The following is a 72089-nucleotide window of genomic DNA, read 5'->3' as shown; positions in this document are numbered from 1 at the left end:
CCTACAACTTTCATGGCTTACTTCATCTTCTTTACCATTTCCATCTCTCCTTACTCCATAGCTCAAAAAATTATCATCTCTACACACATATAGCTCAATTTCTCTCTCTAGAATCAAATTCATATTACCATAACCTCTTTATCCTTTCATAAAAGAGAAAAAATCAGCAAATAACCAATCTCAAGCCTTGCAAAAGGAGGAGTTTGATCATGGATAATTCAACTTCCCCATGGTCACAAAAACTGCACCGACAAAGTTCTACCACCGCTTCATTCACTGGAGGAGAAGGTGAAAAATTTCATTTACATCTTGTGGTTTCCACCAAATTGTGTATATTCTCATTCTTCTCTTACTTTTATCATTGTATAAATCATATAATGCACCTTGAGTGCATATGCCATGTAATTTTATCCCATCCTACTAACTTCAAACTACTAACACTAACTGCTAACCCTTTTTTTGTAAATTGCACCCACTCTACTCCACAGTGGAGTAGGCAACCTCACACAAAAAATCACTCACCTCTCTAGAATCTTCTCTATTTCACCTCAATAATTCTCTTCCCTTGAGCCCACATCCATGTGACTCAAAGGATAAGAGAGGCCCACCCTCATTTAAAAAAATAAAAATTTGCATAATCTTTGATTTCTTCAAATAAACTTGATTAGGTCTAATCCTAATCGGGGCTTCTAAAACCTATAAATAGAGCACTTCTCTCCCTTGTAAATCAACACATGATCACACTACACCACACCATTCTCAACACATAACACACCACTCTTTAAGCCTAGTTGTGTAGAGTGTGTGCATTGTGAGTGCTCTATTCCATCACTACACATAGGTGCATGGAGAAGCTTGAAGTTAGTTATGCCATCTAGAGAAGTGGAATGATACCATACTCTGCATCACACTTGTAGCCTACTCTTGTCCATAAATAAGATTTATAGTTTTGGGTGCAATTGTATGCTGCAACTACGACTCTTCTCTCCAAATTGACTTGATAAGTTGGCTCATCAGGTGGTTGAAGGTATATTTTCCTTGAAGTTGTTGTGCCATTTCATGCTTGGTGGTTTGAGGGCTTGTTGAATTGTTTTCCTAAAAAGTCAATTGTAACAGGGTGCTTGGTGAGAGGGTTCCCATGACCCTAAGACAATTTATGTATTGACAACAAGGTCAAGTTTTGTGTTGTCTCTCTATTTCTCATCAAGCTTTGTGTGCATCTAGTCTTTGAGGCTAAGATTGAGTTGCTCAAGTTGATTTGTGCTCTTTACCTCTCTCTGGCATGGTGAATGTTTGTGTTTGGTGTGTGTGGCTATTTTGCATTCCCCTCTCTTTGTGCGTTTGAGTACAAGGAGATATAACGTGCGTCCTAGTTCGCATCTACAACTAGGTGGTGCCCCTTTTCTTGTTTGGTTTCTGACTGTGGGTTGTTGTTGTCTTTGAGCAGCACGGGAGCCTCGAAGGGTGTTTAGAGGCCGCTCTTCTTGTTGCCCGCCCCGGACCGCCTCAAATTGTTGCCCCCACTGAGGATGACTTTGTGCTTATTGTTGTTGTATTGCATGAATGCTTGAACTAATCTTTGTATTGTTGTATTGTAGTTAGTTGATGTTATGAGAGAAAATATTTGTTTGAACCTAATCTTTGTGTGGTTCTAGCATTGAAAGACTATGGCACGCTATACCTTTGAGGATATCCCAATCTTCTTTGGAAATTTAGAAGAAGATGTTGCTGATTTTAGAATGGTTTGCCATATCCTTGGTAAAAGGGATGACATTGAAAAAGGAGATTTTCTATTGCTATGCCTTAGAGGCAACGCTCAACAATGGTTTTGGAGTATGTCTTCTCAGATTGAAGATGGATATACCCAAATTTCCAAAGCTTTGAAGACCAGATTCTCTAAAGTTCCAACAACGGAGAAAGCATGGGCTTCATTAGGGAGACTTCAACAACATGGTGAAGACTACTATGCTTATGAGGATATTTTTTCTCGTCAATGGGGAGGATGTGGATTTAGTTATACATTTCCAGATTATGTAAAAATGGAGCAATTTATTTCGGGTTTGTCTCCTTTCCTAAAGACTAAGGTTACTTGTAGTGGACCCTCTACCTTTGAAGAAGCGGTCACTATTGCCCGAAGGAAGTTTCACAAGTACTTCTACATAAAAAATGCTTTCCATCATGCTGGAAGAACCAACCATCATGAAAGTGTTTCTATCAAGGAGTCATCTCCTTTGCCATACTAGTCTCCTTCTACTCTGACAAATGTTGAAGAAGTTACTAACATGCCAACTGATTATTCAAATGCTAAAGTGTGTGGCCAAGATTCAAATGTGGAATCTCTTTCTTCTACCTTTATCACAAGCATGCAAAAATCGACACAAGATATCTCAAATGGCATTGATGATTCAATAATGGATACATCCAACCTTTTGGAGGAGGATCAATTTCTAGTCCGAGCAGACGAAGCTTTTGCGCAACATGACTCTATGGAGAATGAAGACCTTGAAGGTAACCTTGATCTTATGGAATGTTCTGAGAGTGTATCTTGTCTAAAAGAGGAGAGTGAAGAAGAAGATGAAATCATAGGTGGGGAGATCATGGACCACATTGATCATAAAGAGATGATTGTGTACATGGAATGCCAATTCCAAAACAAAGTAGAAGAGTGTGAGTTGAATCCATGTGAGGATAATCTTCAAAAAGTGTTTGAGGATGTTGAAAAGCATTGGTATGACCCATGTATATTAAGCATGGAGAAATCTATCATGCAAGAAGCCAAAGTTTTCACAAAATCAAACAGTAATCCATCAACCTTTGAGGTGGTACAATGTGAGGAGTTACAACTTTGCCAAAGGGGGGGCTTAGAAGGGGATGAAGAACATGGGAGAGTAGTAAAAAATAAAATCATAAAAGAAAACTGTCAGAAGGGTATCATTCTCTCCAATGGTGTTTTAGTGGGTGGCTCTTCATTCATGGGACAATCTCTTAGCAAGAAAATCCAAACTTTTGAAGCCCTAATCATCTTCATATTGGGTTTCACCTCTTCAAAGTCAACTTCTCCTTTCTTCACATATACCTTTCATCGGGGGCACCATACCTTCTTAAGTGGAAGAGGACATGAATACTTGGTGATGAACGGATGTTTCCAAACCTTCTTCATTTGGTTCTTTGGTTTATGGAGGTCGCACATTGTGATGCTTCTGGTCTTCATCATAGATGAAAAACTTGTTGATTGCTACATGTGGATATTTCATCAATCAGTACCAAAATCTATTCTCTTCCAATGTGTTGGAAGCAATAGAAACCTTCGTCTATTATCTACTTATGTGGTAAACTATTTGCAATATCTTCCAATAGCAGTTGTGTAGACATGTAGTAGTGTTAGTGTGTATACGCGCTTCACCAGGGACACTTTTCTCTCACTGGGTTTTCCCCCTGGACATTTGGTGTGAAAGGACACCTTATCTCTTAGGGTTTCATATAAGCTTTGTAGCTCTGAGTTTGTATATACACTATTATTCTAATACAGAGAGAGAGAGAGAGACTACAGAGATCTCGTACGCAAGCTCTGTGTCTTCTCCTTCTCCATCTTCTTCCTACTCTGAGTTGCTGTCTTCCTTCTATTTCCTGTTTCATCATCTTCAACAATTGGTATCAGAGCGAGGTAATTTCCAGAGCCTCTACTTGCGTTTTCGCGTCCGCACGTGCAATCGCAGTTTTCAGGCAGTTTTCGAAAAATTTGCTCGTGGGAGCATCCTCGACGTTTCGGGAGTATTCTGAGTAGGTGATCTGGGGTTTTACCCCCCTTTCGAAGCCGTTCGAGCCCTCAAAATTTTGTTTTGAGCAGCGTAGCAGAAGTTACTTTTTAGAGGCATTTAGATCAAGAGGGTGTGCTTTTTGACAGATTTTCTTCATGTAAACAGTTCTTTTGGGAAGTAGCTTGTCTTAGCTTTGTGCTGAGATTTTGTGTAGAGTTTTGCTTGCATTGGAGAGGAGATTTGTGAATCTCTTGGAGGTTCTTTTGCTCTCTTGTGTGCATCCACAGTATGGCTCAATCTACGGAGAAAGAGATTTTTGGTGCATTTACATCCGAAGACAAATTGGATGGTACCAACTATTCTCTTTGGTCTTTTATGGCCAAAAATGTTTTGGTTGGTAAAGGATTGTGGGATTATGTATCTGGAGATGAAGTTCGTCCAGTTAGCATTGCACCTGCCACGCCTGGTCGTGGTGCAGCTGTTGGTGCAGGACCCTCACAAGACACTCCAGAGCAAAAGAGATGGGATACTAAAGATGCACAAGCTATGGCTGTGATTGCCTTAACCATAAAGAGGAAAATCACACCACATATCAGATCTTGCAGAACTTCTGAGGATGCTTGGAACACTCTGCAAGCTATGTTTGGAGGAAGAAACGCTGTCAGAATAGAGTTTTTGAAGAAACAACTTGACAAAATACAGATGGACGAAGGTGACGATATTGTCGAGCATCTTACAAAAATCAGGGATCTTAAAGAGCAATTGCTTAGCATTGATGAAGTGATTTCAGAGAAGGACTTGGTTTCCAAAACACTCAATTCACTACCACCATCTTATTTGACTTTTCAGACTTCTTTGACCCTGTCTTTGCGAGCTAATCCTGAGCCTCTTCATTTTGAAGAGTTAGTGGCTTTGCTATTGCAGGAGGATCAATCACGTAAGAACAAGTCTTTATAGGTGGATGGTATGGATCATGCTCGTGTTGTACATAACAAAAACAAGGGTAAAGAGAGTGCTCATCACTCCAAGTCTGGTGCAGGACAGTCTTCAGAGCAGTCTAAAGGTGATTCCGACAAGTCCAAGAAGAAAGGTAAATGTCACTACTGCAAGAAACCTGGTCACTACATTAGTGAGTGTAAAAAGCGAATTGCTAAAGAAAAGAAGAAAGAGTCAAGTTTGGTTGTTTCAGCTTCTGGTGATTCTTCTACAGCTAAAGAAGAGTCTGCAAACTTCGTGCAGGATTCTTATGCTTTTGTAGTATGTTCAGATTTTTCTGCTTACAGTGTTGACAAGACACAAATGATTTGGTACTTTGATAGTGGTGCATCCAGGCATATTACTTCAAGGAAGGATTTGTTTTGTTCATTGGATGCAGCTCCAGCAGGAAAGAAGGTGACATGTGCAAATAATGCTTCTTATCCAATCAAAGACGTTGGTAAGATTTTGATTACCATTTCAGATGGTTCAGATTTATGCTTGCCAGATGTCTTATATGTTCCAGGGATCAAGAAGAATTTGTTGTTTGTATCCTCTCTTGCAAAAAATGGTCTTCGGGTCATTTTTGAGGATGACAGATGTGTTGTACGAGATCGAGAGAATGGTTATTCTCTTATCACTACAGGTACGCTGGAAAATGGGCTATTTGTGCTAGATCGTTATGAAAAGTAGATTCAGGTATGTATTGCAGAAACAAAGACTCAGGCCATGCAGGATGCTGAGTTGTGGCATGCTAGATTTGGGCATGTTAGTTATGGCAGTTTGATGACTTTACAACGTCATAATATGGTGCATGATTTGTCTTTATTGGAGATGCCACCAAGACATGTATGTGAAGGTTGCGTTCTTGGAAAGATGCACAGATTTGCATTTTCGCAGGATAGTTCAGTTAGAGGGACACGAAAGTTGCAGCTTGTACACAATGATGTATGTGGTCCTATGAGGACGCCATCTATAGGAAACAACCTTTATTTTGTGACCTTCATTGATGACTTTTCCAGGTTTTGTTGGGTGTATCCACTCAAAGCAAAGTCAGATGTGTTTGCAGTTTTTCAACATTATGTCGCCATGGTTGAAAATGAAACAGGTTGCAAAGTACAGACTCTTCGTACCGATCGAGGAGGTGAATACATGTCAGGTGCATTTAAGGATTTTTTGGGAAAGAAAGGCATTAAACACCAATGCACTATGCCATACACACCACAACATAATGGTGTTGCAGAAAGGAAGAACAGGTCTTTAATGGAGACGACTAGATGTATGCTCAAGGCTAAGAGTTTGCCTCATAAGCTATGGATGGAGGCACTTTCTTGTGCAACACATGTTTTGAACAGGTGTCCTACTCGTGCCTTGAAGACCATTACTCCATATGAAGCTTGGTATGACAGAAAACCTTCAGTCAGTTATCTTCGTGTTTTTGGTTGTCTTGCTTATGCTCACATCCCTCAGCAGTTACGTGGGAAGCTTGATGATAAGGCAATCAAATGTATATTTGTGGGGTACAGTAGTGGAAGTAAAGGTTATAGACTTTACAATCGTGCTACAAACAAGATTTTTGAAAGTCGTGATGTAATTTTTGCAGAAACTACTGCTCAACCTATGGTTGCTTTTGATGTACCTCATATGCAGACACATGATGTATTTGAAGGTTTGCTTCCTTCTTTTGTGGAGAATCAAGAATCACAACAGGTTGATAATCTTAATCAATCTTTTGATCAGCATGAGACACCTCATGATGTAGAGGAAATTGTGCGTGAAGAGCAAGAAGTTCTCATGGAAGAAAGAACCTTGCCTAAATGGGTTCAGAAAACTTTGCAGGATAGCAAGTTGGATGCACCGTTGCCACGAAAAACACGTGCTGGTACTACTTTTGGTAGAGAGCAAGTAGATTTGGCTTGCTTTAGCACTCTTTGTGATGCAGATGAGCCTGATTCATTTGAACAAGCTTTAGAGTGTGTTCAGTGGAAAGATGCTATGTAGCAAGAAATTGATTCTATTCATAAGAATCATACATGGGATCTAGTGGACTTGTCTACAGGTAAAAAGCCTATTGGTACAAAGTGGGTTTTTAAGGTAAAAAGGAAACAAGATGGTACTGTTGACAGGTACAAAGCAAGGCTTGTGGCAAAAGGCTATGCGCAACAGAAAGGCATAGATTATGATGAAACCTTTGCTCCTACTTCTCGTACGTCCACAGTTAGATCACTAGTTGCAATTGCTACTCATCATGGTTGGAAAGTGCATCAGTTGGATATCAAAACTGCTTTTTTGAATGGTGATTTGCAGGAAGAAGTTTATGTAAGTCAACCAAGTGGTTTTGTTGTAAAAGGTCAAGAGCAAAAGGTATGTAGATTGCGTAAAGCTTTGTATGGTCTCAAACAGGCTCCAAGAGCATGGTATGAGAAGATACATACTTATTTGATTGGCCAGGGATTTCAGAATAGTCCAACAAAAAGTACTTTGTAAGTCAAAAAGAGAGATGGAGTTCTCATTGTGCTAACACTTTATGTGGATGATATGCTTCTTATAGGCAATAGTGCAGATGAAATTGAAGCGTTTAAAGATGCTTTGAGAAAAACCTTTGAGATGTCTGATCTTGGTTTGCTACATTATTACTTGGGTATTCAGTTTGTGCAATCAGAGGATGGCATATACATGCTGCAGGCAAAATATTTGCATAAAAAATTGGACAAGTTTGGTATGCAAAATTGTAAACCAATCTCTACACCCGTAGAAACTGGATCAAAGTTGAGCATGCACGATGCTGGAGAACCTTTTGATGTACATACTTATGCAGCAGCGGTTGGTTGCTTGATATATTTGGCAGGCAACACTCGTCCAGACATTCAATTTGGGTTTCACAAGCAAGCAGATTTATGCACAGCCTAGGTATGCATCATTGGCAGGCTGTGAAGCGCATACTTTGTTACCTTTCAGGTACCCCTAATCTTGCCATGTTCTTTCCAAGGGGGGATATGTATGGAAAGCACAGTTCTATGCAGCTTCTTGGTTACAACGATTCAGATTGGGCTGGTGATTTTGACACACGACATTCCACAAGTGGCAATTGTTTTTTCTTGGGAAATGCATGTATATCTTGGCTAAGCAAGAAGCAACCCACAGTGGCTACATCAACTTGTGAAGCTGAGTACAGGGCAGCTTTCACGGCAACAGTTGATTGTGTATGGATACGCAGGTTATTGACAGATCTTTGTGAGTGTCAACAAGCACCCACTACCATTTTCACTGACAGTCAGAGTGCTATGGCAGTTGCAAGGAATCCAGTATTTCATGCAAGAACAAAGCACATAGAGGTTCACTACCACTATGTCAGGGAAAGGCTACATGCAGGGGAGATCACACTAACTTACTGTCCTACACAGGATAACATTGCAGATCTATGTATGAAGGCGTTATCACGAGAAAAGTTTGAAGCTTTCCGAAAAGCTTTGGGCTTACTCTCATACACATGATGATCTGCTACCTTGTACGGATTCACACTATCACTAAAGGGGGGATTTGTAGACATGTAGTAGTGTTAGTGTGTATACGTGCTTCACCAGGGGCACTTTTCTCCCACTGGGTTTTTCCCCCTGGACATCTGGTGTGAAAGGACACCTTATCTCTTAGGGTTTCATATAAGCTTTGTAGCTCTGAGTTTGTATATACACTACTATTCTAATACAGAGAGAGAGAGAGAGACTACAGAGATCTCGTACGCAAGCTCTGTGTCTTCTGCTTCTCCATCTTCTTCCTACTCTGAGTTGCTGTCTTCCTTCTGTTTCCTGTTTCATCATCTTCAACAAGTTGGAAGCATGGATCAAGCTTTCCTAAATCATGAAGGTCATAGAAGTTTTGACTTGATGAGACTACCCAGATTGAATGAATTTTATGAGCTACAGTTCAGGAATTTGCTCATACAAGCTCTTGAAGATCGTAGCAGATACATCAACTTTACACAGGAGGAAGAGCAACCAATCTTTTATATCACATTCATAGTGATAGATGCAATGATGGACAACAATCAAATCTACAAGTTTCTTCAACCAAAATCAGTAAGTGATTCCATACCATACATCTCTCTTTGGGAAAGATATTTCAAGATCTTTGATCCTGGGGGGTGCTTATGGAAACTTTCTCAATGGAGGAGGTTTACTCAGTCACTTCATTACATCCTGCTATTGGCTCTGAGAACCTTTCATATCACACAAGGCTTTTTAATCATACAACAAAGGTTCTTCAAAGATGAGAGCAGACAAAGACAAACGTTACACAATCTACATGTTGTATGGTTGGATAAATGGTACATGAATGCACCATTATCTAAGGGGGGGGCTAATGATAGCCGTTTTTCGGCTTTCCATAATTGCCATAGTAAGCTACCTCACCCTACCAAATTCACCCAAACACTATGGCTATCCCTACCATTTCACTGTACATAGGCGTGTGTGAGTTAGGGGACTTCTCCCATATTTTCTTAAAAACCCTCAATTAACTAGTCACTGGGCTAGTTGAGCCAAAAAAATAAAAAAATAATTTAAAAAAGGTATATTATGGCCTCTTTGTGTGTAAATATTTCATTATATATATGGCCTAAATATAGGGATTTTTATAATTATTTTGATATTTTATTTAAATATTTATACCTAAGTGTGTGTTTTATTAAACTTATGTATGCCTTTTTTCATCCTCTTGTACCATAAGTGTAATTTTTGCCAATGTGTACATACTCTAACTTCATATTTTTCTTTTATACAAATCACCCCCACATTTTCACCCTCACCCTCGTGAAAACAAAAAAAATTGATTTCTACTTTCTTAGTCATGTTTATTATATTATTTTCATTTACTTGCATACCTTTTCCTCTTTCACCCAAAATAATACAAAGGGACCATATCATACGATTCCAATATCTTTCCATATCCATAATTCCTCCATATTTATTTATTTATTTTTTACTCAATATTCTAACACCATGTGCTCATTGAACTAAAATCCATGAATAGTCCATACACTAGTCCCACCATGTATATATATATATTGCTTTATTCACCAATAATCCTCCTCCATGCATGTGTAAAAGGAAACTTGGATGCTTTGTATTATGATATGACAAAGGAGGGGCTCACTCTTGGATGCATTGTACAAATTCAACAAAGGAGGGGGCCACTAAAAGACTTTTGCAGGCATAAAAAACAGGCTTTTTGGTGAGATTTTTGGCACCCATCTCCACTCCAAATTTGGAGCGGTGGTCAAAAGCGAAAATGTGGAACAAAAGCTGAATAATCACCTCAAAAATTTTAGTGAGTTTTGGAGCAACCACCGGTGAGCTATGATTTTTTGAGTGGACCCCAGTCTGCCCACTTTTCTCACAAAGTAACCCATAGTCTTCTCTCACCTCCTTTTCCACTTCCACACATATACACTCATTCCTTTCCATCCCTCACTCAAACTTGCAAATTTCATGGCTTACTTCATCTTCTTCACTATTTCCATATCTCCTTACTCCATAGCTCAAAAGATTATCATCTCTACACACATATAACTCAATTTCTCTCTCTAGAATCAAATTCATATTACCATAACCTCTTCATTCTTTCCTAAAAGAGAAAAAACCAGCAAATAACCAATCTCAAGCCCTGCAAAAGGAGGAGTTTGATCATGGAGAATTGAACTTCCCCATGGTCACAAGAACTGCACCGACAAAGTTCTACAACCGCTTCATTCACTGGAGGAGAAGGTGAAAAATTTCATTTACATCTTGTGGTTTCCACCAAATTGTGTATATTTTCCTTCTTCTCTTACTTTTTATTATTGTATAAATCATATAATGCACCTTGAGTGCATATGCCATGTAATTTTACCCCATCCTCCTAACTTTAAACTACTAACACTAACTGCTAACCCTTTTTTTGTAAATTGCACCCACTCTACTCTACCGTGGAGTAGGCAACCTCACACAAAAAATCACTCACCTCTCTAGAATCTTCTGTATTTCACCTCAATAATTCTCTCCTCTTGATCCCACATCCATGTGACTCAAGAGACAAGAGAGCCTCACTCTCATAAGAACATATAAAAAATTTCATAAACATGATTTTCTATGAAAATGTTGATTGGTTATAATCCTAATTAGGGCGCTCCTCACCTATAAATAGAGCCCTTCTCCCTTTGTAAATGGCAAGGATCCTTACATTATTGCTCACTACTTTGAGCGTGCCATTCACCATCTTAGTTTTAGGGAGTGAGAGTGAGCTCTCTATGCACCATTACATGTGGTGTATAGGAAAGCTTCTTTGAGCTAGTTGTAACATTGCAAGGCAGTGAGTGATTCGTAACTTCCAATCAAAGTTGTACCTACTCTTGTGCATCAATTTAATCAATAAGTTGGGTGCAAATTATGGGTCAAAACTCTCTTGAGTCTCTCCAATTCACGCTTGGCAACCTCATCTCGTTTGGTTTAAGGTGACGCGTTTTCATTTTGAGATTCTTTTGTAGTATTTGCTTGTATGTGACTCAAGAGCTCTTGTGTTTGTTTTTGTTGCTTGGGAAAACATTATAAGAGGGTTGTATGGTGAGAGGTCTCCCATAACCCTAAGATAATGTGTAAATTGCAACATCATCAAACTTAATCGTGTCTCTTGACTCTCCTCCAAGCTGTTCATACACCCACGTCAATCATTAAAACTGAAGCTAAATTCTTGCACAAAGATCTCTCTCTTTATTGTGTGTTTGGTGTGTGTATTTGTAACATTTAAATTAGAGATAGTGTACCCTTCCTTCTTGCTTGTATTGCTAAGGGATTCTCCTCTTTTGTGTCCTAGTTTGCTCTCTAACTAGGTGGTGCCCCTATCTTGTTTGGGTTTGGCTGTGGGTTGGTTGTTGTGTTGTGCTTGTGGTTGCCCCCAGCCCCAATTGAGTAGCACGGGAGCCTTGAGGGGTGTTTAGAGGTCGCCTCTCTTGTTGCCCGCCCCGGACCGCCTCAATTTTGGTGCCCCCACTGAGGACGAGCGGTTGTGTTAGCATACACAAGGTAAGTCTTCAAAAACTAGTTGTGTTTACATGAACAATCCACCACCTCCTAATCCTGCTCATGCAATTCAATTTCATCAGTTTCATTGGGTGCAAGGTATTAGGATAAATGTTGGCATTGATAGAAAAATATTTTTTCAACAATGTATTGTATTCCTCTTTGGTGCTGAAGCATTAAGAGATATTCTACAATCTCCAAATCCTATTATAGTCCCACTTGTAGACTATAATGTCTCTTTTGATGTACATGTGTTTATCTTGTTTTAGCTAGGTTAATGAATCAAGAGGATTTGTATCGTACATTCATTTCTTTGGCTAGACAAAACGTGCATGTAATAGTTGGCACAAAGTTACAATTTCAACGTGTTTTCCGTCGTATGTTTGAACCTAGGCAAGTAGCGGCTATCAATGCCTCAGTCAATCTGTTCATTTTGCCATTGATTCTCTATGATCTAAGCTTTGACGTTTACATTTTCATTCTACTTTGAAATTTGGTTTTGCAAAACAAAAAATAAAAAAAGAAAAAGAAATTTTTGAGTAAAACCAGCAACATGGATACAACTAGGCAAATGAGTGGCTACCCCTTGTTCTTTGGAGAGCTTGAGGAGGATGCATAATTATTCTTAGCAAATTTCAAAATGTCTCGCCGTATCAAGAGGATAGTAACTGATCAGGAACGTGTAGAAATGTTTGAGGTAGTCCTTAGGAAAGATGCTAGCACTTGGTTTGACTCTCTGCCTGAGGAAGTTAAGGGGAATTACACAGAAGTTTTGAATCGTTTCAAGAAATACTTCTTTGATTCCAAAAACACTCAAAAACTATGGCAAGACATTGTTTCTCATAAGCAAAAAGACTTAGATGACTACTACTTGTACAAGCAAGAGTTTCTACGTCTTTAGGCTCTATGGATACGAAATGTTGCTAACCCTGGTGATGGTGCATAATTTCTAAAGAAGGAGAGGTTCATAGCCGGACTCTTTCCTGACTTTAAGGTAAAGGTTGAGGCGGGTGCACCTGCTACCTTTGATGCAGCTGAAACTAGGGCTGCTGAGAAATATAGGAAACTCAAGTGCTTAAGGGGGGAGGTTCCAATAGAAGGTCTTAGACCCAAAGGTAAGTCACAAGCATCAACATCTAGGGAGCTTCCTGAGGTAACGACGGAAGTGATTGAGAAGTTAAATGAATCTTTAAGAAGCCTGTCAATTCACCTTGCACAAGCTGTAGGTCCAAAGGGACAAGCAAAGAAGTCTGAAGAGCGAGATCCACGACCTAGGAGAGTCTTGCAATGTTGGAATTGCGGTGAGTCTGGACATGGGATGTATAATTGTCCTTGGCCCCGTGGGGAGCCAGGGAGACCTAACTTGAATTACCCAGTGATGAATGTAGGTGAAGGAACTAGTCAGCAAGCACGGCTTCTACAAAGGCCAAATGGAGCAAGATCACCTCCACAAGGAGTGGAAGGAGTTCCACCTTTTCCAGACCCAAATGTGCATGTGGTAGAGGTGACAAATTCAAGAGAGGTTGACATGGAAGCAAATGGCATTAAGCGTGCCCGAGGGAAAGGTAAGGAGAAAGAAGGAGTTACATCACAAAGTGACCATGGACGAGAAAAGAAGGCAAAGGAGACCAAGGAAGCTAAGAGGACTCGACGTCGTATCAACCTCCAAGACTTCCCTCTTGGACATGGTATGGCTCCATACAACCTGTTGGAAGACATGAGAGGTAAGGGTCCTGATATCTCATGGCCTCAGTTTCTTGCATTATGTCCACAAGTTAGGAGGGATTTAACAAAGGCAGTTAGCACGAGGAGAAAGGTAAAAGAGAGTGTGCATGTTGTAAAAATTGCACATGCTGAAATGAATGAGGATATTACACCTATGCTAGATTGTTACATAAAAGGAAGATTGGTTAGGAAAGGTCTAGTGGATGGGGGTGCACAAATTTGCATCATGACAGAGGGGCTCATGCAAAGACTAGGCATGCACATCCATGAGACACTTGAAATCAAAGTGAAGATGGCAAACAATAGCAAAGCTAGGTGTGTAGGCATTTGTAAAAATGTTTTTGTAGAGGCCTTTGGCAGTAAGAAGGCGGTGGATTTTTATGTTATGTCGACCAAGGGAAGTAGTTATCCATTTATCCTAGGAAGACCATGGCTAATAAAAATGCGAGCTTTGCAGGATTGGGAGAGTGGAAAATTAATTTGTAGGAACGACAATCATAAGAAGGTTGTCTTTGACATGAAGGAAAACGCCAAGAGGAGCTCCATGAAGAATCATCTCAAAGTGAGACGGAGGAAGGCTAGACCGATAGCACTTCAGAAGGAGAAAGTAGCGACAGCATTACTGAAGAGGAGTCTTCCATCGAAGTCATGGGGGTAAGGTTTAAGCCAAACAACCAAGAGACCTCTTGCCCAGGTTTGGAAGAGGTAGGTTCCCAAGAGAACCAAAAGGTGCAAGATGAAGGAATGTTAGAAGGTATGTTGTCTACAACACTTACAAAGGATGAAAGAGAGGAGTTCAAATGTGTGCTAAGGAAATTTCCTAGGCTTTTTGCTAAAGACTACACCGATGTGCGTGGAGTAGATGTTGTTCAACACAAAATTGAGTTGATGCCTGAGGCCACACCTAAAGCTCAAAAGCTACGAAAGCTAGGAGTCATCAAGGAGCAGGCTTTACTCAAGGAGGTAAAAAAGCTTCTAGCAACAGGTTTCATTTATCCAGTGGAGAATTCAGAGTGGGTCTCTCCCGTTGTTGTCACTCCTAAGAAAAATGGCAAGTGGAGGGTGTGTGTGGATTACCGTCCACTCAATGAGGCAACAAAAAGAGATCACTTTCCCCTCCCATTTCAGGATGAGATACTAAATGAGGTAGCTGGTCATGAAAAGTACACTGTATGTGATGGCTACTCGGGTTACTTTCAAATAGGTATCGCATTGGAGGATCAGTTAAAAACAACCTTCATCACTCCTTGGGATTGTTATGCTTTTAGAGTCATGCCATTTGGTCTGACAAATGCTCCTGCAACATTCCAACGTTTCATGAACATGATGTTTCAAGCATTCTTTGGAAAGTCAATTAGGGTGTTCATTGATTATTTCTACATTTATAGCTCAAAATCATTGCATCTACAAAGGGTAGAAGAAGGTTTAAAGAAGCTCTATGACATGGGAGGTCAACTCAACCCCGACAAATGTCACATAGGTGAGGATGAAGTGATCTTGCTTGGTCACAAGGTTTCCTATAAAGGCATTGAGGTGGATCCTTCAAAGGCAAAGGCTCTTATTGAGCTCCCATCACCCAAGAATCTCAAAGAGGTCATCTCATTCATTCAAAAGGTGAAGTATATGACACACTTTATTCACTTAGCTTCGGAGTTACTTCACCCTTTGCAAAAGTTGACACAACAAGTCGAGTTTGTTTAGTCTGATGAGCTTGAAGAATATTTTTGTAACTGTAAAGTCATTTTGTCAGAGCTACCAACACTCATGCCTCCTTGTTGGGAGTACACATTCTTTGTTAGCTCTAGTGTTGGGAAGGAAACAATTGGTGCAATTTTATTACAACAAGATCCCCACAGTACCAGGATGCGACCCATCTACTTTGCTAGTAGGGTCATGAATACTTTGGAGAGAGGCTACACAGAAGCAGAACTCATGATGCTTTCTCTCATGTTTGCGGTGAGAAAGTTTAGATCCTACCTACTACCAAAACCTTTTGTAATTCTCACTGCAGAAAATTTGTTTCCTTGGGTGTCATCTCAAATGAATCTTAGCACTAGGATCTCAAAGTGGATTATGGAATTGCAAGAGTTCCAATACTCTTTCAAGGTAGAAGATAGTGTGCATGCACAATTGGCAGGGATCCTTACTTATAGGGTACATGAGAAGGAGATTAAGGTGCCTGAAGTAAAGACCCTACCATTGCCACCACCTAAAAGTATTCCTAATGCTTTTACCTTGTTCTTTGATGGAGCTTTTCGACGAGACACATGGAAAGCAGGGGGAGGGCTAGTGTTGCTCAACCCAAGAGGAGAGGTGGTCATGAAAGAGAAGGTCAATCTACCAGGTTCAACTAGCAACAATGAAGCAGAATACGACACACTACTTCATGGTTTGAAGATGTGCATTGGCCAAGGTATACGACCTCTCATGGTAAAAGGAGATGCACTTCTCATTGTTAAACAGATTTTAGGCATTTGGGCATGCAAGAATGAAAGCTTAAGGACAAAAGTTCATGCCATTCGTAGGATGTTTAATCAGTTTGAAGAAGTGCAACTATATCATATTCCTAGGAAACAAAATGAAGATGCCGATTTACTTGCACAACAAGCAGTTACATGTGTTGAGAGAGAAGTGCAGGTCATCATGGTGGTAGCATCTGTCAAGCAACCGAGATACCAGGGATTAGAGTCATTGGCTCCCATTATTGGCTACATTTTGGAGGGCGAGTTTCCACAAGACTTCACTAAAGCTCAGAAGAGGAGACTCATGAAGAAGGCAAGTTTCTATCTCTTCCTAGAAGGCTCCCTCTATCAAAGAGGAAAGGATCAAGTGTGCAGAAGAGTACCAACTATTGAGGAAATTCCAGCCATTCTAAAAGGTTTGCATGAAGAGGCATGTGGTGGTCATTTTGCCCAAGAATTAAGTGTGAAGAAGATTTTGCTTGCGGGGTATGTTTGGCCAAGCTTGCATGTGGATGTTCAACATTGGTGTAAAAGCTGTCACGATTGTCACATAAATGGAAATAGAAGGTTGGTGCATGGCCCAAGGCAAATAGTGCTTGCAAATGGACCCTTTGAAAAATGGGGCATTGATACTATGGGTCCTCTTCCTAGAACAAAGAATGGTAAACTCTACATTCTAGTGGCTGTGGACTACATGACTAGGTGGGTAGAGGCTCAAAGTGTGGCAAGGGTAAATGGGAAAATAGTGAGCAGGTTTGTCTACACTAATATTTGTTGTAGATTTGGCACACCTCTAGAGATTGTTTCGGATAATGGTCCGGGGTTCAAGAAGGGTTTACTCACAAAAGTTTGTGAAGAGCTTCACATTCTACATCGTCATAGCACACCATACTACCCACAGTCAAATGGTTTGGTGGAGAAGGCTACAGTGTCATTGCAGGCATCATTAGAAAGATGGTGAGAAACAAGACAAAGTTGTGGGATGACTTATATACCATCATCCTGGGGGAGGGCTAATGATAGCCGTTTTTCGGCTCTCCGTAATTTCCATAGTGAGTTATCCCACCCTACCAAAATCACCTAAACACTGTGGCTATTCTTACCTTTTCATTGTACATAGGTGTGTGTGAGTTAGGGGGCTTTTCCCATATCTTCTTAAAACCCTCAGCTAGCTAGTCACTGGGCTAGTTGAGTCAAAAATAAATAAATAAAATCAAAAAAATAAAATATATTATGGCCCATTTGTGTGTAAATATTGCATTGTATATATGGCCTAAATTTAAGGGTTTTTATAATTATTTCTGTATTTTATTTAAATATTTATACTTAGGTGTGTGTTTTATTAAACCTGTGTATGCCTTCTTTCATCCTCTTACACCATAAGCATATTTTGTGCCAATGTGTGCATACTCTAACCTCATATTTTTCTTTTATACAAATCACCCCCACATTTTCACCCTCACTCTCGTGAAAACAAAAATTGATTTCTACTTTCTTAGTCATGTTTATTATATTATTTTCATTTACTTGCATACCTTTTCCTCTTTCACCCAAAATAATACAAAGAGGGACCATATCATATGATTCCAATATCTTTCCATATCCATAATTCCTCCATATTTTTATTATTATTTTTACTCATTATTCTAACACCATGTGCTCATTGAGCTAACATCCATGAATAGTCCATACACTAGTCCCACCATGTATATATTGCTTTATTCACCAATAATCCTCCTCCATGCATGTGTAAAGGGCAACTTGGATGCTTTGTATTATGATATGACAAAGAAGTGGCTCACTCTTGGATGCATTGTACAAATTCAACAAAGGAGGGGGCCACTAAAAGACTTTTGCAGGCATAAAAAACAGGCTTTTTGGTGAGATTTTTGGCACCCATCTCCACTCCGAATTTGGAGCGGTGGTCAAAAGAGAAAATGTGGAACAAAAACTGAATAACCTAAAAAATTTTGGTGATTTTTGGAGCAACCACCGGTGAGCTATGTTTTTTTGAGTGGACCCTAGTTTGCCCACTTTTCTCACAAAGTAACCCATAGTCTTCTCTCACCTCCTTTCCCTCTTCCACACACATACACTCATTCCTCTCCATCCCTCACTCAAACCTGCAACTTTCATGGCTTACTTCATCTTCTTCACCATTTTCATCTCTCCTTACTCCATAGCTCAAAAGATTATCATCTCTACACACATATAGCTCAATTTCTCTCTCTAGAATCAAATTCATATTACCATAACCTCTTTATCCTTTCATAAAAGAGAAAAAATCAGCAAATAACCAATCTCAAGCCCTGCAAAAGGAGGAGTTTGATCATGGAGAATTCAACTTTCCCATGGTCACAAGAACTGCACCGACAAAGTTCTACAACCGCTTCATTCACTGGAGGAGAAGGTGGAAAATTTCATTTACATCTTATGGTTTCCACCAAATTGTGTATATTCTCATTCTTCTCTTACTTTTATCATTGTATAAATCATATAATGCACCTTGAGTGCATATGCCATGTAATTTTACCCCATCCTACTAACTTCAAACTACTAACACTAACTGCTAACCCTTTTTTTGTAAATTGCACTCACTCTACTCCACCGTGGAGTAGGCAACCTCGCACAAAAAATCACTCACCTCTCTAGAATCTTCTCTATTTCACCTCAATAATTCTCTTCCCTTGAGCCCACATCCATGTGACTCAAAGGATAAGAGAGGCCCACCCTCATTTAAAAAAATAAAAATTTGCATAATCTTTGATTTCTTCAAATAAACTTGATTAGGTCTAATCCTAATCGGGGCTTCTAAAACCTATAAATAGAGCACTTCTCTCCCTTGTAAATCAACACATGATCACACTACACCACACCATTCTCAACACATAACACACCACTCTTCAAGCCTAGTTGTGTAGAGTGTGTGCATTGTGAGTGCTCTATTCCATCACTACACATAGGTGCATGGAGAAGCTTGAAGTTAGTTATGCCATCTAGAGGAGTGGAGTGATACCATACTCTGCATCACACTTGTAGCCTACTCTTGTCCATAAATAAGATTTATAGTTTTGGGTGCAATTGTATGCTGCAACTACGACTCTTCTCTCCAAATTGACTTGATAAGTTGGCTCATCAGGTGGTTGAAGGTATATTGTCCTTGAAGTTTGTTGTGCCATTTCATGCTTGGTGGTTTGAGGGCTTGTTGAATTGTTTGCCTAAAAAGTCAATTGTAACAGGGTGCTCGGTGAGAGGGCTCCCGTGACCCTAAGACAATTTATGTATTGGCAACAAGGTCAAGTTTTGTGTTGTCTCTCTATTTCTCATCAAGCTTTGTGTGCATCTAGTCTTTGAGGCTAAGATTGAGTTGCTCAAGTTGATTTGTGCTCTTTACCTCTCTCTGGCGTGGTGAATGTTTGTGTTTGGTGTGTGTGGCTATCTTGCATTCCCCTCTCTTTGTGCGTTTGAGTACAAGGAGATATCACGTGCGTCCTAGTTTGCATCTACAACTAGGTGGTGCCCCTTTTCTTGTTTGGTTTCTGGCTGTGGGTTGTTGTTGTCTATGATCGTACTTGCCCCAGCCCCATTTGAGCAGCACGGGAGCCTCCAAGGGTGTTTAGAGGTCGCTCTTCTTGTTGCCCGCTCAACATCATGAGAAGTTATGTCTCAAGTATTTCTACAAGCCCATGTAACCTCCTCATGGATATATCATCAAAAACCGGACCAAAAAATAAGGTTACGCTTTGGACAGGCAAAGCGTCATTTGGCCCTCATGGTCAAGCAAGACGTCCATTTTTCACCAAACGTCACAAACATCATCGACATATCATCAACAACCAAAACTATGGTCAAACCTCAAAGGAAATCTCCTCTGACTTTCCCCTCACAAAAAGATGCAAATTGAGTGACAAATTTCCAAAAACGGTATCCATAAAGCCAAAGGTTACATAGGAGCTAGGGGAAGGTGCTCTATTGCAACTACAAGCTTGGTAGAATGATCTCAATAAGAATCACCGTGAAAAGTCATCTCCAAAGACAAAAATCCATTTTTGAAATTGAAATGCCAAAAAGGGAGTTTTTATTATAAACACACGTGTTCTAAGGTGAACCAGAGCTAGATAGGCTTGTTGCACTAACACACACCCTTCCAAGGCATCAAATTGTCATTTTTGTATTCTAGACATCATACACATATGATGTTTGGCAACGACATTTACACAGTTTTTGCACCACTTGACCATCCTAGCTCTTCCCAAATGCTCATTACATCTCATACATCAAGTTTCATGCAATTTGGATCATTTGAAGCCACCAGATGAAGCAAAAATGCACAGTTAGAGTCTCCTGGCAAGATTTGGCCTCACTTATAGAAAATGGTCTCCAAACCGAGAGAAATGTCCAAGGCATCTACTTCATACCCAAATGCTTAGAAGTCCATTTTCTCACAATAGACATCATACGCGTATAATGTCTAAACTTGTCAAAATACATTGTTGCCAGCATATTGAGCATCCAAATTTGTTGTGCACCTCATGCAAAGCCACCTCACCAAGTTTAATTACATTTGGTGAAGATTTGCTCACAATCTATATCATTTTTCAAACCTTTGAGTCTGAAACACCATCCTTGATCTTGGACACATGCACTCTCATCCAATTCCACTTTTGAGCACATCAGAGCATTACACACATCATGGGGAAGCTACTCACCCAGTTTGGGCCAAAAAAGTCATAGTAGACATCATACACGTAGGAGTGGAAGAGGACATTCAGTAGGACTGGATACTCAAAGAGTATATGAAATAGCCAGCTCCATTGAGAGAGATGGCAAACCTGTGATTACAGCTCTTGATGGATAGAAGGACAGAGGCGGTCATTACCCCTCAAATCATTGCCAATGCTTTGGGGCTACAAAATGAAGGCAGCTCAGTCAGAGAAAGACGAGACAAAGTCAAGATTTATTCTCAAACGAAGATTAATTAGACTTTTGAGGACTTAGCTGATCCAAGAGCAACTAAGATCTGCAGACTCTACAATCAATACTTTCATGTGTGCAGTAAGCAGCCTCAAAAGTACACCACTCCGCCACATGCAGTAGCCACCACCATCACCTGGGCATTGAAGAGTAGTGTACCCAAAGAAGTAAACTACGCTCAGTATCTGCATGAGCAAGTGGTCGGAATGGGGACCAACAACCCGAAGTACATTGGAGGTGGAGAAATTCTAACAAAATTTTCATACCAAGCCATTGGTGCACGTGGAAGGTGGCCATAACCACCATCTCAAAACGAATGGTTAAGATTGAAAGAAGATGTAGAAGAGGAGCTCCTTGCAGCTACAGTCCTTGCAATTACAACTTGACTAAGGTGAAAGCTCGAGACAGTTCTAGAAGACACTGAACAAGAGCCACGAAAGAAGAAAGGTAAAGCAAAGATGGTAAAGGAAGAAAAGCCAAAGGAGACTAATAGCCAAAAAGTGGCTCGCATCAAAAGACTGATAGAGAAATTTAAGTCTGAGCGAGTGCCAAAAGGAAATTTCAAAGGATACTGGGTGCCATATCCACCAGCCAAGATCAAAGGCAGCTCCTCAATGCCACTGGACCAATTTGATCACTATATCCGGGCTTACAAAGAATTTGAAGAGGTAATTGAACAAGTCTAGAATCCTTCACTGCTGAAGAAATACAAAACATCAAGAAGAAACTAAAAGAATTGCCAAAAGTGCAAGAGGATCAAAAAGTGAAAGAGGAGAAGACAGAGGAGACTAAAAAATAAGAAAAGATAGAAGTGCCACCACTGTCTCCTCCTACCACCACAAAAACTACACACATCCACCACCCCTCTACATCTCAACCTAAAAAAACATCTGAACGTGTGCCATTGATGGAAGAGGAAAGATAACAAATATACAAGGATCTCCTTGAAGCGGGCTACACCCCTACAGAAGCTTCCCAAACAGCATATGGCACACCAATCCCATCAGCAACAACAAAGAAAGAAGAGATCATGGATGAGAGAAATCAAGCACAAGTTGCAATTACTAGAATACATGAATCAAATCTCTTGCCACTAGGAGTCTCTGAATGGAGGCCAGCTCTAGTAGTACATCGAGGGAGAGCACTTGAAAGGCCATGGAAACCTCCGCCAATAGGTGTCTTGCGAAGCATAGGCCACCAAATCCCTTTGGTAGGACCTCTGCAAGAGTCCACAACAAGAAGCATAGTGGTGGAAAATGAAGATGGTGTGAGCAGCACACCAACTCCTTGACAAAGTTTGAACATGAACCCTCACTCTAGTAGAAGAAAATAGTATGCTCCACATAAGAGAAGAAAGTTTAACCAGAGAGCATGACACCAGGAAAAATGAGTTACAAGGATATATGCACAATGTTGAAGCTACTGAGAAGGAACAAGAAAGTCAATAGAAAGCACTGCAAGAAGTAGAGGCAAAGAGAGAACCTCACTCTATAGAAGTAGTTGAGATCTCTAAAGAGATAGAAACTTTGCAAAAGGTCAAGGAGAAAACTGAAGAAGATCTAGAGTTGATTCATGAGGACGAGATAGTGGAGCTCAAAGATGAATCAACTCTCCAAGAGATTACCATAAAGAGGCTGCAAAGAACTCCAAGACCGCGTCCGGAGCCAAAGGCGGCCAGAGCGAGCATAGGAACAAAAATCCAGGCTACAAAAGCCTTGGAAGATCAAATAGCATCACTTCAATGGGAGTTGATGCTGGAGCAGAGATAGAGAGTGCATATGGCGGAAGGCCTCCTAGCAACAGAGGAAACATTGAGTGAACAACAGCAGGTGCTACAAAAATGGAATGAGGAACTAACTAAGAAGCTTGAAACTCTACAAGAAATTTTGTTGAACAATGTTGAAGAAGTAGCACAAAGAGAGAAATAAGTTCAGAGGCAGTTTGAAAGCCTTGGGCAACAAGTGGAGCAGATTGGGCAACGATCAACAGCTTTGGGTCCAAGTGACACTGGAGTCAATGTCCAACAAGAGCAATTCGAATTCCTTGAAGAAGCTGAAGAGAAAATCCTGCTGGATGTTCCCCACGACCTTGAGAAACAGAGCCTGCACTCACAGCTGAAGGAGAAGACAAATTAAAACAATTAATAGAAAAGACAACTAAAGACAATGCCCGAGAATCCATCAAGTGGGAAAAGAGGATGCTCCATTCCATAAGAACCCTGAAAATCGACACAAATGTGATCATGGAGGAATGCATGCAACCATCCTTGCGTCGTCTCCTGTGATTTGAAGTATTAGCAATAAAGAAAAGGATACAGACAGAGGAGATGATGCCACTTTTTGACGGCGATATCAAAGATGAATCAGTTTCCAAAAAGATAGTTGACTCACAACCGAGGTGGAGAAAAGGATGGTTAACAAAGCTCCCAGCATACCTTGTATGTCTAATTGAAGCACCAAAGACTATTAGAGATGGCGTCTCTTTTTGCCCAGTACCTAGAATGAGAAGATGGTCAGAACATGCCACATTAATATAGAAACATCCTACATGGCTAAATTACCCCCAACGTCTAGCACCCAAGGCAAGAGAGAGAATAAGTGGCAGTTATATGGTGAAAACCCTAACGAGCGCCATTAAACTTTTCACTGGCTCTCCTGACCTGACATGTGTGATGATCAAAATAAACTGCAAGATTTTATTAGATTGCATTGAAGTGTTCGCACCTTATAGAGCCACAAACTCCAGTATGCTATCAACGGGCGACACTATCACCAAGATCTCTTATGATCTATCCACTCAACCATCACCACAAGTGCTGCATCACTTCTACCAACGAGTGATGTTTTTGCCAAGCTATCACATGCAAGATTTTGAAGAAGCTTTCTACACCAGGTTTTTTACATATGACAACAAAATTTTTGGCCCAACAATCAGCATCGGCAATATTAGGTACAAGTCATACTTAAATATGATCACCCCACCCGGTTTCCACTAGAGGCGAATCAACTAGACGGCCTACAAGAAAAAGAACCATCATGTCAAGGATGTAACATGGATGCAGAAGGGGGGAGTGTTGACGGTTGAACACATGAGGAGCCTTTCCCAACTTTTTTGTACCACTTATTTTTTTAGAAACAACATGGAATTTTGTAATAGGTTGAGCGGCCAACATTCTTTGTGAGAACGAGCCTCTAAGGAGGAATTGTATATAAAAAACTTTTTGTAGCCCTAAGATAGAATTTTGAATTAATCTAATCTCATATTTTACTGTGTGTTGTGTGTCTTAGAGAGAGAGAGAGAGAGAGAGAGAGAGAGAGAGAGAGAGAGAGAGAGAGAGAGAGAGAGAGAGAGAGAGAGAGAGAGAGAGGCTTCTTCTCTTCCCTACGCACTCTACGGAGCTTCCATTGCAAAAGTGACACCACTAATGCATTAGCAACAGCTAGGGCTTCAATCCAACGACAAGCTTGCACGATTTTGGTGTCGTGAAGCGATCTCCTACAAGCTTCCGAGTGAGTTTTCTTGCAAACCATATGTCCCATTGGTGATTTCTTTATACCTATGGATTCACGGCAAGTAGAGCTACAAATTAAGATCATACAAATCGAAAAGTGGTGACCTACATTTTGATGCTTGTCTTCATATGCAATTGTTGCACGGAGCGGTTCTAGATAGGATATCAAGGCAAAGTTCATAAGGTAATGAGATCTTGATGAGAAGAGTATTTCCTATGAGTTTCGTGACTTTTCGAGTGCGTTTGGTCTAGTTTCGAATAGCATGAGAATTGTAGGTTGAGTTGCATACACAAGCGCATAAGACGTTTAGATTTGGTTTCCTTGAGTAGAGACTGTCTTAGAAGGTCGAGTAGGTGATTGACACCCATCTTTTTGTTTCCATGCGTCTACGAGTAGAGCTTCATACTTGGCTGACATAGAGTTGTTGGTCTTGTTCTTGCTATGCTAGCGTCTACTTACGGCGTATATGCCAACATATTGTATTTGGGGATATGAATGCTCGCACAAAAACATTGCAACATGATACTCAACAATTTGATATGCCATACATTTCAAGGGAGTTGGAGGAAGTTCACTTGTATGATCGTACTTCAATGGATGAGAAAGATCCGAATCACTATGGAAAGTTACTTTTACACATATATACTAGCACGGGCATGCTCATTGCCAATGGTGAATCTTTGTGGAGTGGAACCAATGGATTTACATGTAGAAAATATAATGGGGATAGTGTGATTGACTATATGCTACTCTCCGAAGCCATCATATATCACATAAAGAGTTTTATGTTTGGCCAATGGACGCCAAAATCAGACCATCAGACCTTATTTATTGACCTTGCATGTGGAGAAGCAACTAAGCATGATAATCTCAACCAAAGGGAAGAGAAGTTATCACTATGGATGGATTTCAAATGGGCACTAATTTACATTGAAATGGTCGAGCAAAAGTTATGGATGACAAAGCTTCAATATGACGCACCGTTGGAAACTAAATGGGAAATTTTCAAGAAAGTTATTTGTTCTTGTGCCGAAGAATGCTTTGCCATAAAGCATCTCCATGGTATCAACAAAGGTGGTTTGATAAAAAATGTAAAGATGCTCGAAAGTCCTTGAAGCGTGATGCAACCATGGACAAAGACAACTATCAAAGTCATTTGCATACATACAAGGCATTGATTCAAAAGAAGAGAAGAAGATGGGAAGTAAAGCAACAACTTTTTCAAGTCCAAGAAAAGGCACGTGCATGTGGAAGATTTTGGAGAAACATGAGGGAAAAGCGGGTTGAGAATTTTGGTAACTTGAGTCTTATGGATATGTACACACGTTGTAGGCAATTATATGAGCAACCAAATGTTGCAAAAAGGCCATTTTATGGTTCACTCCCCTGCCATTGTAAGTTTTTGCATAGCCTATGTCTAGTTGCCTTTGATTTTCCCTCCCCTGCCACAAACCCCCATCCAAAATCAAAACATTGCACCAAGTGTTTGAGCCTAGGACCCACCCACTACAAGACGAGCTCCCTCTCCAATAGGCTGCATCTCTTTTGATGCAAAGGCCTCGCCTTTGTTAACATATCGATGTAGTGAGTAGTGTAGTGTGTAAAGTTTTCCTCCGCCTATTTACACAACAGTTTTGGCAGGCATTAAAGTGCGAAAACACCCTAATGATCTTCTCTTCTCTCTCTCTCTCTCTCTCTCTCTCTCTCTCTCTCTCTCTCTCTCTCTCCCCTTCCAATTTTAATTCCTACAATATCAATCGCATACAAAAATGTCATGATGACAATTTTGCAAAGCAGAGCAAGACAACAAGGGTTGTTGCAAATGAGGAGTTCCAATCTCCGAGCAAACCTTTTTGAGCAATTAAGAAATCGAGCAAAATCCAATGACATGCATCATCAAAACATAAATCATACATGTGGAAACTCTTGGATCAAAATCAATATAGAATAGGAAAGTTACATGTTTGTAGCTGGAATCTATACTAAAGATAAAGGAGGGAGGGATTCCGGGATCCCTCCCTCCCACGTGTCGCTATATGCGAAGTCCCAGCCAGTGCTCACTGAAACCCACCCCCGGAATCTCCTCCCTTGCCATTGTAAGTGCCACTGTCCAGACTCCAGAGGTGCATGCGGCAGCTGGTCTCTCTCAGACTCTCTCTTCACTTCTCTCTCAGGCGCATGCGGAAGCAATAAACCCTGCACTGATTCGTGCATGTGCGGTGGTACGAACCGCATGATGCAACCCTGTTGCCCGGCCCCGGCCCCCAGGGTTCCATCGCTCAGTGCTCACACAAGCACTGCAGAGGCAATAGTGTGCAGTGCGCAGTCACCTGGCGCTTCAGCTATGGGCATCGGGCGGCCCGACGTGTGGCCCTGTGGGCATTAAATATGAGCTTGCTGCCTTGAGGTCCGGACCGCATAGCGGAGGGCAGCCTCCCATACCGAGTGCCGCCATGGCAGCTCACTACCACTATTCTTGGGACTTGAGAGATGTGTGAGAGAGAGAGAGAGGTGCGGCAATATCGCTGCCACACTTGGGCCATCGCTGCTCACTGCCAAACCAAATCAGACCTACATGGCCATCGCTGCCATTTCACCGCCATCGCTGCCAAAACAAAACCAAACCTCACCGCCATCGTTGCAACCTCACCTCACCGCTAATCATTGCCAAGATGTGCCAGCGCTAAGGTGTGCTCAATGGTGGAAGGATTGATAGGGCGGTGCTCACCGATTACTGCCTAATGCTACGTGCAAATTATTGTGTATGGCCAGTATTTCCAAGATTTGGGTAAGGAAGCTACAACGTACCTATATAGATATGGTGAACGGATGGCAAGTTAGAAGGCGAGGCTGGGATTAGCCACTACTTGAATTCGGCATGCAAATTAGACACAACGGATCCCTCCCACCACGTGTCGCTATATGCGAAGTCCCGGCCAGTGCTCACTGAAACCCACCCCCGGAATCTCCTCCCCCACTGTCCAGACTCCAGAGGCGCATGCGGAAGCTGGTTGATAGTCTTTTGCTGCTGTTTCAAGCCGTAGACCTAAAATTCTACAACTTCACATAAACTATTAACAGTTGATTCTTTTGGAGAGAGCAATGTTCTGAGATCCCACCTCGGATTCTACTTACCCATACTCCTAGGTTCTACTGTCAAATGGGGTTGTGGAAAGTGTCCCCAAACACTCGTTTTCTTAAGTTTTTTGGTTTTTTGAGCGTTGATCTTAAGACTTCTCATGCTCAAAATCCTAATTTAATCCTATAATCCTAAAAGGTACTTTTTAGCAAGTACACTTACTTCCAAGACCTCTACACAGCAAAAGAAGACAATCTTAAGCTACGTGGTTTTGAAGACTCTATCTCTTCATCTCTCTCTCAGGCGCATGCGGCAGCAATAAACCCTGCACTGATTCGTGCATGTGTGGTGGTACGAACCGCACGATGCAACCGTGCACTGCAAAAGAGGCCGTGCTTGGCCTCGACCCCCAGGGTTCTCTTGCTCAGTGCTCACACAAGCACTGCAGAGGCAATAGTGCACAGTGCGCAGTCACCTCGCGCTTCAGCTATGGGCATCGGGCGGCCCGGCGTGTGGCCCTATGGGCATTAAATATGAGCTTCCCATTAGGAAATTTCAGAGGTCATTTGGAGGGCCATATGAAGAGAGAGAATAATAGAGCGCGTCCAATGAGCACGAAGGCTACGTTACGTAGGAAAGTACGTGGAAAGACTCAAAAAATAGGAAAATAGCATAAAACTTTCACGAATCTAGGATTCTAGCATCGTAATTTCCTTCCTTTTACCGAGCTTTTAGGTGCTTGCATGTGGTCCCACTTCTGATATTCTCTTATGGTCATTAACGTACTGGAAGGTGACCATTAAGCCCGCACAAGATATTGGAATTCTAAAACACTTTCCCTCCATTAGAATGCTTTCAAAGTGAATCTCCCTCCACTAAAGCTTTTCTCTGAGAGCTATGGCTTCCACGTCTTCTCGCCCAAGAGGCTCCAGGTGTTTACTGTCTCTCACACCAACAACCAACAACTGCACTTTGCCTAGAAGGCCAAGTAGTAGCATATCCTCAATTACAATACCAGCTTCAATAAGTGCAAAGAACCAATGGGTTGGACAAAGGATAAACAAAGGTTCATGGGTCCTCATGCAACCAAGAAGACCCAAGAGGTCTAGTGGTATCAACGTTTACCGCTCAGCATGGAAGGCCAGAGTGTTGGATTTCAAAGTTGAAATCGGCAAAAGATCTGTAAAGGAAGTTCTTGTTCAGCATGTGTTTACCCATCCAGAGGTGATAGCAAACGGTGGAAATGTATCAGATATACATCAACCACGTTGCAATTGTAAGTACTCTTGACATGTGAACTTACTGATACTCTCATTATAACTTTTCTTATATATTTTGCAATGTTTCTCCCGCTTGTTATGAGAAATGTCTCCATTCTTCACAGCTCAATTACATTAGATTTGTCATTTGTACTTATTGATACTCTTAGTTTAACTCTTCTTATATATATTGCAGATGTTTATCCCTCTTCTTATGAGCAATGGGAGCCTGTGGAGTGTATAATAGGCCTCTTCCATGTTGTTCATGCCCACATTGGTTCTCTACAGTATTCAAGGAGGAGCAGCAAAAGACTGGCTGATGAGGGAATATTTTTTTATGACCACTTCTACCAACTCAGCTCAGGGAAGAAGAATGGGATGTTGGTGAAAGTGCCTCTACCAACCGATTGGAACACTGTGGACTTGCCAGTTCCCGAGGAAACAATGGTGGAGGCAATGCGAAGTAAGCTCTACAAGGATATACAAAGGTCTCTACGTAGCTCTATTCCCACCAAACTGGTTAGAATTGCAAACTTTTGTCCTGTTGCACTCTTCATAGAGTTGTTTCATAGCTACAACATCCGTGTTACAAAAACTATGTTCATGTGCAAGTCATTTCAGCAGTCATCTTGTGACAAACTTCTTGACAGAGGATGGTATGCAAAGGAAGAGATTGGTTTACAATGCGAGGTCGCGCTTGATACTCTAGTTGTCAAGTACATGATTGCAAGCCAATCACTGTTACTCTCGTTTTGGTATATGCGATCACAAATGCTCAACGGTAAGTACATTCCTATGGACCAGGTTTCTGCAGGTTTGGAAGATAATCCTGCTGTGGATGTGGAAGTGATTGATAAAGAGCATGGCCTACTGTTGGTGGTTACAATAAGGGAGCTATGCAGTCTTCAGCATTTGCGGCATGACATAATTGAAGAGTCAATGGACAAGGACCTATCAGATTTTTCCTTTTTCCTAGCTGGCCGTAAGGTGATGCGGCGAAGGGAAAAAGATATTTTGTGCAAAGAGTTGGATGGTCGGGTTGAAGTAGTGTCAATGTAACAGATATTCTTGTGAACCCAAGTGTATACAAATGACTTTCAAGACATGAAGTTTATTGAGCTCATTTTTCAATTGTGCCCTGTGAAAAAGTGTGCTTGAAATACATTTCTTTACCATGTCAACTCTCTCTCTCTCTCTCTCTCTCTCTCTCAATGTTAGACAAGACAAAGACATGATAGAAGAGTCATCTTAATTCATTAGAAAGTACAAACTCGTCCGTGAACAATGGAATGAGATACAATTTCTGTAAGTATGGAATCAGAATGTCTTCAAGGTAAAAATCGAAGGAATGCCCCTCGAAAGAAGGTGGTGAGATAGTTGTTCCCGGCGGATTTAGTTCTCCCTTTTCAAGAGTATCATCAATCAGTAGTGTATTAGTTGCATCAAAGGGTACACCGATTTGGCTAAACGGTTTGTACAAAAGAGGTAAGTGTGGTTTTTTAGGGTGGTAGTGGCCCTCAACGGTAACGCATTTTCTTTGATCATACAAAAAGGCAAAATCTGACGTGTGAGCATGGCATACACTGCAAACTATTGTAACTAGTGGTGACAAGTTTTGCCTTTGCATTGAAGACCATATGGCAACTCTGAAGCGCGGAAGAAGAAACTGAATAAATTCCTTGGTTCCTGGACGAACCACGACTCGACAAGTTCCCATCCGAAATGTTTGCAAATCCTCAAAGGGTTCTCTGTCACCCAGAGGCACCCGCATCAGCAGCAATCCATTGACGTCCAAGATAATCAACCTCTGTAAAAGTTGACAAGTACATATAAGTAGTTAGAAGCTGAACATATTTTGCCATACTTGAATAGACATTACCGGAACAACCGTATCTACAGGTAGCAAGGGTCCATACTGGGTCTCTGTAGTGTTCATGTCGTTCTTGCTCTCCTCTGCTTTATCTTCATAGTCATCATTCACATCTTCATCAGGGGTCTCCCCCATGGCTCTTTCTGCCTCATTCAAGGTTTCCTCCAAGGTCTTTTCCTCTCCCTCGGTTGATCGGCTTGCCTCATACATCCTTGCCTGATCCATATCAGTTTGCTCATCCCTAGGCCTGCTTTCCTCATCCATATCCTTTTGCTCATTTATAGGCCTACTTTCCTCATCTTGGGTTTCAGGCATAGGCTCTTTTGGCTCCTCCACTGGCTGACTTGGCTCTTTCATTGTCTCCTCTGGTTGTACACTAGCACCTTCCATATGCTCATTTGACCTTTTCTCATCCTCGGCTCTTTCATCTTCTGCTGATATGACCCCCTCGGCCCGTTGTGATTCCACTGTATCGGATGCAAGGGTTTGTTGTGGTGGCACGTCATGTTTTGTTAGATCAATAGTGCGGTCATCCAAGCCGCTATCTTCAAGCTCTCTGGGGCTAGACATAGTAAGCAGGTGTTGTATTAAACTTACCCGGTATCTTTGCAAATAATCATATGTGTAGTTTTTTAAAGCACTCTGCAAAATTGAAAGACCACATGGTGAGAATTCTTTTATAGACTAAACCAAAACTAACTGAATGCATTGCCAAATGGGTACCTTAGTCATGAAAGGTTTTAATGCAAAGTAGCTTTGCAGGACATATTCTGCATGGAGAAGACATATCCAGCCGCAAGAATTTCCATCGGTTTGATTTGGGACAGGTACATCTTTGATTGGGGCCTTGTATAGTTCATACCTTCCACATAGCTTGCCATAGGCAAGCAACAACCTCTTTATACAGCTGCACAAAGCAATGTCAAGATGTTAGCATGAGGCTTCAAATTTACATGGATATCTATAAGAAACACTTTCTCATACAAAACACTTACAGCCTAATTTCAGGGTGGGTTCCTTTTATTGAATTGAACACCCACACTGCTGGTTGGTCAACATCAAGGCATATGAGACTCCAGTGATGGTTGTTCTCATATGGAAAGATGATGACAGTAACTTCCAGCATAGCACAGTGGAGAAACCAACTCTCAAAGGTCCCAGATGGACTGTTCTTTTGTCTAATAATCACTGACATTTGTGGATCAAGAAGAAACACCTCTGTGTGGGTGTGCAGTGGGAGTTGACTTTTGATCAGGCTGCAGAGACTCTACCTGAGTTAGCAAACCTATTATCTGAGTTTTCAAAGCTAGCAAGATAGTAACACTTACTTAAGACAAGCATAGATAATTGTGTCTGAAATCTGAGCATCTGGATTCTACAATAAATTAATGTCCACTTTTTCCAGAGCTAGCTTTCTGGCTCCATCTACAAATGGTATCTGTGCAAGCAAACCATCCTTCATTGAAAGTAGAGTTTCTCGATTGCTTGCCTCTATGGACAGGGTCACATTGCATTCTGTTTGCCTCTGGGACTCCACTGCTACTTTTGCTTTCTCCTTAAGCTCTGCTTCCCTCATGTCCTCTGTTTGGCGAGGAATAGTCTCTGCTCTTGCCCTTGTATTCACATCATGTGTGACATCTACAACTGTGAGTTGTGGCACTAGCTCCGAGGGGTATAACAAAATTTCCCTCATTTTCTTATCCTTGCAGACATTGGGGACCAATAGTTTGTCATACCTCCACCTTATTCTTTTCAGTGTCTCACTATCTTTGTCCATTATAGTAACCCTGTGGGCATGGGCTGCAACAATGGTCATGTCACTGAAGTACTCTAGTAGGAAGTCCTCTGCTGTTTCTTGTAGAGCCATTAATGCCACCACCTTCCACCTTTTGGTGCCCCAGGTAGCTTCTTCACATATGGACCTCACCATCCTCTGGAAGGGCAGCTTTGGTATGCATAAATCTACACATTTCTGTGCCTTTCTGATTTCTCTGAAAAGTCCCATGCAGGTTTGTAACTTCTTCACCCTTGGCCCTTTCAGAATTTTATTGGGTTTTCCAGGTCTTTTCTTTGGGATTGCAGATCTTCTACTTGCTTTAGATGCTAATCCTGGTCCCTTGCCTGCCTTCCTTGCAGTGGCTTTTGTTCTAGCCATTTCACTGTACACAAAAAGAAGAGTCTCTCTCTCTCTCTCTCTCTCTCTCTCTCTCTCTCTCTCTCTCTCTCTCTCTCTCTCTCTCTCTCTCTCTCTCTCTTTCACTCACTCTCTTTCACGAGGTGTGGTTTTTCTCTCTCTTGACCTCTATATATGACGTACAAAAGTATACGGTCTCAATAATGACCGCACGTGTGACAACATGCAATTATACTATAATCTATAGTAACACGTGGGGCGCCGCTGTGTGTATCCGTTATAAGTGTGATTTTGAGAGAGAGAAAGAGAGAGAACAATAGAGAGAGAGAGAGAGTGAGAGAGCGAGAGAGAGAGAGAGAGAGAGAGAGAGAGAGAGCCATAGAAAGAGAGAGAGTGATAAAGAGAGAGAGAGTGATAGAGAGACAGAGAGAGAGAAAGAGAGAACAAATTGTGAGAGAGATAGAGAGAGGGAGAGGCAGAGATTGAGAGAGAGATAGAGAGAGGGACTCCTTACTCTCAAAGAGAGAGAGAGGGAGGGAGAGAGACAGAGTCAGTTTGACACACAAAAAGCAATGGAGGAGACACCTCCCTTGGAGTTCCTGCAAACCCCACCAACAAAAGGTGATCTCTCACTTTTTCTCTCTGTATTTCCAACAGTTGGTACAAATTGTGTGTGTGTGTGTGTAAACAAAGAAAAACCCAGACTGTTGTTCAACACACACACACGCACACACACCTGAACACATACTTCCATAGACAGAGACACACACACACATACACACACACACACACACACAGATATACACATTCTCTCTCTCCCTCCCCTCTCTGTCCCCGTTACTAACGGCGCGCAGAGCCAACCAAACACTGGCTGCAGCTCTCTCCGCGCGCCTATAGTATAGTTATGACTCTCTCAAAAAGCACGTTTACATCCTTACGCGCCTTTCCCTCAATTGCACTTAAGGCGCGTGTAGAGAGTTGCAAAAAGCACGTTTTCGTCCTTGCGCGCCTTTAGTACAAATAGACACATACAAAGAGAGAGAGAGAGAGAGAGAGAGAGAGAGAGAGAGAGAGAGAGAGAGAGAGAGAGTCTATGTGTATTTTTTTAGTGTTCTTTGGAGAGAGAGAGAGAGAGAGAGAGAAAGAGAGAGAGAGAGAGAGACTATGTGTGTTTTTGTTTGTGCTTTGGTGAGAGACAGATATATATATATCTATCTGGAGAGAGAGAGAGAGAGAGAGAGAGAGAGAGAGAGAGAGAGAGTGAGACTTGTCATGTTTCCTGATGAATAGGATTAAGGTCCAGTAGGCAGAAGAGGCTGAAACCAGACCCAGAGCTTGTGCCAAGATTTCAACCTTTGCAGGCTCAGTTGCTTAATGTTTCTGCCAAAAGAACTATTGACTTTTGTCAGGACATATCTGAAGAAAAGTCAATTGGTGAAGATCAATCAGAGAGGTCACTAGGGCAAGAGGATCCCTCACCCTACAAGGCTGTGGTGCCCTGTACAGTACTTCTGAAGAAAAATACAAGAAAGAGGAATATAGACTTCTCAGATGATGCAGATGTGCTAGAAAGTAGTCCCTGTGCAACTAAATGTAAAGCCAAAGAGGACGTGTCTTCTCTGGAAGACCCAGCTGCAACTGATGAGAGGCTGTTTGATTTTGCAGCATCTTGTGGTGCTGGGGACAAGTTTGATCTAGTTCATTCTATGTTTAATCCAAAGTTTGACATTGAAGACTTGTTAGCTCAGCACAGTAATTTCTTGCAGTCCTACAGAGATAAGTTTGAAGTGATGGTGCAGGTAGGGAGGGTTGTTCTGCCTACTATGACTCTTGTGCATTTAAATGACTGTGGTGGAAAGGGACAGGGACTGAAGAAGTATAGGGAATTACCACCTTCTTGCCGACATTCAGCCTGCCCTTTGCATAAAAAAGAATGCAAACTCATTCAGGAAGCCTTTGGCTTTATGATTTACCTGAACAGCCTGTTTTGATTCCTCATGCAGAATCCTGATGAGGTGTTAGAGGAGCAGGATGCAGCACCAGATGAAGAATGCGAGGAGACAACTCATATACAAGAAGTCGAGGAGTTTGAAGACACGGTCGACCTTGAGGTTGAGGCAATTGAAGTACAAAGAAGTAAGATGCTCTTTGTGAAAACCACAGAAATCAAACTTCCATTGGATGTCAGTAACTTCACTGAGAAGCATGCTCAGATGATGTTTCCTGTTGTGCCTGACTTCAGGATTGGAGACAGGACCTATATCTTCTTACATGATGTGCAAAGTGTATTTTATTTAAGGGAGGATTTCTCCCTGGCTATTATTTCCAGAGTCCAAGAGGAGAGGAGTGGATTTGTTTCAGAGGATAGTAGTGATGATGAGGTAATGGAAACATCCAGCAATCCAATGGAATGCCTTCGAAGATGCTTTGAGAAAGCTGAAAAATACAAGGAGACACTACCTGATGAAGCCACCTTCCAAGCAATAAGACAAAGCCTAAGACCATCAACAAGTAACAAAGAAGTGGAGGATTGGTTTAACCATTCAGGTCAGGGGTCAACTACATCTGTAGACCTGTGGCAAGAAAACCTCTTTCTGCAGGATGAGAGCTTCATGGTAACACTCTCTCTCTCTCTCTCTCTCTCTCTCTCTCTCTCTCTCTCTCTCTCTCTCTCTCTCTCTCTCTCTCTCTCTTTGTGTCACTTTTGACATGATATGTGCAGTCTTGGATTGCTGACAAGGATGAATTCCTTCGGCGCCGGACTCGAGAGTATCGAGGAAGGGATGCGGCCCTAGCGCAGTACCTTTTAAAGCTTTGCGAGTCGCCGATAGTAGTTTTTCACAATTCCATATCACAAGAGGGTTCAATAGAAACTTACACATTCAAGACACTATCACGCTTCTTGGGTGGACCGGTGCTGGCCAAAAGTGCAGATAAAGTCATTCTTGTGGACAAAGTGTTTGCTAGAGATTGTTTTGGTTACTGCCCGGGCTATACAGGTGGTCGGGCAGCGTATTACTACACCTACACAGCAATGGCTCTAGCTCTTGGTAGACAAAACCCAGATGAACTTTTAGAGTATGGCAAACATCTCATTATTCGTTACAAGGGTGACGTGCCAAAAAACAAAATTGAACCTTCAAAATCTTGATACACTTCAAGTAGCAATTGTATAAGATCATGTATTACATAAATTTTGTACAATGTCATCCACTCAGAGTATCTTTCTCCACTTGTGATTCACATACACCATTGTCTCTCTCCACCTTCGTTGACTTTCACGAGCTCCGGAGTTGTTGTATGCCATTGATCTTTTAACTTTTTGTTGTTGTAAATGTCTGATGGCTTGTTCTGTTGCTGAATTTGCCAAGACTTCTTTTGCCTTCATTCTATGAATGATTCTACGATAGAACCATTCAAATAGTTCTCTCAAAATGTTAGCCTTGATTCGAGAGCCACCATGTCGTGTGTGCCTGAAATAAGCATTTCTCGCCATGTAATGAGACTTTTCCATCCCTTGGGTATTCCATATTGCCGGGTTCCCATACTTTTGTATAAAATATGGTAAATGATTGAAGATGATGTGTTGGATATGAAAACAGATTAGTTAAAATGTTTTACAGTCACATATTTGTACATAAGAGAGAAAGAAATACATGATAATACCATGTAGTGAGTAATCTGGGTGTCTGTCCATGCTGTCTTGAATGATTTTTTTAGAAGGGTGAGATTTTCCTTGAACTTGTTCATATCACCTTGTGACCAGTCATCTTTGTCGCACATCAAAAATAGGATGTCTATTGATCGCCAAACCTCAGCCTTCGCGTTACGAGTAGTTGGTTCGTGGTCTTTGACTGCAATATGTAGCTTTTTCCAGCTCTGATACTCTACCTTGCTAACATAAGATGTGTTATATATTTTTCCATGTTTTGTTAGCTTCGGATCTCTTGTACCTTGGGGCTTAGATAAAAACCTCCTTGCCTTCACCCCACCGATGGATGGTTTGCATGGGACATCCTTCTCAGCAGTTGATCTCTTTTCATCCCGCTGGATTTTCACATTGCCACCATGAAGCCCCATATCCGACAGTACCATTTCTAAGCACTGCAGGGCTACTTGTCGTTCTGCGGAGTTCTTAATCTTCCAAGCAAACCCGATGTATAAGTAGACCAATTTCTCCACAATTCTACAAAGGGCATGCATTGTACAAATGTGGACATTCACAAGTGGTATTTTCAAAACCGGTCGAAAAGCAGGATCCTCAATGTGACGTGTTGGAGCTTTTCTCCACCACTTTGGGTCCATGACCTTTGTAGGCTCCATGCAGAACAAACACGGCGACTTTGCCATTGCACCCATTCCACAATTATACATGCACTTTAATGTTTTGAGGTCACCTGCAAGATGCCAGTGAACTTGAAAGTCTCCCCTTCCATCTAAACGTAGTACCTCTCCCTGGTTAGTCTGTCGATCAATCACCTCCGGAATATTAGTTCGATGGAACACCCAATATAGAATCTCATGATCTTCTTTCTTTACCTGCAACACAAAATAAATGAGACTTAAGTAGATGTGAACATTTGAGCTTACCTGAGAATCTCGCTTACCTCAAACGCACCAAACCACCATATGTTAGATTCTGATTGAACACTAAAATATAAAGGATCATCACTGGGACACTTTGAGAGGGCTCTATTCATTAAAGTAATAGTAACACGCTCTAGCTTTTTCTCTTTAACAAGGTCACACTCATCCAATTTTAACACAAAATGTAATACCCCTCGTGACTATTCAAATGTGATGTTGTAAAACTCCACCATTCTCTTCTGTAATATCCGCAGGTCCATAAAAATATTGTTGAACTCATCATATGCCATGTTTGCTCCATGGCCACTGTAAGTTGCTTTAATATGAAAGGGCTGTCCAAGATAGTCTCCCTGTGCCTCGTTAAGCTGAAGCCTCTCTTTCCAAACACTTGAGGCTGATGGTAGAAGTTTGGATTTTATACCCTTCCTAACAAAGATGGATGAGACAGACTTTTGGATAGCCAAATATCCTCTTTTGCTTACACCAAGTGAATCAAGTGTGCCTTGTATCTCTTTTGCAGGCACTGAGTTCTCTGAAATAAAGCGGTCCACTACATTTCGTTGTAGGACCTTAAACTTCTTGTCATGTACTATATCTACTGCCAGGCTTCTACTTATAAGTGTCTTCAATCTCTTTCCTATATTGGCTTTGGGATCAATGTTTTCCTTGTCAGGATAGATTGAATCTCTACATGAAGACAATGCATAAGTAAATAACAGAAAATTTGCTTCACTAACACTATTTAGGCACATGAAAACAATGCATAACAAGAAAAAACAAAAATATTACTTAACTAAGACAATGTAGCCAACCAAGAAGCATCACCTTAATGCTCGGATTATTTTCTTGAGACCTCCTGATGCAACCTGCAATGTTTCAAGATTGCGCAATTTCTTCTTTCGGATACGACCACCCAAGATGGTGTCCTTCATTTGACAACTTCGCACCTTTCCTTTCAGTTCTTGTACCTCTGTTTTATGTTGCAAAATGGTAACCTGATCTGTAGAATGTAAATGTGAAAGGCGAACAATCTCACATTGTTGAGCTTGGAGAATGCTCTTGTAAGTTTCAGCTTCTCTTGTAAGAGATTTACAATAACCCAGAAGGCCCTTTTCTCCATCACCAGCAAAGGTCAATAAGCTTGTAGGATTGACAAACGGTGGAGACGCATTAGTCATTGGATTCTTAGGGTAGAGAGAGCCTCTCGTCCAGATATCTATGTGTTTAGCTCCCTGAGCTCTGAGCGTGTCTATGGAAGCGGAAGGTATATGTGTGTTTGTTTTACTGCGCTTAATCAATGGTTGGTACTCATTGTCCAAATCAATGTGAAGGTGATATTTGGCTCGTTTCTGGGTAACATTTGTGCCATTTGAGGAGTGCGCCATTAGCCAAATGTGCAGGTTTAATGGAAAGTGAATAGCGGCTGCGCCTTCGTCCCTCCATGTTAGCCTCATTCCCTCCATATTGACGAGGTTCATTCAATGCAACTGAAAAGAGGATTATCCCTCAATCACTACGAACGAATGTTCAGAAGAGTAAGGAATCTACTTAAAGTACACTTTTTGAACTTTTACTATGAAAGACCCAGCTCTTTTATTTGCCATTTTTTCTAAAGAGAGAGTGCAAAAAATACATTTTCTTAGAAGGCCCTCCAAATGACCTCCGAAATTCCCTAATGCTGCCTTGAGGTCCGGACCGCATGGCGGCTGTAGCCTCCCATACCGAGTGCCGCCATCGCAGCTCACTGCCATTATTCTTGGGACTCGTCTATACTAAAGATAAAGGGGAGAGGGATTCCGGGATCCCTCCCCGCCACGTGTCGCTATATGCGAAGTCCCGGCCAGTGCTCACTGAAACCCACCCCCGGAATCTCCTCCCCCTGCCACTGTAAGTGCCACTGTCCAGACTCCAGAGGCGCATGCAGCAACTAGTCTCTCTCTTCATCTCTCTCTCAGGCGCATGCAGCAACAATAAACCCTGCACTGATTCGTGTGGTACGAACCGCACGATGCAACCCTGCACTGCAGAAGAGCCATGCCCGGGCCCCGGTCCCCAGGGTTCTCTCGCTCAGTGCTCACACAAGCACTGCAGAGGCAATAGTGCGCAATCACCTCGCGCTTCAGCTATGGGCATCGGGCGGCCCGGCGTGTGGCCCTGTGGACATTAAATATGAGCTTGCTGCCTTGAGGTCCGGACCGCATGGCGGCGGCAACCTCCCATATCGAGTGCCGCCATCGCAGCTCACTGCCACTATTCTTGGGACGAGAGAGAGAGAGAGAGAGAGAGAGAGAGAGAGAGAGAGAGAGGCACGGCAATATCACTGCCACACCTGGGCCATCGCTGCTCACTGCCAAACCAAACCAGACCTACAGGGCCATTGCTGCCATTTCACCGCCATCGTTGCCAAAACAAAACCAAACCTCACCGCCATCGTTGCAACCTCACCTCACCGCTAATCACTGCCAAGTTGCGCCAGCGCTAAGGTGTGCTCAATAGTGGAAGGATTGATAGGGCGGTACTCACCGATTACTGCCTAATGCTACCTGCAAAATATTGTGTATGGCCAGTATTTCCAAGATTTGGGTAAGGAAGCTGCAGCGTACCTATATAGCGGAAGGCAAGTTAGAAGGCAAGGCTGGGATTAGCCACTACTTAAATTCGGCACGCAAATTAGACACAACGGAATTAGCATTTAGAAGGGGTGAAGAATTGGGGGCGGCAGTAGACACATCACGAATATACTAGGCTCTGAGATTAAAGCGCTCACCAGCATATGGGACATAGATGTGCTCTGAATCTTTAATGTTGTGGGGAAGATTAAGAGCTGGTGCAAAAGAGGGCAGTACGTTTGGAGTACTGTAGGCATGCAGCATATTGTACTGAAGGCTCGATCTAGGTGTAGAGGGGGTATAATCTCTGAAGTGCACAGCTGGTGCTTGCAGCTCATGCCTCAGCTCAGTACTATAGTGGGGGAGGTAGAGCCAAGTAGGGAAATTGGTGCGCGCGCTCTCAGGACCCCGCATCGCAATCGCTGCACGATCATGCGCAAATGCAGCTTCCAGCACAATGTCGAATGTGCCTAGCCACTTGCGCTCTTTGGTGACGGGGTTTTGAATCTATGTCGCAAATCGGGCCCACCGCCATTGTCGCACCCGACGATACCCCGTGCCGGTGCACACTTGCATTCTTTTGATGTTGCTCATACTATGCCTATCGTAAGCACTCTGCACCAGCTCTTGATCTCTACCAGCTGCCCCACTGAATCGCTGGATTAGAACATGTTTTTAAAGAAAACCTTATTTGGAGTGTATTGGAGGAGGAAAGAGAGAGAGACAGAGCGCCATCTCCACTGAGGCTGAGAGAAAGAGAGCAATAACATCATTTCCAAACACATGTATATGTTGACAGCAATACTCTTGCAGATGCATCCCACGACTATAGGTACTATGCATCTTCAACATACATTCAGACAGAGCGCCATCTCCCACTGGGGCTGAGAGAGCACACCATCTACACTGGGGGCTGAGAGAAAGGGAGAGACAGCGTGCCATCTCCACTGAGGACAGCCACTGCCGGGAGAGAGACAACGCGCCATCATTGGGGGCAGCCACTGCTGTCATTGTTGCTGCCGAGATTGAGATAGAAGAGCAATGCCAAAGTCTTGCCATTCGAAGTGGAAGTTCATGAGATTATAAGGTAATGAGACTAGAGGCAGCCGAGTAGTAATTTGAGGCAGCCGAGGAGGCTAGCTGGATGCCTTTAGCAACATGAGCAAGAGTGGTAAACTCTGAGGTTGTTGTAAACCAGCCCCATCATTTTCAGCCAGACAATGGCAAAACCATTGTTGTAAGCATATGCATTCTCAGTTTCATAGAAATGGCAAACCATGGAGTACTAAGGAAGGCCGCCAAGCATTGAGCCCATCTTTGTGTGTGTGTGGAGTACCGTCAGTAGGAGACGAACCTAATCAGGCTGAAGCGGGAGGCCAAGCTGAAGGGAGGCTTCTATGTTGATCTTGAAGCAAAGTTACTGTCATTCGGATCCTAGGTATCAATGATATGCAGCCCAAGACACGAAAGATCTTACAGCTTCTTCGATTGAGATAGATCTTCAATGTCGTGTTCTTGAAAGTGAATAAGGCAACCATCAACATGCTTAGAAGGGTGGAGCCCTATGTTACGTATGGGTATCCTAACTTGAGCGTAAAAGAGTTGATTTTCATGAGATCACTATTGGTCCTCATTTCAAAACAAAGTAGCTAGGATGGAGTACATGTAGATATCATGGATTAAATGAGCTGAATGCCATTTTGCTTGGACTTTTGTAGTCTTTTCTGTCATAATTTTGGATGTTAGTGATTTGAGAGAGAGAGAGAGAGAGAGTGGCTCTTTGCTATCTGGGTCTGGGTCGTCACTAGCGGTTGCTTCGTCTTCGTTTGGGCAAGAAGGTTCTCAGACAGGTTCAAATTATGAAACTTTTAGTTATAATATGAGATTTTTAGTGTGATTATCCCTCTCAAATTTAGAGTTGGCCTGTTCATATGCGTGTGAAAAGGTTGCAAAGGCGGGTCCACAAAAAAGGTTTCCCGAGCCTTGGTAGAGAGATAAAATAGTGACTCTTTTTCTCTCTCACTCTATAAACTCTCAAAAGTCGATGTACATGCCACAAGATGAGGAAGTAAATAGGTAGAGTACCACTAAAACGGGAGAGTAAGAAATCCCCTTAGAAGAGGTGCATACCTAACAACACTACCCAAGGTAGTAATAAAAGCAACTAGGCTTGAAAATACAACTCCCTTGATCTCCATCCAAAGTGGGGAAGGAAGGGAGGCTTAATAGGATGTAGAGAGGGCCAGGCTCAGGTAGGTAGATGATAGATAAGAGGAGCTATCGGTAAAACACCCGTAATCAGCTAAAAAATGGTGAAACTAATGTTGATTAGGCCTTTGCAAAATACTAGAGGAGTAAATAGTTTTTGTGACAGAAATGCTCCAAATAGTCCTCCAAGCATGAGTCATGGCATCTTTGTAGAGGGCATTGTGTGCTCTGATACCACGTCACATTATGCAACAAAGGAAGGAAGAAAGAGGTGAGAGATAAATGGCTCACAAAAGCATGATACTAGAAAGTGATATGAGGATGAACGCTAGAAAGCCCAATCAATCGAGATTGCAAAATTGGTAGATAAAAGTAAAGGTGAAGTTGGATCCCTGGGCCACATTGTGCTCTGCTTAATAGCCTAGTAGCACTTCTTGAGAGAGGGCCACTTCCATCCGTCGGGACTCGGACCCTGCGTGTGCACGTGCGTGCTGCAATGCAAATGTAATCGGGGCACGGGCACGCGAGGGAGTCTCCTGCATGGGACTTCGTAGTAGCTTATTAGGCGATGAGGATCAAGGCCAGTCACACACAAGCAGGTAGCATGTGCTTGCAGGGCTTCAACAGCCTAGGCCCAAACCAACTGGGAATCGGCTGTGAAAAGGGAGGCAGAAGCCGCAGAACAAAGAACAAGTGCAACATTAGGGATTTCCACGGGAACTGGCAATCAAAAGGAAGGAAAACCGAGAAGCTCAGGTCAAGCGTTCAAAGCACTGCAAAATCTCGCAATACTCTTAATGTTTTGTGAGGGTTCCTGTAGGTCTTGCCTTATATGTGTGGGACTGGAGACATGGAGCATATATGTGCATTACAAGCGCCCCATGTCGTCAGTGGGACGCAGCTCTTAGGTCCGACTCCCGACTCCCGAGAGAGAGCGAGAGAGAGACAAGGTGAGTCCTGGTCGGATGACGGACTCCAGGCTCCTGCCCTACGCGCATACGTGTGTGCGCTGCAGTCGGCCATGTGCCGGCCCCGCCCTTCGTGAACCACTGAAAATCACCCGGTTTTTTGTTAAATTTTTAGGACTATTAGAGAGAGAGAGAGAGAGAGAGAGAGAGAGAGAGAGAGAGAACCAATAATCCCGAGGACAAGACTAATTAGCACAGGATTTTTACCTGAAAATCCTGTGGAGAGAGGGAGAGAGAGAGAGAGAGAGAGAGAGAGAGAGAGAGGCGATTATATGATGACTATGGTCAAAATACACATAGGAAGTTCACCACCCGACAACTATACTACTATTGGGGAAGTAGAGAGAGAGAGAGATGGTAAAGTGATGTGAGATCATGTGACAGTTGTTGATGGGTAATGTGCTCATTGGAAGAAGCCGTAATATCCTGCGCACATGGCAGACTAGGTTAATGGGAACAATCAAACTTTTTACCACAAAAAGTGACTTGACCAAGCTCTTTGGGTGCACATGCGCATGAACCAAGAAGATACTAAGAGCAAAACCTCTACCTGATCTGCAACAACAAGACGGTGTTGTTTGTGTAGGTTGTCAGCACCAGTACCTCACCATGTGGGATGGATGTGCCTCAGGACTAAATAACACATAGTATTAATGAGGGGGGGGTAAGGGGATCGAGGGCAGAGAAGTGCGCGCACGAAAATCGGAGAGGTTGCAGCCATAGATGGGCACAGACTAAACCCGGCCACAGATTAAACCCGGGCCATGGGTACAACATGTGCGCGCGGGTGGGATGGTTACCCCATGCATCACAATCTGGGCGACGAGGCCCTGGGTTCAAATCGAGTCGCCGCCCGGGTTCTTTTTCGCGTTGACTTGTCGCGCGTCCGGTTTAATCTGCCTCGGGCTCTCCGCATCCACTTCCGCGCCGTCGATCCCCCCACCCCCCCCCCCCCCCCCCCCCCCCCCCCCCCCCCCCCCCTCTTTAATGTTATGTGTCACTTAGTGTCGTAGATGTGCCAGGGACAAACATGTGTTGGAGCCACGTAATCGGCCGTTGGGTAGTTAACACCAACCAACACTACAAACACAGAAGTTCCCCATGGTTTTCAGCTTGCACTTGATGCTACTGCGCAATTTTCTTTGCTTCAAGCCACGTAAGTACCACATCATTAAAGCGCACTGAACCACTTATTGTGGTAGCTCATGTGCTCAAGGTATGAATCTGGAATGTTGCTAGAAACTAGGACTAATTGTTACATTTTATATGGTATGTGAAAACACTTAGAGCCGATAATTAGTAAGTGCCTATCATTATTTACTTTTACTGGGTGTAGCGAATGTGATGAGTACTATTGTGTCATGTCTGACGTGTGGAATCTGGCGGAATAGAGAGAAATAGACAAAGAGAGTCTGAGAGCCTACGACCGTCTGCCTGCCCTTTGGGGCTTGAGCCACCACGGTCCGCGTGTGCACACGAGTGACACGATGAACGTAGAGATAGTAGAGACCAACATGTGCCACTATATCTGAGGTTTCGGGAGTGCTCATTGCACACACCCCCGAGAATTAGTCCCTGCACATGCCTTGCACACATGAACAACATTGGCATCCGACACCTCTCTCTCTCTCTCTCTCTCTCTCTCTCTCTATATATATATATATATATGAGCACATAAGACCCATCCGTGTCCGACAGAAAGGAATCTGCCAAGAGCGTGAGCTCACGTGACATTCTTTTTTCTGGATGTCCCATGATTGGCTGGACAAAATCGCCCAGCACCCACCTCTTCCAATGCCTCCATGCTTCGTGGTTGCACCAATCAGCACAAAGCACTCCAACGGCCTCACAAAAATTGGGAGAGGAGCCGGGTTTGGGCCATGCGTGCAGAGAGAGAGAGAGAGAGAGAGAGAGAGAGAGTAGTAGAAGAGGGAGAGAGAGGAGAGGAGAGAGAGAGGGGTAGAGAGAGAGTAGTAGTAGTAGTAGTAGTAGTAGAGAGAGAGAGAGAGAGAGAGAGAGAGAGAAAGAGAGGATAACTTTTTTTGGCCGCGAAGCGGACAAAAAAGAGCAGGACAAACTGGCCGGTAGGCCGGTCTGGAATGCTAGTGATACTAGAAACTTGTGTGATTTTGTACGAAGTCATTGCTATTCAAGCAAAACCTAAAAGGTCATGCGTGGAAAGATGCATGCTTGTAGACAATGTACTAGGTTTCTTCTTTGATAGGAAAAGCAATAAAAAATAATATAGTAATTTCTTAAGCTTAAATAAATTTAATTTCTCATAATATGGCATCCGTATTATGATAAATTTCATAAATTCGAGATATTGTCACAAAATAGCACTAGACCTATGTAATTATAGACGCGCAAGATGATAGTAAAAAATATCGACCAATCATACATAAAAATAGCAAAATCTTAGCTAGGCTTGAAGACTATAAAGCTTTTATTGTAAGCATTCAAAGTAATCCACTTTCACAAATATATTGTAGTCATCCTAAGCTTAATAACATAAGTATGTCCACCTAATCTTTTTTCCATTTCTTTTTGTAGGAATCTAGGGAGATACATTTGTTTAAAGGGATGTAAAAGTAAAGATATGTGTTTTAGTTTGAATAGAAAAGGAAGCAGGCGTCCACGTGACCCATTCGTCAAGATTTTTGACAATTGAGAAATGTTCTTTAGTGGTTAACATGCAATTTGTCAGAGAATATCTAACAAAAAAAAAGAGAAGGCAATTATGTCTAAAATATTAACTAGCTCAAATACAATTTAAAATACAATCAGCTGTTATGGAAAGCTATAAAAACAAGTGATAAAATCACAAGGCTTGCAAGGCATGAAAAAAAATTCTTTTTGACATGCAATTTTTCAAGCCCTCTTTCATATGATTTGTGTAATGCAATCAACTCATATAATTTGCCATATATAACATTAACTTGAAGCTATAAGTACAAAAAATGACAGGCAATTTTGAGATTGTTTTGATAGGCAAAATAGCCCTTGACAATAAAAATAGGCATCAATTTTAGGCTTTGATATGAGGCTAGATCCCACTTTAAAATCACTACATCTCTAAGCTTTTAAAAAAAAACATAAGCACATAAAATTGAATTGAAAAAGCACCCTTAAGCTCTACACCCTAAGCTTTAGATTCCTATGCTCTACACCCACTTTAAAAATTTTACATTTTTAAGCTCTAGAGCCCTTTTTACAAATTTAAAACTGTAGATCTTTAAGTTGTAAATCCTACTTTAAAAGCTTTAAAGTTTTAAGTCCTAAAACTCTAGCGTCTCGTGTTGACCCTCCCCTTACTTGTGGATCCATGTAACATTTTCACTTTCTTTAATTCAAAGTGTTACCTTCTAATAAAAAGAAACTCTAGGTCCTCATTGGATCATTGGAGACCTTACTTTAAAAGTTCTACATCTTTGAGTTCTAAACTTAGCTTTAAAATCTCTAAAAATAAAATTAAAAAATCTTCAAAGATTAAAGCCCTAAATGATAAATTCCTTCCATAAAGTTTTAACTAACAAAAATGACAACTTTAGTCTATTACCTCAAGTTTCAAAGGGTGAACCAAATTCTCAAAATGAAAAGGTGGGTAAAAGAACTTCTCATATTTCAAAATGAAAAGGTGACTCTTGGGATTTGTGGAGCTTCTAAGGTTTTATCATTTAACATCTACTAATATGTGACCTGCGCGCGTTGCTGTGGCATTAAAAAAAAGATATCTAGTCATAAAATGTCATCTTTGACATGAAAATTTTTGAAATGCTTTCTTTCTACATATAAGGCACATTTATTTTATCAGTGTATTTAACAGATATTGGCACCTTGAAACTTGATGGCAATGGAAGCAAACATAGATCGTTGAATTGCTTATCTTTGCAAATGTTTTACTCATCATATTGAACTTAAGGGTGTGTTGCAGAATTGAGGGTATGATCTATAAGCATGTACTCTCTCTCTCTCTCTCTCTCTCTCTCTCTCTCTCTCTCTCTATATATATATATATATATATATATATATATGTATGTATATATATCTTGGGCTAGTTAAGATTAAGGTGCTTGAAGCCTCTTTCGGTATGCCTCCTTCACACGTGGCCACTCCAATACAGTCTCCTTCCACTGTCAAATGGGGGACACCTAGCAGCTTCCGAGATCTTGAACTCCCCCAAGGCCTCATAAGGCAGAGCAAGGGGGCCAAGGCAATGTCCACATACCCTATTCTCTACCCTCCAAAAAATCGACCTCCAACAAACATATCATGGAGAGCTCCATCCAATGTCTCGAGCGCCTCGACGAAGTCCTTCCGGCCTCGCCCTATCTTCTCTCCTTGGAAGCTTTGAACAATCCGCGCTCTAGCGTTGTAGAGCTTCTTGTCAGCAAAGTCTTCCCAAGAGTAGGGGGGATTGCACTGTGGTATTTATTGTCAGAAAGAAGGGATACATGACCTGGAGAGGGTCAAACTTCTTCAATGTATTGCAAAATGACCAAAGACTCACAAACATGGTTGCCGTTTTGGATGAGCATAGGGATCTTCTTGTGGATGGGGTTAACCTGAAGGAAGAACTCACTCTTGTTTTGAAGGTCTTCCTCTATGTACTCTTATTTTACCCCCTTTTCATAATTAAGGGCAATGAGGACCCGCAGGCCAAACATGATGGACCATCGGTGGAGAACCTTGAGCATCACTGTGGCCATGGCAAATTACAACACTTCACCAGCAATTGAGAAGCCAAGGAATTCGTTTTGATGTCTCTCTCTCTCTCTCTCTCTCTCTCTCTCTCTCTCTCTCTCTCTCTCTCTCTCTCTCTCTCTCTCTCACACACACACACACACACACACACACTCACACTCACAAACACACAAACACACACGCGCGTGCGTGGTGTACAATACCCTAGTCGCTTCTCTTAGTTCTCTATCTCTCTCCAGAGTCTAGCTAGTCTCTCTCCTCTCTCTCTCTCTCTGACTCTCTCTCTCTCTCTCTCTCTCTCTCTCTCTCTCTCTCTCTCTCTCTCTCTCTCTCTCTCTCTCTCTCTCTCTCTCTCTCTCTCTCTCACACACACACACACACACACACACACACACACAGTGTGCAAGAAAAACGGCTCCTATAGCATGCATAAACATACACTGTGTGCACAGACTGCATGCAACTACTGTAGCAAGTCGTCTCTCTCTCTCTCTCTCTCTCTCTCTCTCTCTCTCTCTCTCTCTCTCTCTCTCTCTCTCTCTCTCTCTCTCTCTCTCTCTCTCTCTCTCTCTCTCTCTCGTTTCGCATACATGCACGAATACGGACAGCAGTGCACATCTTGCAGTTGATCTCTTCAAAGTTTCCATGAGTTCCATGCATATCATCGAGGGCTTCGAGCTCACCGAGTTGGCGACAGCTCTTGCAAGTTGCAGCGTGCGAACTGCGCACACGCGCGCACACACACACACACACGCTCTGCCAGTACGAAATTATGAATATCGTGCTTGCCAATAACTCTTGCATTGTTGTGCACGCACACACACAGAGGTGACAGTACACACATGCTCTGCAGGTACACCGGACCAACATCATATCGTGCTGTTGCATCATCATTTCTCTCTCTCTCTCTCTCCCTCTCTCTCTCTCCAGTTTCTCTCTCACACACACACTGTCACAATGTCACTGTGTCACACACACACTAAGCGAACATGGATGATGGACATCAGTTGCAGCCTCCAAGATAGTACTAAATATTATGAGCACGTGCAACAGAAGAAGGAGAAACAAACACTCTTTGTAGAGCTTCTTGTCAACAAAGTCTGCCCAAGAGTAGAGGAGATTGCACTGTGGTATTTATTGCCAAAAAGAAGGGATACATGACCGAGAGAGGATCAAACTTCTTCAATGTGTTGCAGAACAACCAAAGACTTGCAAACAGGGTTGCCGTTGTGGATGAGCATACGGATCTTCTTGTGGATGGGGATAACCTGAAGCAAGAACTCGCTCTTGTTTTGAAGGTCTTCCTCCATGTACTCTTATTTTACCCCCTTTTCATAATTAAGGGCAATGAGGACCCGCAGACCAAACATGTAACATTTAATGGCCTAAAATCTTATTTGTAGCGGAAATTAGCATGAACATAGTGGGCATTTCATTAGAATAGATTCCTAATGAGAATTACAAGAGTGCTTGGGTGGAGAGAGCAACAAAAAGCATAACACCTAGTTAGATAGCATCGACAATACTTTCAAAAGAGAGAGCAATTAAACTATTGACAACAGTTGAGGACCGGATTTGCATGGAGCCGGTCCCCCCTCCAAAAGGCTTTGTATTATGGTTTCTCCCATCAAGAGAGACATTGTACAATACAATTCTTTGTGTTCCTTCAAGACTAGCTAGTGCAATGAAGATGGAAGCTTCATACACCAAGCAAAACACTTAATCAAACACAACTTGAATTATCCCCGTTCTCAGACCCAAGACCTCACACACCTTCGAAGATGGTGAGAGCTAGCAGGGTATGAGAGTAGATTGAGAGGAAAAAGAAGTATCTTACGAGAAAGAAATACATCTCCTCACATAATCACTCATATTAGCATAGCTTAGCTTAGTAATTAGCTTGGTAGAGAAGATGAGCATGCATTGAAGCTTGGCTCTTGGTTGGATTTGCATCCACATGCCAAGAGAGTGTTGATGTAGGCTTCTATCTCACAAGCTTGGAGTAGGTGATGAGCTCTCCATTAAAGCTTGGGAGGAGATAGAGTGTTTTCCCTTCACACATGGTCAAGTGTGAGAGTGTGAGAGTGAATGCCAAGCAAAAATCAGCCCCCCCTCTCTCTTGGGCGAGCCCTAGCTGCTAAGTTAGGCTGGCTTTTTCCTCATTGGACCTCCCCAGGTCAAGCCAATAGGAATTAAGTAGCATAAGTGATAGCCTTCTGACATGTGTCCCCCTTTCCCCTTTTGTGAGAGCTTTAGATAATTAAATAATTAAACTAAACTCTCATTGGACCCCTTTGCCTCCTGGCCAATAGGAATCAGGCAAGCCATGGGGCTTCTGAATGCTCATTGGACCCCTTGGGAGACTGCCCAATAGTCTTCTAGGACACTTAATTCTTATTGGTTTCTTTTATTAAATGTTTTTAAATTAATTAAACTAGATTTACTCTAGCTTAATTCTCATTGGTCCACTTCAAGGGTCTTCCAATAGGAATTGGGCACACCTTGTGGACATCTGGCCTAGGGAGCTGACATGTGTCCCTCATTCCCTTTGTGTAAAGGGAGCCTGTGTGTGTGTGTGTGGTTTTCTCTCTCATCCCCCTAGCTTTGGGGCTCGCCCCCTCCCTTGTAGGGATGCAGAAAGACTTTTTGGGCACACACACTCAGCATCCAATTTTCCCTAAGGTTGACCTTTGGACACAACCTTTGAATTTTGGAACCTTAGCATTTTGGAAGTCTTAATGGGCTGAACCTTAGGGTCTTTTTAGCCCGTTATTTCACATGGCTGTTTTGCAGATGGCCCCCCCTTTTGATCCCTATTTTCCCTCCTTTGGATCCCTACTGTGGCCGGTCTGCTAACTTAACCAATATTCTAGCTTTTTCTCCCTTGGCACTTCCCCACATTAAATGATCAGTTTAATATGAGAAAATCATTTAGGAGAATTAGATATTGATTATTATGACATTACCTCTCTCTTGAAATCATAGTCGTCCTCGACTATGGTGTAGAGAAGATAAAGCATATGCATGAGTCCTTTTCTTAGCGGGTAGAGGATCCCTATGTTACCCTACGACATCATTCCATAATGGATGACTAGTCCATTTGGCGCTTGAGAGCCTGAGGCTGCCGCAAGCATGTCTGCACATTAGTCCTATCAGTCTTCCATAGTAGAGTGACAAGCTCTACTTGGTGTTTGGGAGACGTCGTCTCCACAAACTTGATCTAAGCATGCATACTACTTTATTTTTGTGCACAAATAAAGAAAAAGAGAGTCTTATAAGACAAAATTTTTGTTCATTTTTTTTAACATTTTGTACATTTGCTTACTCTTGGGAAGCATTGTAAGCATTGACAAGGTTTAGGTTATCCTTTAATTGTATGCCTTGCATCCATCTAGCATCTTCAAAAGGATAATTCTTAAACTTAATAAGATATCGTCGGATAGTCTTACCGCCTCTTAATACCTTGTCTTCATGTCGGAGAATGGACTCGGGCTGCAGCACCTCCTCGTGGTCCTCGATCTCCGGTGGGTCTTCAATAGTTGGTTCTTGAGGTGGCTCTCCTTTGTAAGGCTTTAAGAGGCTCACATGAAAAGCATTGTGTATGAGCCAATGATTGGGCAACTTAAGTTGATAGGCCATCTCATTGATGGCCTAAGAATCTGGAAGGGACCATAGTACCTTTTTGCTAGTTTAGCATAGTACTTTTGGTGGCCCGTAGGATTCTTGCCCGTCGTGTGCCTTAAGCGAGCCTTGGAAACTTTAACAAGACCCAATCGTTTTCTTTAAAGGCTTGGGCTCTTCTGTGCTTGTCAGCAGCAGCCTTTTGCCTTTGCTGTGAGATAGAGATAGCATCCTTAATCTTTTGGAAAGATTCTTGTAGGTCTCGGCTATACTCATCTGCAGCGAAGATCTTCCCATGTACCTTAAGTAGCAAGGGACTTTTTGATCTTCCCTCAATTACCTCGAAAGGTGCTTTTCCTGTAGAAGTATGTACAGTGTTATTGTAAGCATACTCTACTAAGGGTAAGTACTTCTCCCATTGGGATCTTTGATCTACTTCCGTTACATAGGCTTTTAGTAGATCGAGAATAGTTAGGTTACCTATTTCACTTTGGCCATCAGTTTGTGGTGATAGGCCGAAGAGAAGTTTAGCCTTGTTCCTAAATTCTCAAAGAGACCCTTCCAGAAATTACTGGTCATTCTAGGATCTCTATCCGACACTATGGACATTGGCAAGCCATGGTACTTGAAAATTTGTGAAATGAAGAGGGTTGCCATTTGATGGGCTTTGATAGTCTTTTTGACAGGTATAAAATGAGCTTGTTTACTGAACCTGTCTACTATCGTCCATATTCCCGTATTCCCATGGATAGACTTAGGCAATCCAAAGATAAAATCCATGGATATGCTCTCCCACGGTGAATTAGGGATTGGCAAGGGTTGAAGCAATCCAAGTTGCTTCCCTCTATCAAATTTTGTCTTTTGACATACCACACATTTGGAAACATACTCATGTATGTTCACTTTCATGGTAGGCCAATAGAAATATGTTTCAATTCCCTTTAGGGTAGACTGAATCCCTCTATGCCCCGCATATGGGGGAGCATGAGATTCATACATTACTTTCTCACGTAGTGAGTTAGTAACGCATAGTCTATTGCCATAGAGAAGATACCATCTTGTAAAGTAAATGGTTCTTCTTTCTTCCCTAAGGCAAGGACTGAAATCACATCTCTAAAATCGGGATCAATAGCATACTCATCTATCATTAAAGATAGATCATTGTGAGTTGCTATGGAAACCGCATTCACTCTCGGTCGTCTTGAGAGTGCATCGGCTACTTGATTATGCTTGCCAGCAATGTGAGCAATATGAAAATGAAATTGCGAAAGGAAATTTGCCCACCTCATTTGTTTGTCGGAGAGCTTGGTCTGCGTCATGAAGTACTTAAGACTTTGGTGATCCGTTCGCAGAATAAAAGGAGTCCCCAATAAATAGTGCTTCCATGAGTCTAAGGCATGTAGAACTGCAAGGAGTTCTTTTTCGTATATGCCTAGAGCTTGCTCAACAGGGTCGAGCCTTCGACTCTCATAGCCTATGGCGTGCCCTTCTTGGAGCAAAACAGCCCCAAGGCAATCACCACAAGCATCACATTGGACCTCAAATGGTTTTGAGAGATCCGGTAGTGTAAGCACAGGTTGAGAGATAAGCTTTTCTTTAAGCTTTTCGAAAGCATTGTTCTCCTTAGCAGACCACGTATACCTAACATTTTTCTTTGTTAGGTCATGTAATGGTCCCGCAATTTGTGAGAACTTTTCTATGAAGCGTCTATAGTATGCACACATACCTATAAAGCTTCTTAGTTCATGAAGATTCCTTGGTTTAGGCCATCCTTTTATTACCTCTAACTTGGATGGATCCATTTGGATTCCATCTTGAGAGATAATGTGACCTAAATATTGAATCTCTTGCAAGAAAAATTCACTTTTCTTTCGATTAACATAAAGTTTATTCTCTCTTAAAACTTGAAATATTACCTGGAGGTGTTGCTTATGTTCCTCTAAAGAATTAGAGTAGATGATAATATCATCAAAGAACACTCCAGTGAAGGTTCGATGAGGTCTGAACAGATTCTCCATCAAGCGGTTAAATGTGGCTGGTGCATTAGTCAAGCCAAAAGGCATGACAATGTATTCGTAAAGACCAAATGTAGTACGAAATGCGGTCTTTACAATGTCTTGATCAACTATCCTTATTTGATGATAGCCACTTTTTAGGTCAATCCTACTGAAGTAGGTCGATCCTTGTAGCTTATCAAATAGGTCTTCTACCCGTGGAACGGGAAACCTATTCTTGATAGTGATCCTATTTAGTGCTCTATAGTCGACACACATACGATATGTGCCGTCTTTCTTTTGCACTAATAGCACAGGTGAGCAAAATGGAGATGAGCTAGGCCTAACCATGCCCTTCTCAATTAACTCATGCACTTGCCGCATAATCTCCTCTTGTTGAGCTTGAGAAACTCTATAAGGAGGTTTATTAGGCGGTGAACTTCCTGGAAGAAGTTCAATTGCATGGTCGTCATTACCTCGTTTAGGAGGTAGCTCACAAGGGATGTCGTCAATAAAGACATCTTGAAACCCCTTGAGAAAATTGGATAACTCTAATTCCTTTTGGTTGCTTTTATTTTCTTTTGCTAAAGCATTAGGTTCATTTTGAGAATCTTTAACAAAAATCATGTACACGGAAATAGAGCTCTTTATTGACTTGTTGAAAGCTGGTGTATGTACAATGGGGATGGTGTTACCCATCTCCCTAGCATCTATATACATGTCCTTTTCCCTGAACTTAAAGGAGATTCTCCTTTCAGGAAATTTAACATGGGCAGCCAAACGGTCAAACCATGGTGCCCCTAGGATTACATCCTCATGCTTGAGAGGAGAGATAAAGAAATCCTCTTTGTCCACATAGCCTTGGACATGAAGCCTCAATTTCCCGATTAAGGGAGTAACTGAAGCTTCTTGCCCCTTGAAGGCACTGTCTGCAGGTAGGATATCTCCCATCTCGTAGGATTGTATGCCTAGCTTGGTGGCTAACTCCATAGATATGAAATTGTGAGTAGAACCAAGGTCAAAGAGAATAAAAGCATCATGTTCTCTTACCTTTCCCCAAGCATGGCATAGAGGAGATCCTTTGTGGTGAGTTTGGTGAATCTCCTCCTCTTGGATTTCAACCAAAGAAGCTCTAGGAGGATCTTGGCGGTTGTTCTTTTGGGGACAAGCGCGGTACGCATGCCCTTGTTCGCCGCACTTGAAACACCGGTTATCTTTACGATAACGCTCAAGCTCTTCAGGAGAGAGTTTATTCTTTCCTTTGTAAACTCCCTTCTCTTTAGCTTTGTTGGAATTGCCCTTAGGAGACTTTTGGACATTGTCCTTCCCCTTAGGCTCATTGGTACCTTTGTTTTCCGGGGGCTTATTATTTCTTTTACCCCCCGTTTGGAAATTGATTCGCGAGGCCACCATAGTATGGTGTATTACCGCCGATATGGTACGTGGCCTTTGGGAGTTGACATACTCCGCCATTTCTTCGGTTAAGCGCGCACAAAATTGTTGCTTTTGCTCTCCAAAATCCAACTTTTTGAAGACAGTGGCTTTGAGTTGTAGGTCCCAAAACTTGTCTACATATTTGTGGATGGATTCATTGGGAGAGAGCTTTAAGCTTCGCCATTCGGTGAGTACTTTGTCTTTGGCATCGGTGGCCAAAAACTGCTTCATAATGGAAGCTCTTAAAGCCTTCCATGTTCGTGGAGCTTCACCGTTGGCTCGTAGGCTAGACCACCATTGTCTGGCGGACTTTTGAAAGTGCATAGCTACATGGCGTAGCTTAGAGGACTCCGTGAAGCCCTCATCTCCAAACGCCGCATCGAATTGCTGGATAAAGGCCAAAACTTTGTCTGTAGCACCGAAGGTGCCATCATAGGTAAGGAAAGAGATGCTCTTCCCTCCCTCTTTGAATTTCTTCAGCTTGGACGACCTCTTCCATGCGGCATAGGATTTCCTATGGCCTCTTCTTTTTGATGGTTCAAAAGTTGCACCATCACTTTCTTCAGAAGATGAAGAATTTGAAGAAGGTGGAGAAGAGGGTGACCTCTTTCTCGCCTTTTTCCTGTCTTGATCTTTGTCGTCTTCACCATAGCTTTCATAAGAGGAAGAGGATAAAGAAGATGGAGAAGAGGGTGTCCTCTTTCTCGCCTTTTTCTTCTCTTGCTTTTTATCATCCCTCTTTGAATTATGGCGTGGAGAAGAGTGTGATGGTCTTCTCCGCTTTGGTGGTGATGGAGAGCGTTTAGCCCGCCGTCTTCGTGGAGCCATCTCCGCCGAGGTGGCGGGAGACTCGCTTCTTTCTCGTTCCTTTCGGTGGAGGCTCTTGAGTTCTCCTTTGGGAAGGAGATGCATCATCAAGAAGTAAGTTCTTGAGCCCTTCATATGGATTCTCTTCTTCTTCCCGAATCGGAGAGAGACCTCTTTTGGTAGTCTCACAAGGAGGCTTCCTAGGTGTTCTCTCGTCATGGTGATGAGCTTGGAGAATCCCGTGAGCACGGAGCTGCCGTTGCACTTCACTTTAGAGAGATGGATTGCCCATGGCTTGTTGAAGCCTAGAAACAAGATAATTAACAAGCATTGAAGCATCATTAGTAGCTTGCTCATGAGCAAAATCAAAGTTATCAACATTAATTTCACTCTCTTTAATATTGTCAGCCATTCTAACAATTTTTAGGTGTAAACTTTTTAGGTGTACTTTGGCACTTCAAGCCCTAATTGCTACTCCTCTTTACCCCTTTAGAAAAAGCACTCAAGCTACTGTACCCGCGGCTCGAATACCATTAATTGCAAGGAATAGAAGAGAGGGTCTTTCGACACCAAAACATCACCGGCTCCTGTCAAGCTTCTAATAGCTCAATAGTGGTTAAGCCGTAGGCAAGCCCCGTAGGACTCCACTATTAAGACCATAGCTCTCGACGGTGATGCCCCGTTAACTGCACAAAGGCAGGCGCACTGCAAGGCTGAAAAATCCCTATTCTACTTACTCACAGGCAATTAATAATACCAACCATTTGTAGCTAGCTTGAGGACCTCCCTTCTTGAGCAAGAAAAGAGAAACCTTGAGCTCTGATACCAATGTAACATTTAATAGCCTAAAATCTTATTTGTAGCGGAAATTAGCATGAACATAGTGGGCATTTCATTAGAATAGATTCCTAATGAGAATTACAAGAGTGCTTGGGTGGAGAGAGCAACAAAAAGCATAACACCTAGTTAGATAGCATCGACAATACTTTCAAAAGAGAGAGCAATTAAACTATTGACAACAGTTGAGGACCGGATTTGCATGGAGCCGGTCCCCCCTCCAAAAGGCTTTGTATTATGGTTTCTCCCATCAAGAGAGACATTGTACAATACAATTCTTTGTGTTCCTTCAAGACTAGCTAGTGCAATGAAGATGGAAGCTTCATACACCAAGCAAAACACTTAATCAAACACAACTTGAATTATCCCCGTTCTCAGACCCAAGACCTCACACACCTTCGAAGATGGTGAGAGCTAGCAGGGTATGAGAGTAGATTGAGAGGAAAAAGAAGTATCTTACGAGAAAGAAATACATCTCCTCACATAATCACTCATATTAGCATAGCTTAGCTTAGTAATTAGCTTGGTAGAGAAGATGAGCATGCATTGAAGCTTGGCTCTTGGTTGGATTTGCATCCACATGCCAAGAGAGTGTTGATGTAGGCTTCTATCTCACAAGCTTGGAGTAGGTGATGAGCTCTCCATTAAAGCTTGGGAGGAGATAGAGTGTTTTCCCTTCACACATGGTCAAGTGTGAGAGTGTGAGAGTGAATGCCAAGCAAAAATCAGCCCCCCCTCTCTCTTGGGCGAGCCCTAGCTGCTAAGTTAGGCTGGCTTTTTCCTCATTGGACCTCCCCAGGTCAAGCCAATAGGAATTAAGCAGCATAAGTGATAGCCTTCTGACATGTGTCCCCCTTTCCCCTTTTGTGAGAGCTTTAGATAATTAAATAATTAAACTAAACTCTCATTGGACCCCTTTGCCTCCTGGCCAATAGGAATCAGGCAAGCCATGGGGCTTCTGAATGCTCATTGGACCCCTTGGGAGACTGCCCAATAGTCTTCTAGGACACTTAATTCTTATTGGTTTCTTTTATTAAATGTTTTTAAATTAATTAAACTAGATTTACTCTAGCTTAATTCTCATTGGTCCACTTCAAGGGTCTTCCAATAGGAATTGGGCACACCTTGTGGGCATCTGGCCTAGGGAGCTGACATGTGTCCCTCATTCCCTTTGTGTAAAGGGAGCCTGTGTGTGTGTGTGTGGTTTTCTCTCTCATCCCCCTAGCTTTGGGGCTCGCCCCCTCCCTTGTAGGGATGCAGAAAGACTTTTTGGGCACACACACTAAGCATCCAATTTTCCCTAAGGTTGACCTTTGGACACAACCTTTGAATTTTGGAACCTTAGCATTTTGGAAGTCTTAATGGGCTGAACCTTAGGGTCTTTTTAGCCCGTTATTTCACATGGCTGTTTTGCAGATGGCCCCCCCTTTTGATCCCTATTTTCCCTCCTTTGGATCCCTACTGTGGCCGGTCTGCTAACTTAACCAATATTCTAGCTTTTTCTCCCTTGGCACTTCCCCACATTAAATGATCAGTTTAATATGAGAAAATCATTTAGGAGAATTAGATATTGATTATTATGACAAAACATGTTGTACCATCGGTTGAGAACCTTGAGCGTCAATGTGGCCATGGCAAATTACAACACTGCACCAGCAATTGAGAAGCCAAGGAATTCGTTTTGAGCTCTCTCTCTCTCTCTCTCTCTCTCTCTCTCAATAATTTCCTATGACGTTAAAACAATTTTCTTCTTCCTCTCTCTCTGGTGCGAGCGACAAAAAGCTACAATGTTACGTGGATGCGCCAAGAGCCCTGGAGAATTTTGTAAGCTACTCTCTCAGTGTTCGGGAGAAATGTGTCTCAACTTAATAGCCTGTCGTTTCCAATTTCAAAATACTGGTTGAGGGCAAGGGGAAAAGAAGAAATTCCGCCCCAAAATAGAGAAAAATAGTGGTAAAACCCAGCAAATGCCCCTCATTTTCTAAAATTTCCTCCTAGCAACTCAAGGAAAGGAATTTTGTATGTTTGGAAAAGTGATTTTTCCTGAACTCTCTCTCTCTCTCTCTCTCTCTCTCTCTCTCTCTCTCTCTCTCTCTCTCTCTCTCTCTCTCTCTCTCTCTCTCTCTCTCTCTCTCCCTCTCTCTCTCTCTCTCTCTCTCTCTCTCTCTCTCTCTCTCTCTCTCTCTCTCTCTCTCTCTCTCTCTCTCTCGTTTCACATACACACACGAATACGGACAGCAGTGCACGTCTTGCAGCTGATCTCTTCCAATCTTCCATGAGTTCCATGCATACCATCGAGGGCTTCGAGCTCACCGAGTTGCCGACAGCTCTTGCAAGTTGCAGGGTGCGCACTACGCACATGGGCACACGCACACACATGCTCTGCAGGTACCAAATTATGAATATCGAGCTTGCCAACAACTCTTGCAGTGTCGTGCATGCGCACATACACAGAGGTGACAGTACACACATGCTCTGCACGTACACCGTACAAACATCATATCGTGCTATTGCATCATCATTTCTCTCTCTCTCTCTCTCTCTCTCTCTCTCTCTCTCTCTCTCTCTCTCTCTCTCTCTCTCTCTCTCTCTCTCTCTCTCTCTTGTTTTTCTCTCACAGACACATTGTCATAGTGTCGTTGTGTCACACACACTAAGCGAACATGGATGATGGACATCAATTGCAGCGTGCAAGATAGTACTAAATATTATGAGCACGTGCAGTAGAAGAAGGAGAAACAAATACTCTTTGCAGCAGAAGAAGGAGAATCAAACACGTGGATGCCTTCTTTGAGCTCAAAAAATTTAAGCTGCATTATATATAGTATAGAAGTATAGATTATCCTTTTAAAATTCAATAATATGTACCATGTTTTGACACCTCACATCCCCCTTTAACTCATCTCATTGATCTTCCTCCCCCCCCCCCCCCCCCCCCTCCTTCCTCCCCCTTATAACCCTACAACGCATAGATGTTATTCCCATGCTATGTACTTGAACAACACCACTCAAAGTTATGACCTTTGCACATCCATATCCTACACTCATATTCAAATGATAGAATAGCCCCACTACGGTGACCCAAATTCTTTCAACGTGACATGACTTGCCCATACGTTGAGAAGTGCACAATCAAAGTATAATGGGGATTTTAAAATATTGGAATTTGGTGTTTGTGCAAGTGCCTAGAGACGCAAGTTCGATTCCCAGTGGAGAGAAAAATGATAAAGACATTTTGAAAATGCATAGGGTAAAGGAGCCATAGGGTAATGGAGCTATATTGGAGACAGTGAAATTGTTACACCTCCAACGTGATCTCTAATTAGGCATTTTGGGTAAAGGGCTCAAATAATGCGCCATGAGTGCACGCATCTATAGCAAAAAGTTCTAGCTTGATCGGTACAAGCTAGCTCTATCAGGAGCATAAATGCAATTTCTAGTGTAACAAAGAAAGGGGTGAGTGTTGTATCCATCAAGGGGTTATCTGGAGAAATTACAACCAGCAAGGCTTGAAGATGAGAATTAATGCCCAAAATTTCATCTAGGATGAGATAACCAAGGAAACTTTGGCTTGGTGTTGTCATTAAATTGGCGCTTAGAAGCCAAATACTTTGGGGCTAGAACGGGTCCTCAAGAGGGGGCCGTTATTTTATTGGGATATTTACCCTAATTCCATTCAATTGATACCCACGCACTACTTGTAGATGTCCACAAGAGAGAGAGAGAGAGAGAGAGAGAGAGAGAGAGAGAGAGAGAGAGAGATAGAGAAGAAGAAGAGAATTTTAACGTCGCAGTAAACTATCCCAAGAGACCTTAAAGATCTATCCGATTGGGGCTAGAACGGGTCCTCAAGAGGGGGCCGTTCTTTTACTGGGATATTTACCCTAATTCCATTCAATTGACACCCACTCACTACTTGTAGTGTCCAAGAGAGAGAGAGAAAGAAGCAGAAGAGAATTTTAGTGTCACAGGAAACTATCCCAGGAGACCTTAAAGATCTATCCGAGAGGAGATATGAACTCAAGACTTGCTATTCAAGAGGAAAATGATAAAGAGAGAGAAAGAATTTGCGACTTTTCCTTGTTAATTATAAGTGAGTGGCTAGAGAGTTGGAGCCATCCATCTAAAAGTGCAAGCCAAGGAGGGCCTAAATTTGGGTAGCGGTCCTTTTTCTTGCACAATATATTCACTCTATTCTTACTGTTATTTACAGATGAAGTTGCTGGAAAAGCACAAATTGACGTCGACAATGATGATGATGAGCAGGAGAATCTCGTCTTTCGTTGGCTGCAATTTTTTTCCTGCAACGTGTTGTAAGCCGAGAAGGACTCCTTGTTTGCCTGCTCCAGCTTGCTCCAAACTGCAACGAAATGCATTTTCAGCAGAAACTCTCCTCTCTCTCTCTCTCTCTCTCTCTCTCTCTCTCTCTCTCTCTCTCTCTCTCTCTCTCTCTCTCTCTCTCTCTCACACACACACACACACACACACACACACACACACACACACACACACACACACACACATCCCCTCAAGGCTCGCACGCATAGAGAAGGAATCCGCCCTAACTACTGCACATCAGTTTTCTTTCACAACGATTAACAGGTGGGCCGCCACGAAGCGACCTCTCTCTCTCTCTCTCTCTCTCTCTCTCTCTCTCTCTCTCTCTCTCTCTCTCTCTCTCTCTCTCTCTCTCTCTCTCTCTCTCTCTCTCTCTACCTTTCATGGTGAAGACCGGATCAATGTGAGCATGCTTGGACAGGGCTTCCATGCACTCCTCACAACTCATCTTCATCAGTAGCCAATGCTCTATCAAACGGTGGACCTGAGGGGCAGAAATGATGAGCAGGCGCTCTCTCTTTCTCTCTCCAGCTCTCTATCTCTCCGCTCGCACGCGCACACACACACACACAACCATGGAGAAGAGGCGAAGAGCAGGGTGGCTGTAGTAAGAGCGGCAAGATGGGCTGGCAACCTTCCGCCTCCAAACAGGTCTCGCTGCCCTAGGCACTCAGTCTTGCTTTGAATAAGAGGGTGCAGAGGCACGGATTGTTAAGGCCGCTGGATGAGATCGCCCCATGGGTGCACTCACACACACACATTCAACGCAACAGCTTGAGGAGGGACACATCGAGGTGTTGAGATTTCAACTGATCTTCTACTCCCGCCTTGTCCATCTATGAGACCCTGAATCTTTGATGTGCTCTCTCTCTCTCTCTCTCTCTCTCTCTCTCTCTCTCTCTCTCTCTCTCTCCGGTATAGCTTCTCTCCTCCAAGCGACGATATGTCCAACTCCGGTTCACTAAATCCTTGATGTGCTCGCTCATTGTCCCCCCCAATAGTCTGGCTTCTCTTCTCGAGGCAACTATGGATCAACTTTAGTGCAAAGAGGTACAAAAGCCAAGGTCCTTTTTTTTACTTAAAAAAGTTTTTAAAAAAAAAGATTATAGAGCTTCCAACGCATGACACGTGGAGCCCTTCAAAACTTTTAAGCCGCATTATAAATAGTATAGAAGGCTGTCAACGTTTCATGCTTCCAAAGGCATTGGGCAACCCAAACTCAAACCCAAACTCAAGACATGTCCATCATTAGATTTACACAATTCATTTCAATGAGTGCTCAGTATCTTATTTCAACCAATCAACATTTTTGACCTATCAAATAATGCTTCAAAATACAACTCAACCTTTTTCCTATTTTAGTCAACAAAAAGAGAAGGCAATGCTATAGCCTTGCCTTTTGGGCAGGCCAAAAATTATTTTTGGAGAGGTTTGGTCTCACAACCAAGTGTATTTTGGGAATTTGAAGGGCATTTTGAGAATTTACGAGAAAATATTGAGGGAGCAGGATTTTTTTATCGCGCACAAGACGTGCATGGGCAAAGGGCGGTGGGGTGCGCAGCAGCGGTTTGATATTTTTGTTGCATGGACGTCGGACGGTGCAGGGTAGCATTGCCTGCAAAACTGGGACGGGGACGTGCTCTCTCTCTCTCTCCTATCTTATCTGTGTGCTGATGTCAATGTGTTGCGTGGATACAGACAGAGCAGGGAGCAACATCGACGGGAAGGGGAACGGGGCTGGGAAGGGGAGACAAGGCATGTGTGTCGTAGGTCGTAGGGCAACTGAGAGACTAAAGAAGGTTTGCCTCTGCAGGGTGCAAGTCTGTGCGATCTGCGAGCCCATTTTGCTTAGAGGCCATAACGACGAGACAATGGAATGATGAAGGCGGAGAAAGTGCGTTGCTGACTGCTTGCAATGACGAAAGCGGAGACAGAAGGTGGTTGGAACTAGACTAAGGCGGGCATGGAGAGCGAGGCTATGGGGAGGATGAGGGGACAATGGGCTATGGCGAGGAGCATGTGCATTGGCTCCAATTGATAAAAGTTAAGGAGTTTAGAGAATCTTCGTAGGGAATTAATTAATGAATGTGACACCGAGATACAATATCTAGATATGAATTTTGCCTTTATGGAAATGTTCTTAGAAATGTTCTTAGACCTTGGCTCATACTGGCTCTGGGACGCACGAATTAATTTATTAGTGTGGTTGATTCGCTCCCGATATTTTCGCGTCAAGGAAAACTCCAGCAAAACTGCACGTTGTTGGGCTTCCCACGCGCAGCTTGATTGCAATGTTGTGGATCGACTCGAATACTGTGTTGAGGCAGCAGACGACAAGCAACCTGCACGTGCTCCAACTGCGAGATGCGGCTGCTTTTCGTCCATCATCCTCCCCTCTATGGCCCACGCTCCATTCCATAGTCCAATTTGTAGCTCCTGCCTTAGGCAACAAGCAATTCGTCTCTCTCTCTCTCTCTCTCTCTCTCTCTCTCTCTCTCTGTGTGTGTGTGTGTCTCTCCCTCCGATCATATCTCCCTGCGATGCCACCGATCCATCCAGGACAATCCCCCTTCGCCTGTGCCTACCCACGATCTCCTGCAGCACGCCTAATTACCTGCAGATGGATGAGAGAGAGAGAGAGACGCAGAGACAGAGGCTGCCCTCTTATACAACACACGGGCCGCAACATCGCCAGCCTGCAGTCGCGACAGCTAAAAAAAAAAAAGTTTCTCCCTCCAGCCTTCGCGCGCCTTGGCCGGCAGCTGCGCTCGATCGTCTTTGAAAATCAGGATTGCTGTCGAAAAAAATCGTCTTTTCCTCTCTCTATCTCACCACGTGTCATTCCCCCTTCCTTCGCTCCCCCTTTTACTTATCTTTTCGAACGGTATCTCACGAGATTCCTCCTAATTTTACATGCTTACAAAGATTGGGGCCACATACTTGCAAGCTTAAAACCACTACCACAATACCATCAGGAATACCATCATGAACATATACAAGGTGCTTTAGTTCTAAATTAGGCATAGGACATAGGATACATCTATACTACAGATAATGGGGGAGGGAATTCCGGCCCCCTCCCCCGAACACGTGTTTGAAGGAGATTCATCCGGTTGGTGTGCACTGAGCAAAACGGAGAGTAGCAAGAGACAATGCACAGTGCGCACGACGTGCAGTATATATATATATATATATATATATATATATATATATATATATATATATATATATATATATATATATATATAGAGAGAGAGAGAGAGAGAGAGAGAGAGAGAGAGAGAGAGCCTTAGCGCATGCGTGCACACTGCATACGAAAGCGTCGACTGCCATGCGTCAGCATTTCCCAAGTCCCGGCTGGGTTCTGGCTTCCTCTCTTGGTGCGCCCTACACCCACACTGCTTTCGCACAACCCCATGCTCGTTGTTCCACATTCCCATCCAGCCTCGACGGGTGCAAGCGGAGCCCTGCAGCGCTCATGCTCATAGCCCAGGGGCCCCCAACGTCGGTTTAGGGCTTTTGTTTCTGCACCAGCCGATGCTTATTTTCAAATTTTGAATGCTATAGTTGCACGTTGAGCTCGGTGCCCGCGCCCACTACTCGCCCGCATCGTTACATGAGAGAGAGAGAGAGAGAGAGAGAGAGAGAGAGAGAGAGAGAGAGAGAGAGAGAGAGAGAGAGAGAGAGAGAGAGAGAGAGAGAGAGAGAGAGAGAGACATTGGACATGAGCTATTGCAGCAACAAGCTTCATAGCCAAGGAGAGTGTCAAAGAAGCCTGCATGGCAACAGGGCTTTATCGAAGCCAAGAGAGCAGGGTTGCGATGCAGCTGGGAGGTGTGCGTGGTCTTAGGTGAGAGCCCATCTCGCAGGCGCAGATGCAAGCAGAAATGGAAGAAGAGGCGAAGAATGAAGGAGTATGAGCAGAAGTGCGACGCGAGAGAGTGCGAGAAGAAGAGCACGACGATATGGTGAACTCGCTCTACTGTAATGTGTAGAGCATAGTGAGTTCTTATTAGGTTTTAACAAAAGAATATGTGTACATACCTGGCGGCCCGCCCACTTACCTGGGCGACCACATTGGGCTTTATACCCCAACAACCTCCCACTTAAAGTCCAATGTGGTACTTTAAGTGTGAGAGAAGCTACTATACAAGCTAATATACAAGAGATGTAGAGAAGTGATGTACTACCCTACACCTAACTGCTTGCGAAAATACGCAAAGCTCTCTGAGGGAAGTCCTTTTGTAAGAAGATCAGCAGGATTTTTTGTGGTGTGAACTTTGACAAGCTGAAGTTGCTTATCCTCAAGCATTTCCCTGATGAAATGATACTTCACATCCACATGCTTTGTCTTTGAGTGATAAACTGGATTGCGAGCCAATTGTATAGCACTTTGACTATCACAATATAACACAGACATCTCTTCTTTGATTCCCAAATCTGTTACTAGTCGATTAAGCCAAATTGATTCTTTGCATGACTCTGATGCTGCAACATATTCAGCCTCTGTAGTAGACTGAGTAACACAATCTTGTAATCTAGAACACCATGATACTGCTCCACCAGCCAATGTAAAGACATACCCTGACGTAGACCTTCGGTTGTCTAAGTCACCTGCATAATCCGAGTTTGTAAAACCCTTTACACTTAGCTCCTGACTCCCATAGCATATACGCATACTCTTTGTAGCTTTTAGGTATCTCAATATTCCTTTCACTGCCTCCCAATGTTTCTTGACTGGGTTTGACATGTATCAACTTACTACTCCCACTGCAAATGCAATGTCTGGGTGAGTAGCAATCATTGTATACATCAAACTACCCACTGCAAACGCATATGGAATCTTATCCATTTCAGCCTGTTCTTCCTCAGACACAAGACAATCTTGTTTGCTAAGTTTCACATATGGTGGCAATGGAACACTCAATGCCTTTCCCTTCTCCATATTGAAACGTTGCAAAACCTTGTCAATATACTTTGTTTGAGATAACCAAATCAACTTCTTTGATCTGTCCCTCTCAATGCGCATACCAAGTATATGACTTGCCTCACCCATGTCTTTCATGTCAAACGATTTTTCCATCTTTGACTTCAAAGCTGAAATTTCTTCCAAGTGCTTGCCAGCAATCAACATGTCATCCACATACAAAATAAGGATCAGCCAACTGCCATCCTTAGCCTTCTTTGTATATAGACAGTGATTGAACTCACTAGGTTTGTAGCCTTGAGAAAGCATAAACTTGTGGAACTTATGGTACCATGCCCTCGGTGATTGTTTTAAGCCATAAAGACTCTTTAACAACTGGCATACCAAATCTTCCTTGCCTTTCTCAACAAACCCTTCTGGCTGCTGCATGTAAATTTCCACATCTAAATCACCATGCAAGAACGCTGTCTTGACATCCATTTGGTGCAACACCAAATCTAATATGGCAACCAATGCAAGAAAGCATCTCAATGTAGTCATCTTGACCACCGCAGAGAAGACTTCATCAAAGTCAATGCCTTGTTTTTGCTTAAAGCCCTTGGCAACAAGCCTTGCTTTGTACTTTGGCTGACCATCATGAGCGGTGATCTTATACCTGTAAACCCATTTACAAGGTAGAGCCTTTTTGCCCTGTGGTAATTTAACTAGCTTCCATGTCTGGTTTTTATACAGAGCTGTCATCTCTGGCTACATGGCCAATTGCCAATTCCCGAAGTCCTTCATTTGCACTGCTTCCTTGTAACATGAAGGCTCATTGCAATCAGTCAACATGACATAGTTCATAGATGGAACAAACCTATCAGGAGGTCGTGTGATACGTCCAGATCTACGCAAAATAGGTGGCTCAGGCTCAGCCACAACCTGTGGTTCCACTCTATCCTGTCTTTGCTCCTCTTGAGCCCTGACATTTTGTCTTGCACGTGCAGGTCCATCTTCTTGGAAGACAACTCTTCTAATCTCCTCAACCCTCTCTGGTTTAGAATGATATTTGGCTTCATTAAAGTGAACATCATTGCTGCGGATAACCTTTCTGGATTCGGGATCCCAAAGTCTGTACCCCATCTCACCAGAATTACCATTGCCTAGAAAGATGCACTTTCCACTCTTTGGCTCAAGTTTGTTCCTAAATTCCTTTGCAATGTGAGTATATGCCTCACAGCCAAAGACTCTGAGATGCTTGTATGAGGGCACCTTGCCTGATCATACCATCTCTGCCACTAAATCCTTCTGCAAAACCTTGCTAGGAGATCTATTTATAAGATGAACAGTTGTTGATACAGCTTCAGTCCAAAACCCATTTGGCAGCTGTGCATTAGACAACATACTTCTGACCTTCTCTTGTATGGTCCTATTCATCCTCTCAGCAACACCATTTTGAGGAGGATTGTAAGGAGCAGTAAGTTCACGTTTTATACCTTCTGAGAACACCGAGCCCTTCGGGCCCTCCCACAGGATTTGGGGCCGTGTCTTCGCCTGTCGAATCTCACTCCAATCTGAGCAGGTGACTCTGGCTACCTGTAAATGCTGCCCCGAGCCTCGATCTGAGCTCTGATACCAGTTGAAGGAGTACGAGCGGAAGTGCGACGCGAGAGAGTGCGAGAAGAAGAGCACGACGATATGGTGAACTCACTCTACTGTAATGTGTAGAGCATAGTGAGTTCTTATTAGGTTTTAACAAAATAATATGTGTACATACTTGGCGGCCCGCCCACTTACCTGGGCGACCACATTGGGCTTTATACCCCAACAAAGAACATAGACCTGGCCCCTCACAAGCTCTTGCAAAAAGGAGACCCTGGCACGCAGCAGGCCATCATTAAGGATGTCATTCATGTTGGGTACTTTGTCACTATGCCCAGCAGCAAGGAGGCCTATCTTACGGCCCAGGATATTGGATTCACAGTTGGTCTTGCCATCCTGGAGCGCCTCTTCAAAGTTGGTCAAGTGGTTACCATGCGGGTGGCATCTATTGGAGGCGGTGGCAGGGAAATTCTTTCAATCAAGAAGCCAGAGCATGCTCCACCAGAAAGGTGTATAACGCTACTAGGGTGCACGTATCCTTCTCTCTCTCTCTCTCTCTCTCTCTCTCTCTCTCACACACACACACACACACACACATTTTGCTTACTCAGCTGTAAACGGTTTTGGTTAGTTGTGCACCAATTTACTTTTGTGTTTTTTGGTGTGCGGATCATCTACAAGGGTTTTCATGTGTGAGGCTCATCTTTAAGCTTAGAAGTTTCCATTGCAATTGCATGGCATGCATAAAAGAGGATCCATAACATACTGGCGAGACATAGGAGCCGTCTCGAAAGAGTGCTTACCATGGAGGACATTGATATTATCCGTCATTGTCCGATGACTGATACTGGCGAGACATAGGAGCCGTCTCCAAAGAGTGCTCACCATGGAGGACATTGATATTATCCGTCATTGTCCGATGACTGATATCTTTGGATACTAATGTATATGTATATGATGCCTCCATTGTCAGAGAGCCCCACTGTATCAACTCACCTTTGTATCAGCGCTCACCCCACCCCCACCAACTATTTTCTTTTCAGTTCTTTGTACTTTTTGTACCCATACCTGGTATTAGATTCACCTTTGGCCTTTTGAAGATGTTAATATTACATTTCATTTCATTTCATTTCTCTCTCTCTCTCTCTCTCCCTCCCCCCCGCAGGTATGGTTTGGTATCTAGAAGACGCATGTGCGCTAGCTTCCTCAAGGCATCTAGAAGACGAATGTGTGATAGTTGTTGGCAGAGGAGATGGCATTGGGGGAAGTACTAGCTTTTTGCATCTCCTTGGAAAGCTCTAATGCTTTCTCACCATGCCCATCCTCAACATAACCTGCAATTAGTGAAGTCCAGCAAACGACGTTTTTACTGCAAATCTTCTCAAACGCTTGCTGAGCTTTATCAAGAAACCCACATTTGCCATACATGGAAAGGAAGGTGCTGCCAACAAAAGGTTTCTTTCGAGTGTAGCGAGCTGAAAATGGATCTCAAGAAAGTTCTTTAGAGTAAAGCCACATATCTATACTGGAGGGAATTCCGGCCCCCTCCCCCGGACACGTGTTTGAAGGAGATTCATCCGGTTGGTGTGCACTGAGCAAAACAAAGAGTAGCAAGAGACAATGCACAGTGCGCACGACGTGCAGTAGAGAGAGAGAGAGAGAGAGAGAGAGAGAGAGAGAGAGAGCCTTAGCGCTTGCATGCACACTGCATGCGAAAGCCTCGGCACCTGTACGATCCGGCGCTAACTAGGACTACTAATGCACAGACTGAGTTTTGAGCCTCTCTCTCAGTCACGTCACGCGGTCTCTCGAGTCGCGTCTCCGGCGTCCTATGAAAAATGTGTCTCAACTTAATACCGCTGCAAAGCCACAAAACCAAAGAGACCAACCGTAGGTTGGGACTCCGACACTTCTATGAACAAGGGCCCTACGGAGTAGACTTTCAGAAAGATTACAAGCTTCTGTCCACCATCAAGGAAGACAAAACTGCCCAAATCTCAAACAACCAAGAAAATAAGGTAGAGTTGTAATTACAAACGAAATAGTGGCAGAGGCACTCAGATTGCCCATTGAAGGGATGACCATGCAAGCAAGAGATAGGAAAACAACGGGCACGTTTACAAAGGAAACAGCTGCGGCTACATTTGCCAATCTCATCCACAAGCAGGTGGAAGAGCCAGCCCGTCTGTACCATCAACATTTCAATTTCTTGGCGAAAAGGCCACCAAGGTACACGACACCAAATCACGCTGTGGCCACCACTTTTACACAAGTTCTGAAGTCAACCACCAGACAACCTGTGGACCACGTGCAATTTGTGTTGACAACATTGAAGGCCACCAAGAAGGAGGGAAAGATAACATACTTGGGCATGCTGGAAGTATTGACCAGAATAGCCTATCATGCCATCAACATGGCCGACAACCTATCGCCTGCCCCGGATCAGAACACATGGATCTTGGCATCTCACAACCCTCTCCAAGATCTACAAGATCTGGTAAGCGATCATTTAAATCAATTGATGAATCCGATGACAGTTCATCAGAGCAGCATAGCAGAAAGCTCTGACAACGAAGAAAAAAGAGCTAGGAGGGAATAAATGAAGCGAAAAGCTGTGGCTGCCCACCAAGAGGAGCCAGTGCAGAAACAAGCAAGATTTGAAAGAGAAAAACAGGCGTATTAGCGCACTAGGCAAGCGCAGGGAAAAGACCCAGAAAAGTGGGTACCCGCCAGCTTGAAAGGACTTCGAACGAAACATCATCCAAGGAAAGAGGCCGAGGATCCCAAGGATCATTTAGAAAGAATGTACCAAGAGGCAGAGGACTTGAAGCTGAAAGAGGTGGAAGAAGCGGCCAAGAAAGCTGAGGAAGCAGCAACTCAAGAGCAAGGCCAGGCATCCCCCCGACCCACCTCACCGCCACTGGAACAACAGGACCAGTCCATGCCCACTCCACCATCATCACCGACAAGCCAAGAGACCACTGAAGAAGCCGAGACCGACAAGGAAAAAGATTCTAATTTCACCCACCAAACGGAAGCTACACAACAAACTGACTACGCCGAGCAACATGAAGAAAAGGAAGCTAAACCAGCACTAGAGCAGACAGCTGAGGATACTCACAAGGAGGCGGATGAAACTGATAAAGAGAAAGATACAGAAAAAGAGCACACCACTACACATGAGGAAGAAACCAAGACTGAGAAGGTAGATAGGCTTGCAACCGTGGAAACGAAAAGGGTTGAGACCACAACAGTAATTTCCACTCAACCAGCAACTGCCGAGGTTTCAAAACCTCAAGATGGCCAAGGAAAAGCAACCATCTCTATAGAAACACCAGCAATAACAACACAACAAGAAGCAACACAAGAGGATGCCGGCACATCTCAACTTGCAAGACATGAGGAGTGGTACTCCAATGATGAAGTCATTATACAAGTAAACGCGTATGCAAGGCAAATGCAAATCATGACGGAGAAACTCTTTGCTCAGCAGCCTTTAACCGCAGTACTAAAGCCAAAGAATTAGAAATGGTCATCGATGCTCTTCAAGGCGAGCTCGATGACAGAATGGCTACTATCACTAATCTCCAAAGGAAAGTAGAAGAGCTAAAGACTGAAGTAGAACGGCATCAGATAGCCAAGGACCACCAGCAAAAGGAAATGGAGGAGTTGGGTGACCTCCTGACTAAGTTATCTGATGCCTGCAAAGTGAAAGATGAGCAGTTGACAGAAGTGACAAATGAACTTCTTACCACCTCTCTGTCAGCTCAGAAGATTCAAGTACAATTAGATGTAGCAAACGCCATCTTTGCAGTATTTTGAACAAAGAATTAATGATCATGCCACTTTCTTGTGGTAATTAAGAGAAAATCCAGTCGTGGCCTCGATCAAGGGAACAGATGAAGTGTATAAATCTCTAGAAAAGAAAAACAGAGATTTAGAACTGGAGTTGAAGCTGGAGCAATCACAACGCAGAGACCTGGCACTCATGCGGGTCCAAAGAGAGGAGGAGCTCCTTAAGAAAATTACAGAATTGAAAAGAACGAATCAACTTCTCAAAGAAGGAAAGCCAGATATACAGGAAAAGGTAGGCACTTTAGAGCCACCCCAAGTGGAAATCCCCTCGGTCTCATTTACTGAATTCGAGACACAATCTACCGAAGAGCCGAGTGGGGGAGACTCGATTTTCAGGTCTAAATCACAGAGGAAGACACAGTGCCAATGGTCCAGCTGTCAAAGGCTGAAGAAGATGCACTGAAGGAGAAGACCACCTTAGAGGTAGATGAGCAGTGGAAGGCAGCTATGGATTGGGAGTTGAGAGTTTTACACTCTGTCAACGTCACTCAACTCACTCCCAATCAAAACAATGCTCAATGGCACCAACAATCCCTGCCATACCCTCTCATCAAGGTAGAACTCTTACAGGTAAAGGAAAGATTATACAAGGATATGCCAGAAGATGGTGCAAATCAAGACCACCCAAAGTGGAGGCTAAGCTGGCTGAACAAGAATCCAAGATATTTGATTCTGCTCACAAGAGCACTTGCGGCCATACAGAAAGATCCCACATTTTGTCTGGTACCACGAGTAAGGACGTGGCAAGCACATGAAGCACTGCAATAGAAGAGGCCAACATGGCTAAATTTTCCCAGGCTTCCAGCTCCAGAGAGAGGC

General features: G+C 42.9%; 1 pseudogene; it reads right to left on the bottom strand.

The window, feature by feature from the left end:
* Positions 1-47271: 47271 nt before the first annotated feature.
* On the bottom strand, positions 47272-47839 carry LOC147465016 (glutathione S-transferase U25 pseudogene; annotated as a pseudogene).
* Between the last annotated feature and the right edge of the window lie 24250 nt (positions 47840-72089).

Source organism: Adiantum capillus-veneris, chromosome 1 (genome assembly GCF_014529385.1).
Source record: "Adiantum capillus-veneris isolate H3 chromosome 1, ASM1452938v2, whole genome shotgun sequence".
In the NCBI taxonomy this organism is placed as follows: domain Eukaryota; kingdom Viridiplantae; phylum Streptophyta; class Polypodiopsida; order Polypodiales; family Pteridaceae; genus Adiantum; species Adiantum capillus-veneris.
This window is presented reverse-complemented; position numbering and strand designations above follow the sequence as displayed.